This window comes from Leptodactylus fuscus, chromosome 1 (genome assembly GCF_031893055.1).
Source record: "Leptodactylus fuscus isolate aLepFus1 chromosome 1, aLepFus1.hap2, whole genome shotgun sequence".
Classification (NCBI taxonomy): domain Eukaryota; kingdom Metazoa; phylum Chordata; class Amphibia; order Anura; family Leptodactylidae; genus Leptodactylus; species Leptodactylus fuscus.
The window spans coordinates 151,460,453-151,532,541 of record NC_134265.1 but is presented as its reverse complement, the minus strand read 5'-3'; the positions used below and the strand labels follow the sequence as shown (position 1 = coordinate 151,532,541).

The following is a 72,089-nucleotide window of genomic DNA, read 5'->3' as shown; positions in this document are numbered from 1 at the left end:
TCTTATAGGGGCCCCTCTCTCCTCTAGTTACCTTAAGTGAGCGTGGAGTTCCCGGTTTCTTTTTGTCTCTCCCTGCAGGTGCAGCTGTAGATCGGGGTAGCGCCTCCTCCCTGGTGTGCAGAGCCGACAGTCTCCTGGCCGGACGCAGGCACCTGCAGCAGGGGAACCTTCCTTTCCCTGGCAAGCGGGGGAACCTGTTCACGGTTCTCAGGTTCCACCCGAGCCGGGGACCACTTCCGGGTTTCCACGCATGCGCAGACCGCATGACCCGTTGGGAGGTCCGCGGTGGCGCCGATTGGAAGAAAAGAGCTCAGGTGAGCATATGTACCTATACCCCCCTCCTATGGAGCGGAGGGGGGAAAGTATTTTCCAAAAAAAAAAAAAAACCCTGACAATGTGTTCCATAATTGGCTGTAGGGGGCGTGGTTTCCGCCCCCTTTTCCCCATGAGTCCCTACATAAACCCTCCTCCACCACTCCACTTTGCTTGTCGCTCTGGTTACAGGCACTACATCTGAGAGCTCCTGCCTCAGAAGTGGATTCAAGTGCATACAAAGTTTGGATTCCTTTCATTAAGGTTTGGTGGAGGGGGAGGGGTTGGGGCTTGCAGCTTTAGGAGAGTATGGTTCCTCATGTTGTATTGTTTTTTTTTTCTCTCTCTCTCTTTTTCCTCTTACAGAAGGTCTTCCTCATCCTCATCTACCCTCCCTCGAAGGAAGACTACTTCTAAGAGGAAGCATTTAGCTTGCGCTAAGTGCAGGATCCCCCTCCCAGATGCCTGCGAATACAGGTTCTGTCAGGGATGCAGGGCTCCCCCCTCCGAGGCTACCCCCATCAGAGAAGTAGTCTCATGGGTGAAGGACTTTGTCTCCCATTCCATGAGGAAGATGGATGATACCATCTCCCATCTTGCCAAAAGACCCCGGCTAGAGGTGACCGAACCCTCCCTCCCTTCCCTGGAAAGATTGCATATTGGGGAGGTGGAGTCCTCAGAGGAGGACATTCAGGAATCGGAGAAGGAGATCTTTCCGCTGGACAAGATGGGGAGACTCCTTAGGGCCGTCCGGCCCAGAGACCGGGAAGCTGGCGAAGGTCCCAGCCAGAAGGTAAAATCCTTTAGGGCCAGCTCGGACTTGGTCCACATAATGGAGGGAGAATAGAGGCGCCCAGAGAGAGCTTTTACGCCATCATCCAGATTCAGTGCTCTCTTCCCCGTGACGGAGTCCCAACAGGGCATCTGGGGTCCACTGCCTAAGGTCGATATCGTGGTGGCAAAATTGTCCCGCCGCACTGTGCTTCCAGCTGAGGATGGGTCAAGTTTGCACGACCCATTGGACCGCCGAGTGGAGGGGTCCTTAAGGTGGGCATATTCCACGGCCTCCGCTCAGGCCTCTGTGGCCATATCGACCAATGAGGTTGTCTCAGGCCTGCGGGGCCGAGTTAGCGTCCCTTGCTAGGGACATAGACACAGGGGTCCACCGGGTCGACCTCCTGTTGGCCATGTCCGACATCAATTTAATGGTGGACCACCTAACTTAAGCTTCTAAATCTATGGCCCTCACCACCGTGGCCAGGCGTCCTTTGTAGCTAAAGCCGTGGATGGTGGACAACACCTCCAAGTTCGGACTTTGTGGGCTGCCGTTTGAGCCGGGAAGGCTCTTCGGCAAGGAATTGGATATAATCATGGAGAATCTGGCGGATACGAAGACGTGAAATCTCCCTCAACCGCCCGAAAGGAGGAGGACGTCCTTTCGTGGCCGAGGTTCCTCCGCTAGAGGCTCTAGAGGACAAAGGCGCTCTGCCCCCCAGTTCAGGGGTAGGGGACGTGGCGGTTCCCGTGAGCAGATGAGGGGCCTCTGACTAGCCCCCCCATGTCCCAAGTCCTCTAGAAGTAGACAGGCCCGCTCTCCAAATAGATGCCCGGCACCAGGATATTCATCTTCCTTGAGGCTCTCAAGCTACCCAGGACGGCTACAGAACATATTCCATCCCTTCTCCGGTAGCCGGATTAACATCTCGCCCTTTTCAGGGCCCCAAACAACTTCATCTAAAGGTACCAGACCAGGAAGTCTCCTCTCCAGTCTTCTTGGTACCCAACACAGCAGGCAGAGGACGCATGTTCATTGATCTCTGAGCCCTGAACCAGTTCATCCACAGAGTTCGGTTCCGCTGGAAGTTTTTCAGATCGGGGATACTCTCACGACGGCCCGAACCTCCGTTCAGTTCCCCGGACCTAAGAGACAAATATCCTCAGGATCCTACCTTTTCTGCGCACAGGCTCCCTGTAACAGAGATGGGACATCTAGAGCACTACGATATCCTCAGATGTCCACCCTCCCATATGGCAAAGCTTCAGCCAATCATGCCTTCAAGTAGGCAGTGGCTCCGGTTGTCACCCTGCGCCTTCAAAAAGGCTTCAAAGTCCCCTAGCTGGACATCTGGCTTCTAAGAGCCCACATCAAGGAGGTCCCTTCCACGCAGGTTCACACCGTAGTAGCCAGTTCAAGCCGGCAGACCTGGCTGTTAGACCTACCAAGGTCAATTGTGATTCCATCAACACAAATTCAGTTCTGGGGATTCACCATAGACTCTCTTACCTAGAGGATCTCTGTTCCCATTCCTCACAAATCAAGGATTGGTCACGTTCAGAATGGACAGGAGAGTCCTAGGCATAACATCTCCCTCTACAGGAACCATCCCTGGGGCTCTGTGGCATATGCGCCTACCAGACAGCGAGATCCAGAGAGTCTGGAATCACGGTCCTTCGGGACTACCCAAGCCTATCCAGGTAACCATCAGCACCCGGCAATTTCTTGCCCGGTAAGCCTGTCTGAGCGATGGGATGTCCTCGGCCAGGTTCACCTGGACCCTGTTGACAACAGATGCCTCCCTCACAGGATGGGGAGCTCATCTGGGGGAGACCCGGGTACAAGACACCTGGAATTACCTGGAGAGAACGCGCTCATCCAGCTGGCAAGAGCTTATTGCAGTTCACGGGAATCCTCGGACGTTGGTTCCGCTTCCACGGAAGAAGGTAGTCAGAATCTACACAGTCAGCCTTATGACAGTGCATCACTAGAAGAAAGTCGGGGCCCTCCCTCTTCCACAGATCGCCAACAGAAGCTTCACCCGCACAAGTCGCTCCCAGCTGTCGGCGGTTCTTATTCCAGGTCGCCTCAATATTCTACGGAATTAACTCAGCAGAGTCCTGGCTACTTCAGGCGAGTTGTCCCCAGACCAGGGTACCTTCCAATATCTTATCAAGAGGTGGGGTCTTCCCGAGTTGGATCTGATGGCCACCTCAAACAGTGCCAAAATAGAGGGGTGTTGCTCCCCGTCTCGGGAAGATGACCCCTTGGCACTGGATGCCCTGTCAATACCTTGGAGGTTCAAACTGACTTACGTTTTCCCTCCCAAGGATTCCGTAGGTATTGACGAAACACAGGCAGGACCAGATTTCGGCAGAAGTGAGCAGGCCGTTCTGGTCAAAAAGGGCATGGTTCACCGGCTTCATTCCTATGAGTCAGGGGAACAACTGGAGGCTTCCACCAGTGCAAAATCTGGTAATCCGGAACAGTCTGCCTTACCCAGGCCTGGACAGATTCAACCTCACTGCCTGGAGGATAACCGGCCTTTTGCTGGCGGAAGAGGATTGTCCCAGGGAGTGCTAAGGACTTTGGCGCACTCAAGAGCAGAATAAACTAATCAGAGCTACCAGAGGGTCGCCCGAATCTTCCAGAACTGGTGTACAAGTAACCAGTGCGACCCAAACAGGGATGTAGTCTTGGGGTTCCTACAAGATGGCCTGGAGAGAGGGCTGGCACCCGCTACCCTGAAGGTTCACGTTTCAGCTCTGTCCGCTCTCCTGGAGACCAGGTTATCACTAGATCCTCTAATCAAACAATTTCTAAGAGGGTCTACTAGACTTCGCCCTCAGGTGCAGCCTCCCGTCCCGACCTGGGACCTAGTTGCGGTCCTACAGGGGCTCTGTGCACCTCCCTTCGAGCCCCTAGCTGAAGTGGATTTGAAGTACCTGTCATACAAGGTAGCTTTCCTGTTGGCAATAACCTCCGCCAAGAGGGTTGGCGAACTACAGGCCCTAGCGGCCTCTGAACCATTTATAACCTTCTTCCCAAACAGAGTGCAGCTTAGGTTCGTCCCAGATTTCTTGCCAAAAGTACCCATTTCTCAGAATATCAACCAGGTAATTGTCTTACCAGCCTTTTTTCCTTCTCAAACCTCTGAGTGGGAGGAGAAGATGCACAAGCTGGACTTGGTGAGAGCATTACGGATTTACCTGGAACGCACTGCACCCTTCCGGAAATCAGAGAGTTTGCTAGTTAATGTGTTCGGCCACACTACATGTGTCAAGACATCCAAACCAACTCTGTCAAGATGGATCAGAGAAGCCATCATCTGCTCCCTACGTGCTCAAGACCTCCCGGTACCAGACTTTGTCCGTGCCCACGCCACCCGAGCAGTGTCAACATCGTGGACCGAAAGGCGTTCCCTTTCTTTAGAGCAGATATGTGCTGCGGCTTCCTGGAGTTCACATCTAACTTTTGCTAAACATTATAGAGTCTACAGCGTTTGGACACTCTGTGTTGGCATCAGCCTGCCAGGATCACCCACCCTAGGGTAAAAGCTATACTTGCCAAATCCCCAGTTGTGCTGCTGTTGGGCATAGGGGGAATGAAAGATTATGAATGATAATCTGTTTTCCCTTAGCCCAAATAGCAGCACAAGGCTCCCTCGTTATGCTGTATTATTGTACTATGTTGTACTATTTTTGGATTATTTTTATGAAATATATGTTGTACTTTATACTTGCTACTAACACAAGGGGGAGTTGGTCTTCCGGCCTCTTATAGAGGTCAAAGCTGTTAGGTAATTAAAAATTCCACCTGTCCTAACAGCTCATTAGGGGCAGGAATACCCCAGTTGTGCTGCTGTTTGGGCTAAGGGAAAACAGATTATTATTCATAATCTTTCAATGCCACAGAAGCCTGAGAGCCTTCAATGGGTTCCTGGCTGTCATGGGAATGGGTTGCCAGCCCCAGATCCCATTCCAGTGACCGGTAATCCTTCCTTGGGAAAATGGCACCTTGGTCAAAGCTGACCGAGGTAATGGGGACCTCAATGCGGGCATTAGTGCTGGGTCTCTGCTGTATAATATTTAAACATTCGACATTTGCTATATTATTACAGTGGATGTCGGAAATGGCTTAATGTACTGTTTACTATACAGAACTATATAGAGCAGGCAGAAAAGGTGTTTATTATATGACTTATGGACATGGGATGGACCCAAACTACAAAGAACCTATGATCCAAGACACAATTTGTTAGGTGTTAAATAGTCACAGCTTTATTTAAAACCACATGACTATAATAATCACAGCAGGAGTGCGGGGAGCAGCTGGGGAAGTATCTATTCGTGATACTATTCATGGATACTGAGATCCCCCCAGATGCCTTCCAAACAACAACCAGTCAGATGGTAATTAAGTGCAGCAAGCTGTGGCTTGACATTCCAGTAAAGTCAGTCTACTTTAACCTTTTAATTATGCAGGGTAGTTTGGATGGTATTTCTTGAGACTTTTTTCAGACTTTCCTTCCCCACCTTCTAAAATTCATTATTTTTCTGTCAAAATAGCTATGTGAGGGATTATTCTATGTGTGACAAGTTGCACTTTTATTTGGTACAATTTTGGGGTACACATACTGTTTCAATAGGCTTCTATTAACGTTTTTGGGGGGTTTCAGTGAAAAAAACTACAATTCTAATCATATTATTTTGTAGCTACGGCATTCAAAATGACATAGCAACTTTGTCCAGCAGGTCATTAAGATTACTGCGATGCCACATATGTATTGCTTTTATTATGTTTTATTACATTTACTTTTTTGTAGTTTTTATCGGTACCAATTTTTGGTATGTGTGACTTATTGATCTATTTTCATTACTATTTTTTGGGGGAAATGAAGTGGCCAAAATACATTAATTTAGGCTTTGCAGTATTTTTTTTTTTTTTTTACTGTGTTTTTTTTGTACTGCTATTTTTGGATAGTGTCGGCTTATACTCATAGAGATACCTCACATGTTTATTTTATTTACAATGTGTTTTTTTAATTAAAAAGTTTTTTTTTTTTACTTTTTATTATTTATTTTAACTTTTTTTTTTTTTTTTTTTTTTTTACTTTTTCCTGCCTCACAAGGGAACTTGAACCAATGCCATATACTACAATACATCGCATTGCAGCACATCACACAAAGGCTGTCTGTATCCAATAGGGATAGGCAACCAGGTCAACCCCTTGGATCCCACAATGTCAATAATCTCATCCCGGGGGAATCCGTTTGATGGCTAGGGCAATCATGCCTCTCTATCACCCAAATGCTATGATTGCTATTGATCATGGCATCTAAGGGGTCAAGCCGTCGGAGTTCCATTGAAAATAATGGGGGGTAGAATAGGAGCAGAATAGAAAGCATAGAAATTATAAAACATTTAGTGGCTTTTTCTTTAATTGTACGCATTTGTCTGCCCAGTTAAGTGAGATACTCCATAAACCGCTTAACTAGGAGCAGATATACACAATAACCCTGGAATGACCTCTGTCCATATCAGAATCAATTCTGGAAAAAAGCCTGGGAACCTCTCTATATCTATGAGAATCAACAACTTGTCCACCGGCATAAAACAGGGATGCATAAGGCATCCCTGTCTGACCCTCCTCCTCCCTGGATGTTATTTTCCTGCCAGAGTGGTACTGCGCATGCCCGAGCGCCATTTTGGTGTAGCTCTCTATGGAACAGCATACTGAGTAGTATGCTGAGTTCTATAGGGCACTACAACACAATGGCGCTTGGGCATGCGCAGTACCACTCTGAGCAGAGCGGAACTGCGCATACCCAAGAATTCAAATGCAGCAGCACGATATGGCAGGAAGAACATCCAGGGAGGAGGAGGGTCAGACGAGGCACAAGCAATGGAGGGGTGTGAATAAAGGTATGACGTGGGGGGTGCTTGGAGGCCCTGGGGAACGCCCAGGGTGCTCGGTGGGCTCATTTACATAAAGTAATTAACCAGGATTATAATGGAATGGTGGGGAGAATTGAGAAAAAGAAGGTAGTAGTAGAATAGCCTTTTTAAAGGCTATCCAGGAATGTCTTTATCTCAAAACCACTCAAACCAATGATAGAATCCCTTTAAAAAGATGTACAGTATAACAAATTGACTATATAATATGGATCGTATGTTTTTAGCATACCTTTCAAATTGAAGATGATAGCAAACAATACAAACTAATAGTGTATAAGCCGTCCACATAGAAATAAACGTGGCAGTGAAGTGAGAGTCATCCAATGGAGATAAAGTAAGAATCTCATCATTTAGTTCAGCTTCTGCTGAAAAGCTTTTAGCCTTTGGGTAAGTTCTGTGCCCTGGCATCAACATGCTAGAAGTTTTATTTTTCCTACATTATTTCCAACTTTCCATTTCCTGATTCAAATCATATGTTTTTGTCTGATATCAATATTAATATTAAAATTAAAAAAAACAACAACAAATAGATCAACTGGTAGAGACAACTGGTATAGCAATCTTTAACTTGAAAAGTCACAAAATCCATTAAAAGCAATGGAAAAAAGTGAGTTGGATTAAAGTCCCACGTAGTAAGTCGGAGCCAAAAAGCACTGTGGGAAAAATAAACTAATTACATATGATCTAATGCAAATGACAAGCAGAAACCACATGATTTACAGTTTATATCAAGTTGCTATGGTCACCATACTGTTTAAGTAGTGTATGACTACAGGTCAATGAAAAAGAAATGACAACCAATGACTACTGTGATCTGAGAGTCTAAGCTTACAGTTGTCTTTGGCTGTTTTTTTTTTTTTTTTGTAAAAGTAGGCTAGTGAACCTTAGTATTTTCCCCCAGTAGGTGCAGACCACAATAAACCAGCCAATGAAGTTGTACACTGTCATTGGCTGCTTTAGATACATATATTGGTTATTTGTAATAAAAAAAAGTAAATGACCACTACCTGGATCATTTTCTGACTCACAGATAACCTAAGATAACCTAAAAGGAGCCACAATTTTTAGGTTATCTGTGCTCAGGGCTGCACCTCTAATGAGGCGAGGTGAGGCGGCGTCCTCAGGTGGCACACCGAAAGTGGCAGCAGCCACGGCAATTAGATTTTTTTTTTACTATTTTTTTCTAAACTAGCGCAGGAGAAGGTCGCTCTGAAAACAATCCGAGCGGTCCTCTCCTGCACTGGTTTAAACCTCTGTGTCTCAGCGCAGGTGGCGTCATCACGAGACGCAGACATTTTATTGCCAGGTGCAGTGAAGAGGCGGCGGCAGAGGGAGCAGCGGTGAGATCGGTAAGTTACATACTGGTTTTTTTTGTTTTATAATAGGCCGCTACCTGCTGGAGTATCCCCAGCAGGTAGCAGCCTATTTACCTACCTGCCCGGGCATGCTCACTGCTGCCCCCGCTTCCCCTTCTCTTATAGGACACAGAGGGCGGCTATGAGCAGGCCCGAGCCCAGGCCACAATCCCACTACCGCTATTATTATATTCAGGGGTCTTTTCAGACCTCGAGTATAATAATCGAAGCCCCAAGGGAGGTGAGGGAACATAATAAATAGTGTTACTCACCCCTCCGGGATACAATGTTAATCCTAACAGGCTTCGGGCCTGTATAGTAATATCCCAAACATCACATGGTCTGGGACTTTACCATACAGGCCCAAAGCCTGCGCTAGCAGTACGATACAGGCCCAAAGCCTGTGCTAGTAGTAACAGCCTATTACTGCTAGCACAGGCTTTGTCCCTGTATGATAATATCCCAGACCACGTGATGTCTAGGACATTACCATAAAGGTCCGAAGCCTGCTAGAATTAACATCGGATCCCGGAGAGGTGAGTAACACTGTTTACTATGTTCCCTCACCTCCCCTGGGGCTCCGATTATTATACTCGGGGGTCTGAAAAGACCCCCCGACTATAATAATAGTTCATGGGTGTGCAACCGTGGGGCATAATAGTTGGATTCCCTTCCAGGCTTGTACCAACCAATCAGTCCGTTTTGGAACCCTGTCAGGTTTAATGTGTCATGCCCTAAGGAAATTAACATTGTTACTTGGGCTTGTGCTGTTCTAAAAATATGTTTATTAACACCACATTTGTTACATATACCCACAGACCCCATTCACCCAACAAATGCCAAAAGATGGTCCTTTTGGCCCCGTTAGGTGGACGTACAGGTGTAGTAGAGTTAACTAGAACTTCTGCAATTGGTTAAACTGCTGCAACTTGATACCTTACCACAGAAGACAACAAAAGCCAATGAAAATTCATTAAATAAGGTTTTTCCAATTACTTTTCACTGGATTTTGATGTCTTGTGTGTTACAATATCATTCTGCAGCACTAACCAATTGCAGACATTTAGGTCAACTCTGCTGCATCTGTAAATTAATCTACCTTTTCTCAACTGTATGGAATAGCATTATCTGCTTTGCTATTCTATACCGAGGTATCTCACAAAAAGTATACAACACAATACACATTTCTAAGCATTAAAGAGTGGCATATCCTACTCTATGGCTATACAGTGGTATCTGTCATAGGAATATGTCCAACAACACTTCAGAAATATCGCTGACATTCTACCACAAATACAATGTAAATAGACTTTATCTTACAGAGTTTCTGGAGCTGTGCCCTTCTTACCTAAACTCTTGGCTGGACATGTCCAGAAATGTGTTTCATGAAAGGAGCAGCCTATTTGTGAAATGGTATCACAATATAACTACTCTATATATATTGTGATATTGTTTTCAATAACTTTGCTATGAATTTCTTGTCAAGATGGGGTCTTATCCCTAGTTGTTACAGCCCATTTGCTATTCAGTGGTGAAAAACCAGTGCATGACTTTTTCTCCAGAGCAGCTCCATTTTTAAGCAAAAATACAGACGTAGCAAATTTGAATGTGAATCTGATAACTTGCTGCAATATATTACTGAAAACCTGTGTGGAGGGGCTACTATGGGACATCATAATGTGTGGAGGGGCCAGTATGGAATATTATACTGTCTGAAGGCCATTGTGGGACATTATACTGTGCTGAGGTTGCTACGGAACATTATACTGTGACCAGGGGCCGCTATGTGATATTATACTTTGTGCATGGACCGCTATGGAACATTATACTGTGTGCAGGGGCCACTATGGGACATCATACTGAGTGTAGGGGCCAGTATGGAATATTATACTGTCTGAAGGCCATTGTGGGACATTATAATGTGTCTAAATTGGGTGTTATAATATGTGGGGGCCAGGAAAGGGGGCACGTCAAAAGTTTGATATGGAGCCTAGTCTTTGCTAGTTACGCCCCTGAGTCCTGTGCATAGGGTCATGAGTTTGAGGCAAAACTCAGGACAGGTCCTATTCCTGTTCTGTGCCTGGGCTCGTTGACATTAATGAATGAGGCAGTGGATGCACAGACATCACACGGGTGTCATCTATCTGCCGTTTACTCATGGCTCGGCTACACTCACACGCCTGAGGCGTCACTTAAGGGGCAATACTGCTGTCATTTTTCCTCTTGAGCTGACACATTTTAAAGTTTGGCCTGTGTGCTGTCTGAAATAATATTTTACTAACAAGCAATATGAATTTCTGTAAAGTATTCACAGTCTGCCAATGTTAAACATTTACAATGAGCTTTAATAAATTTAATTTAGTACATAAAACAGGAGACTAACAGCTATGATAGGATTTTTCTTTTGTATTGATTTCTGTTATTTTTGTGCAGCTCTGTATCTGAACAAGTCATAACCTGACTCAGAAGGTTGCTTCATATTTTTGAAGGGAGTGTAAGTAACCTCATATAATCACAAAGATAGTGTACATTCCATTTACAAACTCTTGCAAAATGAAGTTACAGGTAACCATTTCATCCCTACAACCTTCAAGTCTAAACACAATTATTGCTTATTGTAAATTATTCGAACGTACAGTAAAGTGCTGCAAAGGATCTGTAATAACCAGCAGTTTGCTTACTTCAAACTTAAAGAGGACCTTTTATGTCCTCATTCACATGAGGTTTTTATACATCGCTAGAAAGCCACCAGTGCGCTGAATTCAGCACATTGTCGGCTTTCCCATTATGTGCCCAAGAGCTGGAGATATTGGTGCCATTACTTTCGGCCCTCTTCTGCAGAGCAAATCTATGGACAAGTACTGTTGCGGGGAACATGTTCCTCATACATTAGTGATGACACTAGACCGTCAGGAACATCCTGTTGACAGTGTGGAGAGATCAATGCCAAAAGTAACGGCACCAATATCTTCAGCCCTAGGGCACATGACGGGAAAGCTGACAGTGTGCTGAATTCAGCGCACTGTCGGCTTCCTAGCGGTATATAAAACCGCATGTGCATGAGGACATGAAAAGTCCTCTTTAAAGTGAGCCTGATGCTAAGAAACTCTGTATCAAACCTTGCAATCTACTGTGGCTGGCCTGACATGGAATTCCCTGGAGATGGACTCTCCCTTTAATGAATCTCCACCCATAGACATTGATATGGGAGTACAATCAGCTACAATAGCATGTCTAACTGGTTTACAAAAATAAATTGCACGATTTTTTTTTTGAGCCATTATGGTTTGTGTCTGAGAAGTACATAAAAAGTTGTGATCCTATTAGGACAACCATTGTCCTTATGCCGAATTGCAGTATATGGTTATCATAGAGTGGAATTACCAACTTGGTGTGGCAAAAGGGGCGTGACAACTGCTTTGAGCAAACAGTATTATTATTACGTAGCAATAATATTCTTATGCAGGGGCATACAGTCCTATGAAAAAGTTTGGGCACCCCTATTAATCTTAATCATTTTTAGTTCTAAATATTTTGATGTTTATAACAGCCATTTCAGTTTGATATATCTAATAACTGATGGACACAGTAATATTTCAGGATTGAAATGAGGTTTATTGTAACAGAAAATGTGCAATATGCATTAAACCAAAATTTGACCGGTGCAAAAGTATGGGCACCTCAACAGAAAAGTGACATTAATATTTAGTAGATCCTCCTTTTGCAAAGATAACAGCCTCTAGTCGCTTCCTGTAGCTTTTAATCAGTTCCTGGATCCTGGATAAAGGTATTTTGGACAAACAATTCAAGTTCAGTTAAGTTAGATGGTCGCCGAGCATGGACAGCCCGCTTCAAATCATCCCACAGATGTTCAATGATATTCAGGTCTGGGGACTGGGATGGCCATTCCAGAACATTGTAATTGTTCCTCTGCATGAATGCCTGAGGATTTGGAGCAGTGTTTTGGATCATTGTCTTGCTGAAATATCCATCCCCGGCGTAACTTCAACTTCGTCACTGATTCTTGAACATTATTCTCAAGAATCTGCTGATACTGAGTGGAATCCATGCGACTCTCAACTTTAACAAGATTCCCGATGCCGGCATTGGCCACACAGCCCCAAAGCATGATGGAACCTCCACCAAATTTTACAGTGGGTAGCATGTGTTTTTCTTGGAATGCTGTTTCTTTTTGGACGCCATGCATAACGCCTTTTTTTATAACCAAACAACTCAATTTTTGTTTCCAAAATGAAGCTGCCTTGTCCAAATGTGCTTTTTCATACCTCAGGCAACTCTATTTGTGGCGTACGTGCAGAAACGGCTTCCTTCTCATCACTCTCCCATACAGCTTCTATTTGTGCAAAGTGCGCTGTATAGTTGACCGATGCACAGTGACACCATCTGCAGCAAGATGATGCTGTAGCTCTTTGGAGGTGGTCTGTGGATTGTCCTTGACTGTTCTCACCATTCTTCTTCTCTGCCTTTCTGATATTTTTCTTGGCCTGCCACTTCTGGGCTTAACAAGAACTGTCCCTGTGGTCTTCCATTTCCTTACTATGTTCCTCACAGCGGAAACTGACAGGTTAAATCTCTGAGACAACTTTTTGTATCCTTCCCCTGAACAACTATGTTGAACAATCTTTGTTTTCAGATCATTTGAGAGTTGTTTTGAGTAGCCCATGATGCCACTCTTCAGAGGAGATTCAAATAGGAGATCAACTTGCAATTGGCCACCTTAAATACCTTTTCTTATGATTGGATACATCTGGCTATGAAGTTCAAAGCTCACTGAGGTTACAAAACCAATTTTGTGCTTCAGTAAGTCAGTAAAAAGTAGTTAGGGGAATTCAAATCAATAAAATGATAAGGGTGCCCATACTTTTGCACCGGTCAAATTTTGGTTTAATGCATATTGCACATTTTCTGTTAGTACAATAAACCTCATTTCAATCCTGAAATATTACTGTGTCCATCAGTTATTAGATATATCAAACTGAAATGGCTGTTGCAAACACCAAAATATTTATCGCTATTTGGCCCTTCAGCCTGAGGGGGCCCAAAGCCCTCGCTACAATATAAGAAAAGATCAGTATTATAGATAGCACATGATAAATTGGGGCCCCATAATAGATTTTGCATTGGAGCCCAGGAGCCTCAAGTTACAACTGTGTTCCTAAGGGGACATTCACACTACTGTTGTGATCATCTGTTGCTCTAATCTGATAAGGGTTGAAGACAACAGAGATTAATATTAGACATGGATGCAGACGGAGCCCCCTCTGATTCTAATGTGAACACTATGACATAAGTTTTCTCCTGCCATATTTGTTTACTTTTGTGTTGGAAGAAAAAGACCTACATGCATAATTTTTTTTTCTTTCAGAAGAAATTGTAGCACCTTTAAGTAGAGAACATTAAAGCATTAGAGCATATGATCATACACAAACCCATGTTTTAGTGCCGTAAAGCAGTAGTGCTAACCACTGAGTTATTGTACTAATCCAGTTGCGGTCACCTCTTTTGTGATTTAAAAGCTTGTCTAACCTATTAACCCCCTGAACCGCCTACTATGTTTATACACAACGGTGAATCTATTTGTTACATTTACAGTACACTACAAACCTTGTAAAATTACTGTCACTAATTTATACTAAAAAAAAATCATAACTTATGGTGCAATTTCTAAACCTAAGTTCAGTTTGCTACAGGCAAGGGAGGACAAGATGTCTTTGACTTCATTGGGAGTGATTTGTATATGACATCCTCACAACCAGACAGCCAGTCACGCTGCAGCACAGAATATCCTTGGGTTGCTAGGTGTGGTTTTGCAACGTCCTTATAAAATTCTGAAGCCGAAGGCAGCATTCTTCTGCTAAGTATTCGTCAGATCGCTTTGCAGGAAGTTTCTTGACCTGTAAGTTTTAACTTTCTTATGTTTTGCTCTTTATGTTTTAGTACTTTACGTTATTCTGTTCATATACGATTCATGCAGCCAAACTTTCCAAAGCTATCGTTGTACACAGTAACTATAAAATAGATTTTAAAACTCAGAAAAGTGTACAGTTTAGGAAACTGGTAGGGGTTGCTTTTTCTGTGGTTTCTCACCATGGCAACATATGTGGAAGGTAAGCCAAGCTATGAGTCACAAGTAATGACTGGCCCTATACTGTCTTGTAGGGAAAAGTTTTAAAGCGATATCTTCCATATTTCTATGGCGTTTTTGAAATCTTGAAATACTGCTTGCATTTATAATGGTAATAGAAAGGAGATGCAGATCTGTGACAAAATGTTGTACAAGCAAACTTTAAAAGGAGACATTCTTATTTTGAGTGTCCAAACTCGTTTTTCAGGTTCTGGACAACTTTTTCTCAAGTCTGGATGTAAGAAATAATGGCTCTGAGTGTTTTTGTTCTACCATTGTACATTTTATCCTAAAAAAAAATATTGAAAATATAAAAAAATACAAAATTCTAAGAAGAAATAAAAGGGGCTAAATATATACATATTGGAATGATAAGCTGTTACCATCATGTTACAAAGCATGTTACAGTGGCAAACAATATACCTTTATTATGTATGTTACTTTTGTAGATTTGGTGATAAACAACTTTAAAGCCTTATGCAAATGTGTATTAGTTGATGTTATATGTAGCAGTCGGTGACCAGGCCTTCATCCCTGGTAGCACTGCTCTTGCTAATCAACACCCAAACATCCCCTGTCTGCGCCACCCTGTTAAATGATCCTCCGACTGATGATGTCACCCATGAGCGGTGCTCCCAGGGCTGAAGGACCTTCTCATGAGGCTGGTTTAAGTGGTGTTTTTTTGCTGAAGAATTAAATGTAGTTTTTAAAGAGGACCTTTCATGTCCTCAGGCACATGCACTTTTATATACAGCTAGAAAGCCAACAGTGTGCTGAATTCAGCGCACTGTTGGCTTTCCTGCTATGTGCCCCAGAACTAGAGATTTTGGTCCCCTTACCAATATCTCTTCACCATCAGAAGGATGTTCCTGACAGCCTAGCCGGGCTGTGAGGAATGGCCCTCCTGACAGTACTGTCCATAGCTTTGTACTGTCTATTAGAGATGAGCGAGTAGTACTCAATCGAGTAGGTGTTCGATCGAATACTACGGTATTCAAAATACTCGTACTCGATCGAATACTAAGTTCGAAGTTAAGATTCGAAGCAGAACCAGCGTTGAATGGCAGAATGCTATACATTGCCAATCAACACTGGTTCTTCTCTTACCTTTAGAAGACTTCTCCCTGCGCAGCGTCCCCACGTCCTCTTCCAGCTCTGCATTCACTCTGCTTAGGCATCGGGCCTGGGCAGAGCCGACTGCGCATGTCCGTGCGGGCGCGGGCATGCGCAGTCGGCTCTGCCTAGGCCTGATGCCTAGCAGAGTGAATTCAAGGCCAGAAGAGGACGCGGGGACGCTGTGCAGGGAGAAGAATCCAGCCCGAACCTCACTCATGGACTTGGTAAGTAGAATTTGATTGAATATTGCGTACCCCTGAAATGAGCATTTCCCCCCATAGACTATAATGGGGTTCGAAACCCGTTCGAACAGTCGAACAGTGTGCGGCTGTTCGAATCGGATTTCGAACCTCGAACATTTTAGTGTTCGCTCATCTCTACTGTCTATAGCTCTGTACTGTCTATAGCTCTGTACTGTCTATAGCTCTGTACTGTCTATAGCTCTGTACTGTCAGAGGGGGCATTCCTTACCGCCTAGCCATGACGCTGAGCTGTGAGGAACGCCCCCAGTAGTAGTCTATTGGTGAGTGCAGTCGGAAATCGTCAAAATATCAGTAATGTGAATAGTCCCCATTCACAAGCAGTGAAAATAATGTAGTGATGTGATGTCCGTTAAAAAAACCCCACTGTGACAGAGCCAAGTTTTTTGTTTTTTTTACTGTGGTGTGAACATAGGATAAACCAGAGTTTTTCAATTTAGTGTCCGTTGGCATACAGGTGAAATGTATAGTAATATTAGACACTGTATGTAGTTCTTCAGTGAAAAGAAAAAAAAACTCTAAAAAAAAGCTCTAAAGGAAAACAAAGTATAAAGTCGGCCTTAAACATCAAAAGCTTCACCAGCCCCTCCTTGTTATTAACCCTCCCCATACTGTCTATTTGTTCTTTCTGCAGTATTCCTTTCAGGCAAACACACAAGTACATGAACTTTAGCAGCTTCACAAACTTCAATATGCATTATGGTATTAACAATGGCTTAAAAAGTGAGCACAGACATAAAACTGACAATGGACCACAATGACTAGATGACTCGAAATATCTAATCCCATATAAAGTGAGTGTTACAAGCTCCCAGCATCGCTGCCTTGTCTAAAATGACTCATTTCCTGTTACAAATATTTCCTTGGTAGGCTGGAAACAAATTGAAGTCATATGATCATTCTAAAATAAATGTTCAGCCTAGAAAAACTAGGTTATTTGTCCAAGTCCAATGTTTCTGTAGGTATAATTGTCGTGCTGTGATTTACAAAAACGCGACGATTTTTGAGATCACAGTATGTCCGCTGTGGATATTTTTCTATAATATGTGGATGGGATTAACCTGAGTTCAATCCGCTTTGCGGGACTGTAAAAGGTTGCTGCAGTTGGTTATAAATAAATACTCATAACTGCTATTAAAAATGGTCTGTTCTGATTTTTGCTCCTGACTGCATGAACCATGAAAATACATGGTCGCGTGCATAGGGCCATAGAAACAAATGGATCAATGTGCTAGCTGTGAAAAACATATCTACCACGTTGACCATGCACACAGTTGTTGCCTAATGGAGATGATAGTGGTCTTGTTTCCCCCGGGGCACTTCTAGTTGGGAGCTCTCCTAGATGAGCCGGTGTAATGGTGTTCAGAAGTGCCCTTGATGGCGAAGCAGATACAGATACAGTTCAATTCCCCAAAGCCTTGGTTTTAGGAGGTTTGCCAGGAATAACACCGACTCTGCAGTAATACACTTTCCCTACTCCTCCTCTAGTACCACTCCCAGCATCAGTAGACAGGGTCTAACACGGGGCAAAGAGTCCTGATAGGGACCTGGGTACCTGAAAACTAGGCCCAAATGCACTACTCCTGTCAGGGACCTCTGTTGCTCCTACTGGCACGGATGGCAGATGTCTCTCAGAGACGCACCAAATTTCCTCCCTATCTCAGGGGCTGTCTCTGGACGAACCTGGTATAAGAAGACTTCCTCCTAGAGCCTGGACTGGTGTCTGATGGGATCTTAGTTGAGTTCTCCCTCTGCTCCGCACAGCAGGGCACATGCAAGATGGATGCTCAGATAGGCTGCAAACACTACACTGGACTAACTCTGCAACTCTCAACAGGAGGCAATAAACTCTCTTTTCAACTCCGCTCAGTGGCCTGTGATTGGCCAGGAGGTAGTAAGACAATATTTAAACTGAAGAGGGGGAAAACACCAAGAAAACAGCACATCATATCACATTTAGCATAGAACATATAAGATAAGACAAACCAAACAACCTGTAGGCACAAATGACAAACATGAAAAATATAGCAGCTCACTCTGGGATGCTGCAGAAATGCATTGTGGTTTATGCCACAGCGCTTTTTGAGGATAGTCCATATAGTTTTCCTCTTCAGACTTTCTCCTTCAGTTATATCTATACAGAATATACCAGTGTTTTCATAGATATAGTTGACATGTTGTGATTTACAAAAATGCAGCAGTTTTTGAAATTGCGGCACGTCCACTGCAGATATTTTTTTGCAATGTGTGGATGGGATTAGCCAGAATCCCATCCATTTTGAAGGTACTGTAAAGTCCAGCGGCAAAATCGCAGATTTATACTACATCTGTCCTGACACCGCTTTTCCTATGCTGAAGCTGTGCCTACTGAGTACTCTCTGTACTGATTCCTCCCAATGCTTACCTCACAGCCTGTACGTCAGCTAGTGCATTTGAAGGTAAGCATTGTGGTTGCATCAGAAGTGTAGCTATATAGGGTGCAGGGGTGGCAGTTGCTACTGGCCCTTACAAAGCTTCAAGTTACACCTGTGGTTTACTTACTGCATAATCCCCAAATACAGGAAATGTTGTTGTTACCTGTAGTCCTAACATACCTGTACTCAGTTATTATGGTGTTACATAGTACAGATAATGTAGAGATTACCTGCAGTCCTATGTGATGCCTCGGCTAATGCCATCATATCTTTTTGAATCAGTTATCACTGTCATGCTATGTTTAGATCCCTGCTGGTGTGTCCGTTGTCCTAGCTCATTAGAGGACCAGAACAACAGACATGTGGACTGAGAAAACAGCAGACAGCAACAGTGCTGGGTGACAATAGGATGTTTGTGTCCATTCTTTTAGACTAAAATGGCCAGATGAAAAAGTCAAACTTTCAGTGACTGTCAAAAATCTCCACATGAAAAAAATCTGCAACAGAGAATCTGACTCAGATGTGAACCCAACCTTATCTGTTACTTAGGGCTGTCTGTAGTTGACATCTGCTACATTGTATGTACCGTGTTTCCCCGAAAGTGAAACATCCCCCGAATATAAGACCTATTGCAGATTTTTATAGGCTAAGAAATATAAGGCCTCATCTGAAAATAAGACCTAGTGGTCTAGCAGACATTGCTTACGCTGTCACATTGCTGCAGCACCCCTAATGCCCCCACATTCCCCTGCTAAACATTAGCGTTATCTTATTAAATAAACAAGTTCTTGCCCATGGGATGTTTGCTGTGCAAAGAACATATGATGGAAAGCATTGCAGGCACTGCTTCCAGGGAACGCTGTGCGTGGTGTTCTGTGTGTGAACAGGAGAGCCAGCTGCTGCCACCAAGCATCGTATGCGGAAGGAGGGGGAGGGGTAAGAACTTACTTAATCAGAAAACGCTAATGTTTAACGGGGGGAGGGGGGGGGAACAAAATTTGTCTTATTTTCGGGGGAAACGCAGTACTATCTGTGTGTAATCTGTGTTGTTACATAGGGCTGCACATAACGCATATTCGCCAACTCACTGAAAAGTCAAAAAAAGGAGTGACTTCCTGGTATTCCAGAAAAGTGGGTGAATTTCCCAAACCCCGCAGAATGCTCTTTCAACTGCCATGATGCTGGTCACAATATATGTGACATTTTGTTACTGTCACATCATAAAAAAGGGACATGACGGGCACATTTTATATTTGACACAAAAATAGAGTGTGCTAAATCCCAAAAAGGTGGTGTGTCACATCCTCAAAGGAGTGGAGCTTTATATAAAGGTATACTGTCAATAGTTTTTTTTTTTCTGTACCACTGACATTAGGTATCCCAATTCCATTAGGTATTCTCTAATTTCACCCCAATCCATTTTTTTTCCAGCTTCCCAGTACATTGTATGGAATATTAAATGGAACCATTACATAGTACAATTTGGCCTGCAGAAATAAAGCCAGATGTGAACCTAGCCTCAGATGTACTGTACATACAGTATATACTATGTAATCGCATGAATAAATAAACTCTACCACAGCTAGTACATCCAAGAAGGGAATCCATAGTAGCATTCAGGGAAAAACTAGTCATTAATAATAATAATAATAATAATAATAAAAAATTGTATTTATATAGCGCCAACATATTCCGCAGCGCTGTACAATTTGTAGGGTTCAAATACAGACAGAAAAATACATTACAAAGAAAGTCGATTCACACAATGGGACTGAGGGCCCTGCTCGCAAGAGCTTACAATCTATGAGGTAGAGGGGGGTGACACAAGAGGTAGCAGGGGCGGTTATTACTGTGCAAGCACCTCCAATTAAAGGGAAAGTGTTGTACTTAATGATGTTAAACATATTTTTAAAGCACTTCTGGTGAGCATTCTAAACATTTTCTATGTTATAGACTTTGTAAAAGACTCTGGCCATTAAAGGGGGCTGTCTATTCTTCTACAAGCTGGTGGGCGTGCTTTGACTGTTTGATTGACAGGACACTATAACGTAGCTCAGTTGACATACGGTAGACCTAGCGTTTACCATGAGAGATTATTTATGATTACCAGAAATCTATAATAATGCAAATCAAATAATATGCACAGTAAATGTATATTACATTACACAGGGTTGGAGAACACTTACATGTTCCCACACATAGAATTGCAGTAAAATCAATGTTATCTTTGTGTTTACATAGTGTCAGGGTCTGGGGTTGCTAGGTGGGGTTGCATAGACACACAAGTCCAATTTCTTTAGTCCAAAACAAAGGTAGAGTTTTATTTTCACTCACAAAAGGTAGTGCAGCAACAAAATGAAACAATACAAAAATAAATACCTGACCGGCTAGGCTCTAACATAGAATAGGTTACTTCACCTAGAATAACAGAAATCAAAAAGCCAGTTGAATCACTCAGGACAAAAAATATGACCTCTTTCTTTGGCTCTCCAGCCAAGCTGTGCCCACAGTCTGCTGCTAGAGCTGACTTCTTAAGCCTCCCTTGATAAGCAGACTTTCTGCAGCTGAGTGGCTGCCGGAACATCCCCAAAGTGTGGACTGGAGGGGGGGGTGGAATGACAGGTCCCACTACCAACCTACCTGCCATTCCTAAAAATCCAGCCCAGTAACCAGAACTCTGAAATAACCCTCAGCAGACAATAGTTATCTGCTGAGAAACGTTCTTTTTGGAGTTTTCTCATCTCACCCACCTTAGTAGTCTGGGTGAGACGTACACCCCCTCCATTACCTGAGCAGCCTTCGGCTTACAATAGAGAGATAACAGACACTGTTCCAGCACTTATCAGTAAACTTAAAGGGGTTGTCCCATCTCAAGGATCCTATCTATACTGGTAGCTTATGTAAATTGAAGCCGTTTTCTAAATATATTGCTTTAGAAATTCTACTTTGTTTGCCTGCTATCTGAGATTATTAGAGATGAGCGAACACCATTCGATCGAATAAATATTAGATCAAATATTGGCCGTTCGAGGTATTCATTTCCAATCGAATACCACGCGGCAAACGCAGTAAAAATTTGTATCCCCTCCCACCTTTAATGGCGCGTTTTTTGCACCAATAACTGCAGGGGAGGTGGGACAGGAACTACGACAGTTGAGGCATTGAAAAAAATTGAAAAAACCCATTGGCTGCCAAAAACATGTGACCTCCCATTTATAAGAATAGCCAGCGCCATCTTCGTGACATTTGCGGTGAGAGATAGGGAGAGCGATCTGCTGAGGGCTAGAGAGGATTAGCTTCTAGTAGGCAGGGAAACACAACAGCTCTTTTCAGAAGAGGGGAGGGCCAGTCGCATCAGTGATTGCCACAAGTAACTGGTGCAGAATATGATGGAGATGTTTCCATCAACGCTCATTGGCGGCAGAAAGGAGAGTTCCTCCAAGAGGCTAACAACTGCCATCCGGTCAACACCCGACAGGGGCACACTCTCCAAGGTCTGGGACACGTTAATAGCACCCCCTCTCCAAACTACCGCCACTGAGGGGCCTAGTGTCACCAGGAGGGACAAGTATAGGCGCATGTTGCGGGAGTACCTGGCCGACCACAGCCCTGTCCTCTCCGATCCCTCTGCGCCCTATACTTATTGGGTCTCCAAATTGGATTTGTGGCTGGAACCTGCACTGTACGCATTGGAGGTCCTTTCCTGCCCTGCCGCCAGCGTGCTTTTGGAAAGGGTCTTCAGCGCTGCCGGTGGCATAATTACGGATAAGCGCTGCTGTCTGTCAGCTGACAGTGCTGACCAGCTGACGCTGATCAAAATGAACAGCCCCTGGATAGACCCATCATTTTCATGTCCACCGGTGTCAAGCACCCCGACATGAAGTTTCATGTATGTGCTCACTCTCTACAATTCCTCCTCCTCATACTCCTCCACCATCAATGTTGCACAATTCTGCTCCTACTAGGCTCAATCCACCTTGATTCCCCCAAACTCTGCTGGTTAGAGGTTGAATCCACCCTGATTCCCCCAAACTTTGCTGGTTTGAGGTTGAATCCACCCTGATTCCCCCAAACTCTGCTGGTTAGAGTCTCAATCCACCCTGATTCCCCCAAACTCTGCTGGTTAGAGGTTGAATCCACCCTGATTCCCCCAAATTCTGCTGGTTAGAGTCTAAATCCACCCTGATTTCCCCAAACTCTGCTGGTTGGAGGCTGAATCCACCCTGATTTCCCCAAACTCTACTGGTTAGAGGCTCAACTAACCTCAAGGGCCAAAAACACTGCTGGTGCAAGGCTGAACTAAGTTAAAGGGCGTAAAACTCCTGAAGTCACCTAAAGAGCCTCAATCTCTGCTGGTAGCTCAGCTTAAGGGCCTGTAACTTAATTTGGAAGGGCTCACGTTAAGGGCCAGAAGAGTGAATTTTAGAAGGTCTTACTACATCACACACACACACACACACACACTAACAGTTCAGGGTGGGTACTGTTGGATTTCCCATTGCCTATTCCATCTGTGGTTGTCATGGGCAACGTGATTTAAAGGGGTGCTTGGTAATGTTTCTTTAGCTTCAAATTTGGGTTTCTGTCCATCCAATTGGGGAAGAAAGAAGGTTTCCAGGTATTTTCCCACTTTGATAGAGTTTTTTTTTAGCGTGGTAAGTGTGTAGTTGATAGGCTGTGATGGTGGAGTAAACCTGTGACTTGGACTTGTTAGATGCCCCCAGGCATGCTTCCCCTGCTGTCCCAGTTGCATTGCAGATGTGTTGTCATCATTTCCTGAGGTATCATAGTGGACTTGGTGACCCTCCTGATCCGAATTGTGGGTTCCCCTGAAACGAAGCATTTTTCCCCATAGACTATAATGGGGTTCGATATTTGTTCGAATAGTCAAATATTGAGCGGCTATTCGAAACTAATAACGAATATCGAATATTTTACTGTTCGCTCATCTCTATATTATATCTCCCATTGTTTACACTGCGTTGTTATAACCAGGGACCTAGGAGATAGGACAAGTGAAGTTACTTACTAAGTGCTGGACAATGTGTTCATTTAATTGCAGTTTGCTGATAAAGCTGGTCTGTTATCTCTATATGTAAACACACAGATAAAATGGAGTCCTTTCTGTAAAAGAATCTACATATTATCTGATCTGTATAAGTGTTGTGAGACTTCTCCAGCCCCTTTAGCAAGAGGGAGGGGGAGGGAGGAGAAATACAGGAAGTGAGAAGCAGACACTACATGCAGCTTGGAGAAAGACCCCAGGCTGAGATTGGAGAAACCCTTTGAGTTAGCTGAACTGATGGCTTGGACAGAAGAGCAGTAAATACTAGCTCCAGGAAACAGTGAGTGAGTCCTGTCATCTGACCTAAGATCAGATTATAGGCCGGTAGCCTTGACAACAAAGTGTAAACAATGGGAGGAATAATTTCATATAGCAGGCAAACAAAGCAGCATTGCTAAAGCAATATATTTAGGAAAAGGCTTCAATTTACATAAGCTAACAGTATAGATAGGATCTTTGAGATGAGAATACCTCTTCTGTAGGAGATTTCTTTGCAGCAGTCACCTCACTAAATGGTACACTGATGACTGCAGCTATCGTGTGTGTGTGTATATGGATAAAACACAGAGGTCATTACTTTCTTCGAACTCCTGTAGACCACTCACTCCTTTTGAAAAAGCCCTGACTTCGCTTCTATCATTACAAAGGAAGATTGCCTCATGTAAAACTATGCTCACACGATTATCAGAACCTACAAAACCTACTTTTCTGTTAGTATGGGAGAAAGAACTTGCACTCAAATTTTCTGCAGACGATGTGGATTATATTCTAAAACATTCTCATGGACAGTCGGTTTATGTGCGATTGCAAGAACTTCATTATAAAATACTTACCAGATGGTATCATACTCCTGATTGGCCTTTTCGACATGGTCTTAGTGATTCGGATATCTGCTGGCGTTGTCACAAGGAGTCTGGAACTATGCTGCATATATGGTGGTCTTGTGACTTGATCCAGCCGTTTTGGAGTGAAATTGAAAATAAAATTAACAAAATTTTGCACACTTCTGTGCCACTTTTTCCAGACAACATACTTTTGTCGAGCCCAGACGGCTCTCTAAGCGCTAACAAGAAGGTCTTATGGTCGCAATTGATTGGAGTAGCAAAATCGCTGATCCCCTTGTTCTGGTTAAACACCTCTCCCCCAACGATAGATCTGTGGATAGAAAAAGTGCATCAAGTAGCACGTTTTGAAGAGTTACTTAGTTGGAAAGAGAGACAACATGACAAATGTTAAGATCTGGTCTAGATGGTGGAAATTATTTGGCTAACGCCTTACTAAACTAGAGTGGTTACTTTATTTGTTTTTCTATTTTTCTCTGGTTCCCCCCGCCCCTTCCCCCCGTTTCCCTTCCCCCCTGCCCCCCACCCTATCTTTTCTCGCTTCATTCCTCTCACAGTATTTCCCACTTTCTCTACATCATACATGTCCATATACATGGTATATCTCTGTTTTGATATTTCCTGGTACCAATACCGTGGTGATATACTATACTGTTTTTTCCTGATATTTCATGGATTCAGGCCCATGTTGTTTCTAGTGAACTATTGTTTTCCTGCTAATACTATGTATTTATATCAGCTGTACACTTGAAAAATCAATAAAAAGAGATTAAACAAAAAAAACACAGGGTCACAATAGCTGATTTCACACATTATCTACATCCCTTCTATGCAATGACTTCTGCAGAGGTCAAAGAGCATTCCATAGAACTCAATAGTATCTGCTTCAGATTGGTGTGCCTATGGCCGGTCAATGGATGATCTCCCTAAGACTGGAAGTCACAAACTTTTCTTTGCTTGGTGACAAGAGTGGAAATTCCAAGATGTTTAGAATTTTTTTTCAAATATTGATATTGACATAGAAAGATAAAAACATCACCACCAAAAATTCTTAGAGTAAGAATAGCTTATGCTCAGTTCACACCAGCATTCGGCAGTCCGTTCTCAGGTTTCCGTCTTCTGCATGCAGAAGACGGAAACCTGTCATGCCGAGTCCGGCCGTGAGCGCCGGTGAGCGTTTTATGCTGTCCGCAGCGAAACCGTTTTTTTTTTTTTAAACCGGACACAGAGTACTACATGTCTGACCCTGTGTCCGGTTTAAAAAACCCGATTTCGCCGCGGAAAGCATAAAACGCTCACCGCCGATCACGGCCGGACACTTTCCAAACCCATTCAAATGAATGGGTTTGAAAGTTGCCGGCAGGTTTCCGTCTCCTGCCCAGTTTTGTGCAGGAAACGGAAACCTGCAGAACGGACTTCCGGGGTGCAGATGTGAACGAGTCCTTACCTGATCTGGCAGTCTCTTGATGATGGACCTAGGGGTTTTTGGTCAAGTTCTGACACCTGGGTCATGATCGGAACCACCCCCACCCCCCGGTCTCTCAGGTAATTAATTACCTGTGCTATGAGGACTTGTTTTACTATAGTCAGTTAGCCCCCCCAGCATAAGTAAATTACATGTGAGATCATGAAAGGAAGGTGGAGTCGAATTGCTGAGTCCAATCACATGATCTGCAGGTTGGAACCAGGGCTTAACCCTCGGGAACATCAAGAGTCTGCTGGATCTGGTAATCTTAACGCAAAGTGAAACCCCTTTGTATGTTTAATAGAGATGAGCAAACGGCGTTCGATCGAATTGATATTCAGGTGAGCTGAGTGTGTAGGAGATGTAGATGTAGGAGAGCTGGCAGATACGCAGCAGACTAACACACTCAGCTCTGCTAACATCGGCCAGCTCTGCTACATCTTTGGTGTAGCAGCTCTGCAATACACCCAACCATCCCTCCATCTACTCCTCCTGTCACACACATCTCGTGTGTAGCAGAGCTCAGCACACACTCAGCTCTACTACATCTCTACAACAGAGTGTAGAGATGTAGCAGAGCTGAGTGTGTGCTGAGCTATGTTACACCAGAGATGTGTGTGACAGGAGGAATAGCCGAGCTGAGCGCACGGCTAGCTCTGCTTCATTTTGCAATAGGAATGCATTGACCAGTGTTAATTGGCCAGTCTTACAGCATTCGGCCAATCAACGCTGGTTCTGCCGGAGGAGGCGGAGTCTAAAATCAGACCAGAATGGAAACTGCTGTGGACGGCTCTTAGACTCCGCCTCCTCAGGCAGAACCAGCGTTGATTGGCCGAATGTTGTAGACTGGCCAATCAACGCTGGTCAATGCATTCCTATGGGAAAAAGTCCGCTCCGGCATATCGCAAGCTGACAGGGGATCCTGACATAATAAAGGCACTTGATGCCCCCAGACATGCTTCCCCTGCAGTCCCAGTTGCATTCCAGGGTGTTGGCATCATTTCCTGGGGTGTGATAGTGGACTTGGTGACTCTCCTGAGTCGAATGGTGGGATCTCCCATAGACTATAATGGGGTTCAATATTCGTTCGAATATCGAATCTCGAACATTTTACTGTTCGCTCATCTCTAATGTTTAATATAAAAATTAATTTAAAGGGATCCTATCATTAAAATGCAATTTTTTATGACTAACATGTAGGAATAGCCTTAAGAAAGACTATTCTTCTCCTACCTTTAGATGTCTTCTCCGCGCCGCCGCTTGGTAGAAATCCCGGTTTTCTTCAGTATGCAAGTGAGTTCTTTTTCAGCACTGTCAGCTCTGCTGAGGCCCGATGGCAGAGCCGACTGCGCATGTGTAGAAGTTTCACCCCAGCGCTAGTAGAAGATGTGTGAACAGGCCGTTCCAGAAAAAGATAGAGGATGCCCCCAATGCTGCGAGAGAACTCATTTGCATACTGAAGAAAACCGGGATTTCTACCAAACGGCGGCGCAGAGAATACATCGAAAGGTAGAAGAATAGTCTTTCTTAAGGATATTCCTACATGTTAGTCACAAAAAATTGCATTTTAATGATAGGATCCCTTTAAACAATGGTCCATTTAAGGTGACTCCTTCCTTTTAATAGCATAGACAGCCACAGTATGATAGAAAAGACAACCCACTAACATGAGGCACATGGTGCAGGTGCCCTCCTCTAGCAAGAGTTACATGACAGTGTACAATGGTTATTTATATGTCGACATTTTAACTAAAAGCAAAACAGCAGATAGTTACAAAAGAATATGCTTAATTTCTACAGAGATTAATCTTCACCATGTCTTTTATGCAAGAGTTCCTAAATCAGGCCTGTTTCCTGGATGGCCATTCTGAACATGCTTCCGTGAGTATACTATACTTTTTTTTTTTTTTTTTTTTAATCTTTCGCTTGTGTAAAGTATTAATACAAGTCATTGATTTGCAGGCACAAATGTTTTCTGGACTCAATATTCGTACTACAGTATAATGAACAATTCTTACTTTACAGCAAACTGCTTCAGGAGGTGTTAAGGGGGCTCCAACTTGTGACGCTGCTGCAGATGCTTCTGCCATAGACGCGGCCATCAAAACTAAAGGTATATGCCAATAAATTGCTATCAATCTAGTGTTTAAAATGATTTGTATAATAATTTGGATGCCACTGTAGGGAAATATGATAACTTTATTATAATGAAGTTAAAGGGACTGTCTGAAAGCTTGGAAAAAATAAAGTATTCACCCCTCCGATCCTGCAACATTCCGACCTTTGGTCCTTGTTTACAGGATGCCAACAATTATGTGCCATATTGAGACTTGAGCACTGCAGCCAATCACTAGCCTCAACAGTCACATACTGTACTTCTGGCATTATTGCCAAGTACGGGTTTATTGACGTCTGAGGTGACCTATAGAAGGTCCTCTTCCACACAAAAAAGACCTGACCTTGCAATCTTTGGTTGCATCATCTCCTCAGACCACAGAGTATAATAAGTGGAGTCCAGGGAAAGTAACCCCAAAATCCATTTACCTACCCCTGCTCCTTTTCAGGGCCATTTTTGCTTCGGCCTCCAGGGTGTTCTGCCTGTCACATGCAGATGCTAAACAATATCAGGATATGACATCCACATGCTGACATAGAGCACAGCCCCTTCACTTCCCTTGGAGGCTGAAATGTAGCGGGTTCGGATAGGAGAAGAAATAGGTGAGTAAAATAGTGGCCACAATATGATTTTATGAAAACAAAACAAAAAAACACGCAACCCACTTCTGCAGGGCCCCCTGTTCTTTGGGCCCCACACAATTACATTGGTTACACTATACCCAAATGAACCCCTGAATATGAGCCTACAGCAGACTACAGATGCCATATTGCAGATCCAAGCAACACACTGCAATGCAGCTAAATTCAGGGATGGACTAACAGTGTCACCTACAAGGCAGATTTTGGGTAGGGCCACCAGACTGAGTACACAAGAATGTGATGGTAATGTGCATTTGCTGCAGAATGTGTATTGGCTCTCCTGCTGCTAAGTTGGACCCACTAAGAATGAGACCTCTGAAAATACTATATCAATGAGTCCTTACAGTCTACAGTCTTACATTTCCTAACTAGTGATCATTCCAGTTACAGATACATTAAGTTGTTCCAGTGGCATAACTAGGAATGGCGGGGCCCCGTGGCAAACTTTTGACATGCCCCCCCCGACCGACACCGACGTCGAAGACCTCGACTGACCCCCTCCTACTCATTCTTGCGCGTTCTATTATGCCCCATAGTGGCCCCTGCACACAGTATTATCCCACATAGTGGCCCCTCCACACAGTATTATCCCCCATAGTGGCCCCTGCACACAGTATTATCCCCCATAGTGGCCCCTGCACACAGTATTATGTCCCACTGTGGACAACCATAAACAATTATTATACCTCAGACCCCCAGAGTATAATAATCAGAGACCCAGGGGGAGAAAAACATTAAATAAACTCTGTTACTCACCTATCTCCCGTCTCCTACGCTGTCGGCCTCCGAAGTAGTCGATCTTCAATTATGTCAGCCGTCACATGACCTGGGGTCATGAGACGTCAGACGACTAGGCTGAAGTCTGCACGGATCGTGGAGAGGTAAGTAACAGTGTTTTTATGTTTCTTACCTCTCCCGGTCCGCCAATCATTATACTCGGGGGTCCGAAAAGACCCCTGAGTATAATGATAGCAGCGGTAGCAGCTGTCACCGGGCCCCTAATGTCCCGGGCCCTGTGGCAGCTGCCTCTGCTGCTATGGCGGTAGTTACGCCACTGGGTTGTTCCACCACACTGCCATATTGACACAAAACTTGATAACTGTTCAAGCTTGTTATGTATATCTGTGATGGTTATCTGATTGGAGCAGTTTATACAAAACTTATGTTGCCATTTGTTTCCACAGGTGTGGATGAAGAAACAATAACTAATATTTTGACCAAAAGAAATAATGCTCAGCGCCAGGCCATTAAGGCAGCATACCAGAGTGCCACTGGAAAGGCAAGTGCCGTGAAATGCCCCCATGCTTCCAGTTATTTGAGAAGAGAACCCAGAATCTAGACCACACACTTCTGTTGGGATTGAAGTCTGTGTGACTGGTTTTTAGGGTTATCCAGCTGGATAAAATGTTTTAGAATTTTTGCAGAATTGGTTAAAAAACAAAACCCTTCAGACAGATAGATATAGGGTTATCTGAATCAAATTTTTCTCTTAGTGAATTGGTTCCTTTCCCCAGCTGGACAATCCTGATAAGGACACACCATACTGACAAGGTGAATGGTTCTGCTCATTTGTCAGTTTCATAGTACATTTTTGGGAAGAATAACAGTGCAACAATACATTTCAGATATTCTAACATAGATCCAAGAGAATTGCTGTTTTATTTATTACTAGCTGGTACCTGCGACTTCGTCTGCGGTGATTGTAGAAGTGGGTATATACAGGCGCGGGTAAGGTTTTCGTACTGTGTATAAGGTATGGGATATGAAATGTAAGTTTGTATCTTGTTTTTGCTGTAATTCAGAGAATACGTGAGACTTTTGTGTTGAAGTTAATTTGTATTTGAGCTGCTATACGGTGTTGTGAGAAACTTTACATAGTGACTTTGGGACAGAAGTATTTGAAGTTAACCCTTTCCCACCGATGGCATTTTTTGATTTTCGTTTTTGACTCCCCTCCTTCTAAACCCCATAACTTTTTTATTTCTCCGCTCCCAGAGCCATATGAGTTCTTAATTTTTGCGGGACAAATTTTTCTTCATGATGCCACCATTAATTATTCTATATAATGTACTGGGAAGCAGGGAAAAAATTCAAAATGGGGTGGATTTCAAGAAAAAATGCATTTCTGCGACTTTCTTACGGGCATTGGTTTTACGGCGTTCACTGTGCAACCAAAATGACTTGTCCCCTGTATTCTGTGTTTCGTTACGATTCCGGGGATACCAACTTTATATGGTTTTAGTTACATTTTGACCCCTTAAAAACAAATCCAAAACTGTTAAAATTTTTTTTTTTGAAAAGTCGCCATATTCCGACAGCCGTAACTTTTTTATACGTGCGTGTACGGGGATGTATAGGGTGTCTTTTTTTGCGGGACTGGGTGTACTTTGTAGTTCTACCATTTTCGGGAAATGTTATTGCTTTGATCACTTTTTATTCAAATTTTTATCAGAATCAAAACAGTGAAAAAACGGCGGTTTGGCACTTTTGACCATTTTTCCCGCTATGGCATTTACCGAACAGGAAAACTATTTGTATAGCTTTGTAGAGCGGGCGATTTCGGACGCGGGGATACCTAACATGCATGTGTTTCACAGTTTTTAACTACTTTTATATGTGTTCTAGGGAAAGGGGGGTGATTTGAATTTTTAATCCTTTTTTTTGTTGTTTTTAATATTTTTTTTACTTTTTTAAACTTTTTTTTTGCATTTATTAGACCGCCTAGGGGTATTGACATGGGTGGGCGGTGTCGCGGATTGTCAGAGCGGTGGGGGTTGGCAAACATGGCTGCTCCGGAGCATTAAAGAGAGCCTCCTGGAGTATCGTTAAGGTGAGGGGCAAAGTGGTAAAGTATATGTATATGAGATTGTGTGGGGTTAGGGGCGAGGCTGCAGAGGGCAATATGAATTTTGTGGCTTGCTATGGTCCAAAGTGTGTGAGATTGCAGAGATGGTGATGTGAGTTTGGGGTTTGTGGGGGTCCTGGGAAAAACGTATGTGCGCTATTGTGACGAAAAGTAGCCTATTGCGCAATGGGGTGTATTAACCCCTTAGCGACCTTTGACGTACTATTACGTCATGGACGCGAGGTACTTTGCGCACCATGAAGTAATATTACGTCATGGTGATTCCGCCCGCTCACTAGCTGAGCGGGCGGAATCGGAACTGGGTGATGGCTGTTACTGACAGCTATCACCCTTTTCCATAACCTCCGGTCGGTACTTTTACCGATCGGAGGTTTTAACCCTTTGATTGCGATGGTCAAACATGACCACCGCAAACAAAGGGTGCCGCGATCTCTCCCCCCCCCGCCGGCACCCCCCGGACCGAGATCGGGGGGTGCCGGTATCTGTAATACGTAGTCTGGGGTCTGGTTAGTGACCCCAGACAGCCCTGAGCACTCACTTACCTGGTGATGCTCCCGGCGTCTTCTGGAAGTGAGCTGTCCCGTCCGCACAGCTCACTTCCTGTGTCTAGAGTGAGACACGTGCAGGCTGTCACTGCAGCCTGTGTCTCAGTCTAGAGTAGAGAATCAGTGATGCAATCTTCACTGATCCATGTGTCCCATAGGGACACAAGAACAAGTAAAAAAAAAGTGTAAAAAAAAAAATAAAGTATTTGAAAACAATTAATAAAGTTATAAAGTCCCAAAAATCCCTTTTTTCTATAAAAAATGAATTATGTAAAAAAACACAAAAAATTAATAAAAACAATACATATTTGGTATTGTCGCGTCCGTAACAACCTGTACAACAAAACTGAAACAATATTTAATGTACACAGTGAACGGCGGTAAAAAATAACGGAAAAAACCCGCCGGAAGTAGTGATTTTTCGCCATCTCACCTTACAAAATGTGCTATAAAAAGTGATCAAAAAGTCATATGCACCCCAAAATAGTACCAATAAAATGCACAGGTTGTCCCGCAAAAAATAAGCCCTCAACCAACACTGTCAAGCGAAAAATAAAAATGTTACGCCTCTCAGAAGATGGCGATGCAAAAATCACTGATTTATGTCCCCAAATGTGTTTTTGTTCTGCAGACTTAGTATCGCATAAAAAAAATAACATAAATGAGGTATCGCCGTAACCGTACCGACCCGCAGAATAAAGGTCACATGTTACTTATACTGTACGCTGCATGGCGAAAAATGTAAAAGGTAAAACTCAATACCAGAATTGATTTTTTCTCTTTTAAATCCAGCAAAAAAAAGAGTTAATAAAATGTAATCAGTAAGTTTTAGGCACCCCAAGATGGTGTCATTACAAAATACATCGCATCCCGCAAACAACAAGCCCTTATATGGCCACGTCAGCAGAAAAATAAAGAAAATATAGCCTCTACCAATGTGAAGACAAAATCACGCAAAATCACCAAATCATTAGAACACAACTGGGTGCGGCAGGCAGGGAATGTATAAGCTGTGCAAGCGAATATCAGGGGACACCCTATATTTACAGCTTATGAGGGAAAATATACCAGAAGTGACCCCCAAAGTGACCCCAGTGTGACTTCCCCAATCATAGGAGCTACTGGGGGTACAGTAGGGAATTTAGTGTCTGCAATGTCCTCCGCACCGCTTATATATTCCCTCTTCGCCATCCGCTGTGCAGTCACGTCCGGGATACTAATACTACACTACACCCCCTGATAAATTCTTTTAGGGGTGCAGTTTTCAAACTGCGGTCACTCCTTTGGGGAATCCACTTTTCTGGTACCTTACAGGCTCTACATGTTAGGAGTATTTAGGTTCTTTACTTTCTATTTTTCTTACCTGGGGAGTTTTTGGCTGCGCAGTGTCTGGGGTGGCATCCTGGCGCTGCGGGGTTGTCCTGTCGTGGGTATTGGTGCACACCTTCTGACTTGCACGTGCGCACTGATGGTAGGCAGCTTTATCTCCTGGTTGATTAGTCTGTCCTCCCATTTGCACCTGGGAGGAGTGGTCTCTACTCTGTATTTAAACCCATGCCTCCCATGGTTCTGTGCTGAGTGTCGCTTTTACAGAGCTAGGCCTTAGCAGGAGGAGTAGGTGGTGTTCTGGGATAGAGGAAGTTCCGTGGTTGTTTTTTTGGGAGGTTTGGGTGAACGAGTTGGTTTGTGTGTTTTCCCTTCTGTGTTCACCAATCCTCCCTCTGTGTATAATTGACTGTGTGAGTGAATTGCCTTATCCTTTGATTTCTACTCAGTTTCCTAGTGTAAGGTTCCTTCCCATATTGGTTTGGGGGAATCCTTTCCCACATTTTCCTGTGTGCTGCTTGTGTTGTTAGTCAGCGCACACCCTTGTCAGTCCCTGTCAGTAGCAGCTTCACTTGTTCGTTAGGGGTGACCCCCTTTAGTCTCCAGTCCCTAGAGGTCTTATAGGGCATTCCTTCTCCCACTTCCCTCTAGGCCTACGGAATCAGTGAGAGAGGAGCTGTCGGGGTCAGGCTTAGCCTGAGTACAGCCGACCCACACCCGTGAGGCAGGGACCGGGATAGCTAGTGGGAGTAGTGCAGGGCGAGATTCCCTACTGCTATCCCTTAGCCCCGTTGCAGCTACCTGGACTGACATAACACTACAAACATGACATGGCGTCTAGATACCAAACATCTGAATCTGTACTCCAAAAGCCGCATCGCGCTCCTTCCCTTCTGCCCCCTGCTGTGTGCCCAAACTGCAGTTTATGCCACATGTATGACACTGGTGTAACCGGGGTAATGTCATATGTGAGTATAAACTGATATTAGGGCACATATATGACACTGGTGTACCCCGGATAACGTACGTAATGTCATATGTGGGTATAAACTGATATTAGGGCCCAGCCAGACACAGAAGGGAAGAAGGTTATTTGGTTTTTGGAGCACAGACTTAGACGGTTTGGTTTTTGGATGCCATGGCACTTTTGCAGAGACTCTAAAATTTCCCCTACAAAATGGGGTCACTTCTTGGGGAATTCCAGTTTACTGGCACCTCCAGGGCTCTGCAAAAACAACATGGCGCCCAGGAAGTCCCTCTAAATCTGTACCCCAAAAGCTAAAAAGCGCAGTGCTCCTTCCCTTCTGAGCCCTGCTGTGCGCCCAAGCAGCAGTTTATACCCACATATATAATTTTTTTGCCCCTCGGGAAGGCCCACTTAATAGTTTTAGGAGTGCAGGTCTCTGACAACACAAAGTGGGTGCAATGCATTGGATACCAAAATGGCATATTTCTTTAAAAATTTCAATTTTTGGGAAGCATTTTTAGTCTCAAAATCATAATACCACTTGATACATTCCTTGACGGGTGTAGTTTCTAAAATGGGGTCACTTTTGAGGGGTTTCTATTGTATTGATACTTTAGGGGCTCAGCAAATGCGACATGGCACCTCAAAACTATTCCAGCAATATATGCCCTCCAAAATCCAAATAGCGCTCTTTCCATTCTGAGCCCCAACATGTACCCATACAGCAGATTATGATCCCATATGGGGTATTGCCGTGTTCAGGGGAAATTGTGTAACAAACTGTGGGGGGCTCTTAATTCTCTAACTACTTGCAAAAATTAAAAATATGGCGCTAAATGGACGATTTATTGGAAAAAAAAGTAATTTTTCATTTTCACATCTCAATGGTAAAAAAATCTGTGAAACACCTGTAGGGTCCAAGTGCTCACTAAACCCCTTGATAAATTCCTTGAGGGGTCTAGTTTTCAAAATGGGGTCGTTTTTTTGAGGGGGGGGGGGGGGGTTCCACTGTTCTAGCACTTCAGGGGCTCTCCAAATGCAACATGGTGCCTGAAACAGATTTCAGCTAAATTTGCCCTCCAAAATCCCAATAGCGATCCTTCAGCTCTGAACTTTACAGTGTGCCCATACATCACTTTACATCCACATGTGGGGCATTTCTGTAGTTGGGGCAAAGTCCTTGACAATTTGTGGGGTGCATTTTCTTTTTTAACCCCTTGTGGAAATGCATAATTTGGGGTTAAAGCTACATTTTATAGCAAAAAATGTCACTTTTCCTTTTGTTGGGCCAATTCTGTTACACTCCTGTAGGGTCAAAGGGCTCACTAAACCCCTTGGTAAATTCCTTGAGGGGTATAGTTTCCAAAATGGGGTGACATTTTGGGGGTTTCCACTGTTTTGGCACATTGGGGGCTCTGCAAAAGGGACATGGTGCCTGAAAAGTATTCTAGTAAAATCTGGCCTACAAAATCCAATTAGCGCTCCATCCGTTCTGAGAGCGACCGTGTGCCCGTACATTAGGGTACCAGCACATACGGGGTATTGTCGTGTTCAGGAGAAATTGTGTAACAAAATGTGGGGTGCAGTTTCTCCTTTAACCCTTTGTGAAGATGAAAAATTTGGGGCTACAGTGACATTTTATTATAAAAAAAGTAATTTTTCATTTTCACATCTCAATGGTAAAAAAATCTGTGAAACACCTGTAGGGTCCAAGTGCTCACTATACCCCTTGATAAATTCCTTGAGGGGTCTAGTTTCCAAAATGGGGTGACATTTTGGGGTTTTCCACTGTTTTGGCACCTTGGGGGCTTTGCAATCGGGGCATGGCGCCTGAAAAATATTCTAGCAAAATCTGGCCTACAAAATCCAATTAGCGCTCCATCCGCTCTGAGAGCGACCGTGTGCCCGTACATTAGGGTACCAGCACATATGGGGTATTGTCGTGTTCGGGAGAAATTGTGTAACAAAATGTGGGGTGCAGTTTCTCCTTTAAACCTTAGTAAATGTGTAAATTCTAGGGCTAAATGAATATATTAGTGACAGAAATTGAAAAATGTAAATTTGACCTCCATTTTGTTTTAATTGTTGTGAAATGCTGAAAGGGTTAAGAAACTTTCTAACTGCTGTTTTAGATTCTTTCAGGAGTGCAGTTTTTAGAATGGGGTGACTTTTTGGGGGTTTTATTAGAGAGGCCTTTCAAGTTCCCTTCAGAACTGAACTAGTCCCTTGAAAAATGTGTTTTGGAAATTTTCTTGAAAATTTGGAAAATTACTGCTTGACTTGTAAGCCTTATAATATCTGAAAAAAATGAAAGGGTGCTTAAAATTTGATTGCTACATAAATCAGAGACATGGTTAATTATATTTATGAAAAAATTCGGGTAGTATGACTTTCTATTTGAAAGGCTTGCAATTTCAAAGTTTGAAAACTGCATTTTTTTCAAAATTTTCACCAAATTTCCTATTTTTTCATAATTAAAGACAAAACATATCAACAAAAATTTACTACTGACATGAAGTACAATGTGTTACGAAAAAACAATCTCAGAATCACTTGTGTAAGTTAAAGCGTCTCAAAGTTATCGCCATTTAAAGTGACACATGTCAGATTTGAAAAAAGAGGCCTGGTCCTTAAGTCACTTTTGGGCTGTGTCTCTAAGGGGTTAACTATGTTTGTGGAAAATTTCAGCCAAATCGGTCGAGCGGGTTTTGCGTGATTGACTAACAAACATCCGAACACACAAACCCACAAACATCCAAACTCACAAACTTTCACATTTATAATATTAATAGGATGTATTTTCTTTAAAAAAAAAAAAAAAAAATCTTAAAAAAAAATGTTAAAGTTGGTTTATAACTTGACTTTTATGTTCCTAGCCTTTAGAGGAATGTTTGAAGAAGGCTCTCTCTGGTAACTATGAGGAAGTTGTGCTGGCTTTACTGAAAACTCCTGCTGAATATGATGCTCAGGAACTCAAAAAAGCCACTAAGGTTCAGTATGGGTTAATTCACATGCTATATGTTTAAGTAGAACTTCGAACCCTTGATCATTCCATGGTATGTTGCCATCTATTTAACCACTTGTATATTCTTATTTTCTGAAGGGGTTGGGAACTAATGAAGCTGTTCTTGTTGAAATCTTAGCATCTAGAACAAACAAGGAGCTCAGAGAAATCAACAGGGTTTATAAAGAATGTAAGTATTAGACATTATGGACATAATTCTTCAACCTCATTGCTTAAAATTTGCAAAATGAAAATGTATTGAAAATCTATTTTTTTGTGATTAAAGCTAGAGCAGTATTTGACCTATTTGTGACAAGAATTTTTTTGGTCTCAGCATCCTTAGGCTGCCTTCACACAGAGTTTACGCTCCGCTCATTCTGAACGTAAACTCGTCCAGAATGAGCGGCATTAAAACAGATCCCATTGATTTCAATGAGTGCCGGCATACACGTGCTACCCATTGAAATCAATGGGAGGCTTTTTTACCTATTGCTTTTAATGTGATACGCGCGTATCACAATGAAAGCAATAGGCAAAAAAGCCTCCCATTGAAGTCAATGGGATCTGTTTTTTACGCCGCTCACTCTGAACGAGTTTGTTCAGAATGAGTGGAGCGTAAACTCCGTGTGAAGGCTCCCTTAGGGTCGCAATGTGGCTCCTTTTGCAAACATTGGGGTAGGAGTTGCAGGGTGATGTGTGATCTCTTGTTGTTCGAGAGTGACGCCCAAAGTTGCTGTGTAGCTCTAGTCACACAGGGTTTTTTGGTCCGGAAACTGAGGCGGTCTGAACTCAGCCTAATACTGAACAAAAGATGCTATTGCTAAAATCTCTAGACTCAGTTATTTTGCAGAAAAATAAACTTAGGCTAAAGGCAATTTAGCAGCCAATTTTCAGGTATAAACGTCATAGAAGAATTTGTTCTCAACAATTGATCTTTCTAAAAGTGCAAACAACCACCTACAAATGCTTATTCATCGGGTGATTGGCTGATTTCAGCAGGACAAAAAAGTAAAATTTACACGCTGCATTTTTTTTTACCCGCTCCTTCCTGACACTGCCCTTCCTACAGTGCATAGCTTAAACGGCATATTGGGCACCAAAACGAACTGCATTGATTTCTTGGTTTCCAGTTGCTCCAGAATCATTTCAGTAGTAGCCATTAATAGATCTAAAGAGCTAGACTTGTCAGAAGTGGTGACGATTAGGCATCCTTGTGCCCCAAAACATCCAGATTAAAAACTTTTTTTTCCGTCTCTTTTAAAAATGTTAATGAAAAGTGATGAAAGCAATTGACATTCCACAATATATTGTAACTAAAAAGTAAATCTGGTCTTGAAAAAAAGACCCTCTATGCATCCCTGTACAAAGAAGTATAAAAAAAGTTATGGTTGTCATAATAAGGCACTCCAAGAAATTTTTAATTTTTTTTCAAAGTGTTAGAATTTTTCTGTTTTAAGTGGTTAAAATATAAATAAAACCATTCAAATTTGGCATCCCCAGAATTCTAGCAGCACACAGAACGCAGGTGACATGTCATTTTGGTATGTTAGCAATGGTGATCAGGTGATTTAACTCCATAATTTTTCCTAATGCAGAACAGATGTTAGAAGCTAAGGCCTGGTTCACATCTGTGTTCTGTATTCTGTTCCGGGAGTCCGCATGGGGACCCCCCGAACGGAATACCGAACTCATTAAACAGTGGTGAGCAATGAAAGCACACAGACCCCATAGACTATAATAGGGTTCATGTGTTTTCTGCACAGTCTCCACACGAGTCATGCAGAAAGGATAGTAGTTCTTGAAGTACTTTTCTCTCCGCATGACTTGTGCGGACAGCGCACGGAAAACACAAGGACACCATTATAGTCTATGGGGTCAGTGTGCTTTCATTGCTCACCGCTTTTTAATGTGGTCGTATTCCGTTTGGGGGTCCCCATACGGATATGAAGCAGATGGGAAGCAGGTCTCAGTGTTTTCTGCCACAAAGGCCTTATAATATTAGAAGATGTCAGTGCTGCCTATGTTGAATATATTATAATATTTTGCATGAATTTGAAAGATTGTTAATCATTGTAATAAATTTTCATCAACTTTGTTACAGTATACAAAAATGATCTGTCAAAGGATATAGCTTCAGATACATCTGGAGATTTCCAAAAAGCGCTGCTTGCTCTTGCAAAGGTATTTACAGTATTTAGCAATCTCTCCATAACCCACAATACATGCCATACAGTCAGACCATGCACCTACTAGAAGGTCCTTAGAGAGAGGTGACTTATCTGATCTCATTCTGTTGGGTGGGAAGAACATGTGCATGGCTCCCCTCTTTCAGAAGGTGGAGTTAGCAAGGGCATGGGTTTTTTAATTTTTTTTTATAGAAGTCATGCTGTAAGGTATACATTAATTCTAATATATCCTCACTATGACTTCTGAAGAGGGTCATTTACTTAACCCGCCCCTTGACTAGACTGCCTTTATATATTTGACTTTATATGTCGAGGAAGTGCACCCTGGGAGCATGCTGTTACTACCGCCTGACCTGCTGTAGGGTGCTGTGTACACAGCAATAGCCACAATGATGCAACTCCATTTCTAGACCCCATTGTCATATGACCCACCAGGGGCTGTCAACCACATGAGCTACTGGGTTCTAGAGGACCCAGATCAGCGCTGCAGTAAGCAATAAGATGATGCAATCCTCCTGTAACTGGGGATAATGTGTCAGCCTCAATTGCAGTGGAAATCCGCAAAAAAACAAAAAAAAACCCTCAAAACCGCATATATGAAAAAACCTGAAAATGTCCCCAGTCCTGAACCAGGAAAAATGGCTTGGTCCTTTAGTGGTTATCCACGGGGCAAACTGGTAGCATTTTTTTTTTTTTATCTGGATATATTATCCTAATCAGCAGACATAGTGGGGAATTCTTTTCATAATGGAGCACATTGGGATATTTTTAAATCAGTAGTGTATATATATATATATATATATATATATATATATATATATATATATATATATAATGTATATGTAATTTTATATACAGACACATATGTCGTAAGGCCAGCACTGTAGATATAGTCATAATTCAGGTGTGTGTGTTGTAGGGGGACCGCAGTGAAGATACTCGTGTTAATGATGAAATTGTGGACAATGATTCCAGGGTAAGTAGACCTCTTTACCTTTCTGTATCTCTGTACTAATGAAACAAGGTCTTGCTATTGTACACTAAAACAAAACAAAAAAATAATACAGTAGTCAGCAAACTGTATTTATGACAGCTGCATATACAGTACCTGACGTTACAGGTCTACAGTTCCATTTAGTTATTGTTGTTTTAACCATTATTTTTTGGTTAAAAATGATAAACCTGTCACCATATAGTAGCAGAATGACACATTGTATACATTTAGATAATACTGCATTTATCTAATATCTAAATATCTGCATGATCTAAACCTTCCACTATATGATACTTTACAATGATACTGCCACCTAAAGGATCAAAATAAAACCTACAAACCGAACTGATACTTCAATGCCATGTACTGCTACAGTTTGCAGAAAATCTGTGATGCTCAATAGAAATAATTTAACAGGCCGAATCGCGAGGCAACTCGGCCTGAAGAATGAGCATCTCGCTTCCTTTTTCCGGGAAATAACTCCTAAGCGGCTCCCATTAATTTCAATGGGAGCCGTCTTTTTGGTCAGGATTTTGAGACAGATACGGCCTCAAAATCCCGGAAGAGGCAAAAATCTGTTCAGTATGGTCTTCCTTTAGCTTCGGCTTACAAATAATTGTAAGTGACATTATGCAGTGCACCATCATACTTTTAGATAGTCCAATAAAAGCACCATTTCTTTTGTAAGGTGATTTTTATAAATATGCAAATAAGACTTAGGTAGGGGCCCCATGTTGTGGATACACTGCGGTAAAGAAACGCAACGTTTTATGGTCTCTGCAAAGTGGATGGGATTCTAGTGAATCCCATTCACACACTGCAGGAAAGTACACAGAGTAGATACACTGTGATTTCTAAACCAATGCAGTTCTGGAAATCACAGCATGTCAATTATACCTACAGAAACACCAGCAGTTTCGCTATAGGTGGTATTGAAGCAGAAAGTCCACAACAAGGACATTTCTGTGGACTTTCTGTGAAAAGTTCTATGGGAAAAATGTGATTCCTTGCATACACTATTTTCCTGCATCACATTTTTGCTGCAGGTCACTACATGGGGCCATAGAGACAGAGCCCTTGGTGGATCTTGAACACCGAACTGCACTTAGTCTCCCTTCCCACGGAGTAACGCACCGCACATTCAGACATGAATACACATGTCAGAGTGTGAGCGCTCAAAGCAGATCCCATTCACTTCAATGTGTGCCGGCTCACGCGCGCTACATATTGAAATCAATGGGTTAAAAAGCCTCCCATTGATTTCAATGTGTAGCGCCCGTAAGCCGGCACACATTGAAGTGAATGGAATCTGTTTTGAGTGCTCACACTCTGACACATGTATACGTGTCTGAATGCGTGGCGCGTTACTCCGTGGGAACAGAGCCTTAAGGTGAAGTATGAATCCCTGCCCCCATACCCTTGATTCACAGCCTCTACCTATCCTACAACTGTGATGCTGCTTTCTGAATTTCCATGCTTGCATCTAGTGTTTCACGCCTGGAACCATGGAAGTCTCTGAACTGCCTCCACTGCACTTTCAAGAAAATGCCTAATAAATGCACCGAAGGATGCATAATGTACTCCACAAAGCACTGTGACTGGTTTAATATTGAGTTTCCTGGTGACAGAAAACCTTGAAAGAATCATTTTTATTTACAGGTTGCATGAGAGATTTCAGCTGTGTTCATCTCCATATAATTCCCTACTTTTCGAGAACTATCACTTCTAATAATGTTTATATATACCGTATATTAACTTTTTTTTCTTACAGGCTCTGTATGAAGCTGGTGAAAAGAAAAAAGGAACAGATGTTGCTGTGTTTATCTCCATCCTCACAACACGTAGTCTACCCCACCTCCAGAAAGGTGGGTTTAAATGGAATTTATTGTTTATCACCAGCAAAATAGTTCTGAAAACACTTTTAGGCCAAGGCCCCATTTAACAGACTGCAACAAAAAAGCGCTGCAGGAAAAACCACGGTGGCAACGCATCATGGTTTTTCCTGTAGGGCTTTTTACAGAAAGTCCATAGAGGTTTCCTCTGCAATTTTCTGTTTCCGTTATACCTATAGGGAAACCAGCAGTGTTTCCATAGGTATAATAGGCATGCTGCGATTTCCAAAACCGCAATGGTTTTGTAAATCACAGCATTTCTGCTGTACATATTTTTCTTCAATGTGTGAATGGGATTCCTAGGGACTTAGGCTGGGACCCTACATTGTGAAAATGCCACATTTTACATTCCCTGCAAAGTGGATGGGATTCTGGCTAATCCCATCCACACATTGTAGAAAAAAAAAATCTGCAGGACAATTGCTGCAACTTCAAAAACTCTTGCATTGCAAATTGCAGCACCTCAACTATACCTACAGAAACACTGGCATCTTAATAGAAGCAAACTCTGCAGATTTGATCAAAAATCCTGTGGAAAAAAAAACACAATGTGTTTTTGCCACAGTCTTTTTTGCAGTATATTTTTGCCACAATTCATTGCATTGGGCCTTCATCTTAATATGTATGGAAAAGGGCTGTTCAGTGCATTGTGGTTGTTTTTGCCTGTGGTCACCACACATTGGGACTAGTGTTGAGCAAGTAGTATTCGATCGAATACCTCGCCGGTATAGGAGTGCGTGTAATCAGCCGAACACCAAGGGGTTAAATGCTTCGAATATTCGATGTGTTTAACCCCTTGGCGTTCAGTCTATTACATGCATTGCTATGCTGGCAAGGTATTCGATCCAATACTACTTTCTCAACACTAATTGTGACCTGCCAGTCTTTGTAAAGGGGTGGTTCTAAGCAGAAACCGCAAGTGAACATGAATGCTCTGGCAGGCATAGCCATACAGCGGAGGCAGTGAGCAGCTTGTATAGATTGAAAATTTATTCTATAAAACAGAACTCTAGTAGAACCTATTTGTATACTGTGTTCCATCAATGACCATAGACAGAAATGCACTTCTGTCTATGGTCATTGATGGAACACAGTACCTTCATAATCAGTAGGTTTGCTGCAAATATTTCTGCAACTGCAAGTTCATTCCATGCATGTGAATAACATATTATGCAGCACATACGAGTGATTATGAAGATAATCTTGTTTCCCTTAGTCCTAACAGCGGCACAATGTGGGGGTATTTCTGCCCCTGTGTGCTGGTAGGACAGGCGGATATTTAATTAGCCAATCAAATGCGTGGCAGGCCCTATAAGAGGGCACAAGAACCTCCCCTCTGCGTGTAAATACAAAAGTACCTCCATTACATTTATATACAGTTTTATACATAAGATATGATTCCCAGGGTGGGAAATCTTGTGCCGCTGTTAGGACTAAGGGAAACAAGATTATCTTCATAATCACTCGTTCCCTGTCGTCCTCAACAGCGGCACAATGTGGGGATATAGCAAGCAGGTCCCCAAGATGGGTGGGACAAACCCATGACCGAACTTAAACTGGTCTGGGCAAAGGCAGTGGAATCTGCCACTTGGTCCTTCAGGCGGTAATGCCAAATGAAGGTGGATTCAGATGCCCAAGAGGCAGCTGCATATATTTGGTCCACAGACAAAGCACTTCTTTCTGCCCGTGAAGTGGACACTGCCCTGGTTGAATGGGCATGAAGGAAAGATGGAGCCGACAGCCCTTGGGCGGTATAGGCGACTCTAATAGTCTCGGTAACCCACCGGGATATTGTAGCTTTGGCGGCTTTGGCGCCCTTGTTTTTCCCCGTGTAGCTGACCAACAGGTTTTCAGTCCACCTAAAGGGGCGAGTGCGCTGCAAGTAGATCTGCAGGCATCTAACCACATCCAGCTTGTGCCATCTTTCTTCTTCAGCAGAAGAAGGGAACGGAAAAAATACTGGAAGGGAAATCAGTTGGTTCCTGTTTACAGCAGATGGCACCTTGGGACGAAACCCAGGGAGGAACCTAAGCTGTACATGGTCAGAGAAAAAGGTGGTATATGGCTCCTCAGCGGACAAAGCTTGTAGTTCACTAACGCGTTTGGCAGGTGTGACTGCCAATAGCAGCACCATTTTGCCGGTTAGCGACTTGAGGGAGACCTCTTCCAGAGGTTCAAATGGCTGGCCACATAGGGCGTTCAGGACCGGAATAAGGTCCCATTGGTGGACAGGGGTGTTTACCACCGGTCTCAGCCTAGTTGCCCCTTTAATAAAGGTGCTCACTAAAGGATCCTGAGACAAACGCCTCCCCAGATAGGCGGACAGGGCCGCTACGTGTACCTTGAGTGTGGCCGCAGCAAGACCTCTGTCTAGTCCGTCTTGAAGGAAGTCCAGGATCGCCTCCGTAGGGGGATCGGTGGAGTCCACTTGATGCTGCAGACACCAGGCATTAAAGATGTTACCTATTCGACGGTAGTTCCTGTTAGTCGAATATGCTCTGGCGCTGGATAGGGTCTTCAAGACGGCTTGTGACAGTCCTCTATTTCTCAATAGGGACTGGTCAACCTCCAGGCTGTCAGGTTGAGTCTCCTCAGATCCTGGCATCTCAGCTCTCCTTGGGTTACCAGGTCTGGGAGTGGGGGAAGCCTCCAATATATGCCCTGACTCATTTGTATGAGCTGAGCAAACCAAGCCCTTTTTGGCCAGAACGGGATTATGGCTATTCCCGAGGCTTGGTCCTGTCTTATTTTTATCAATACCTTCGGTATGATTGGAATTGGAGGGAATATGTAAAACAGCCTGAACCTCCATGGGATGGACAGGGCATCCACCGCCAAGGGATTGTCCTCCTGGTACAGAGAGCAGAAGGTCCCCACCTTGGCGTTGAGTCGGGTAGCCATAAGATCGACCTCCGGGAGACCCCATCTCTGGACGATCTGTTGAAATACGTCTGGATTGAGAGACCATTCTACTGATACGGTAATACCCTGACTCAGCTGATCCGCTACTATGTTCAGGGAGCCCTTTATGTGAACAGCGGATAACTGGACCAGATTCTTCTCCGCCTAGGCAAATATGAGATTCGTCTCTCTCAGCAAGGTTGGTGACCTGGTGCCCCCTTGTTTGTTTATATAGACTACCACCGTCATATTGTCTGACCGGTTTTTGACAGACTTGCCTTTCAATTCTGCGGCAAAGTGTACTAGGGCCAGGTACACTGCTCTGAGTTCCTTGAGATTGGATGACCCCAGCTCCGGACATCTCCATCGTCCTTGTACAGTTTTGTCTTGACAATGGGCTCCCCATCCCCACTGGGATGCATCTGTTGTCAACAGGGTCCACACTGTCGGGACCGTGGACCTTCCGTCTTTCAGGTGTATCCACCATCTGAGAGAAAGACAGGTAGCGGGAGAAAGGCAGATCTTCTTGTGCAATCCCCGTGGAGACCTGTTCCAGGTTCTCAACACTTCCATCTGCAGGGGACGCAAATGCCATAAAGTCCAAGGCACCACCCTGGCCGAGGATGACATCAGGCCCAGGACTCTCATGGCGGTCCGGATGGTTACCTGCCAAGTGCGCAATAGGAATCGTGCACTGGCTTGGATTCTTTCCTTCCTTGGACTGGAGAGGAAGATCTGCATCGCTTCTGAATCCACTATAAATCCGAGGAATTTTCTTCAGGTGGATGGAACGATTTCGGACTTCTCCCAATTGATAATCCTAACTCCTGTAGGAAGTTGATGGCAAGGTTGAGCTGCTGGAGGAGGGCAGCAGGAGACTGAGCTTTCAGTAGCCAGTCGTCTAGATAAGGGACGATGAAAAGACCCTGAAGTCTGAGGGCCGCGGCGACCGGAGAAATCACCTTGGTGAATACCAGTGGGGCGGATGTGATGCCGAATGGCAGAGCTGTGAATTGATAGTGCTCCCTGTGGCCGGCCATAGCGACGGCAATCCTGAGGAACTTCCTGTGGAAATGAGCAATGGGGACATGTAGATAGGCGTCCCTCAAATCGAGGGTAACCATCACCTCTCCTGGCTGAAGAAACACAGCCACGGAATCCACGGTTTCCATTCGAAATGACCTCTTCCTGATAAACCGATTGAGGTACCTCAGATCTATTATCATCCTCCAGCCCCCGGTGAACTTGGGGACCAGAAAGACGGGGGAGTAGACTCCCAGACCGAGGTCTGAGGCTGGTACCTTCTCCAGGGCGCCCTTGGTAACATATTCGGCAACCAAGGCTTCTAGACTGGCCTGCTGAGAAGGTGGAAGAGTTTGGGTGGAAACGAACCGATCTGGAGGTGGAAGATGAAAGTCGATGTGATACCCGTGTTGTATGATCTTCAACACCCATGGGTCTTGGATATGGGTGAACCATGCTCTGGAAAAGGAGGAAAGACGTCCTCCCAGGAAGGGGGGCCACAGGGAGCTGCCCCACGTCAAAACTCAGGCTTCCTCTTGGTGTCCTCCTTGGAAGCGCCACGACCAGCTCCCCTAGGGCGATATCTAAAACGCCGTTGTTGGGAAGGGCGTCTATAATTAGAGGAAGAACCTCTGCCTCTAGAGGGAGCACGTCTGCCCCTGGATGCTTGAGGTAGGGACCTTCCCCTACCTTCAGCTAATCCCTCCATAATGGCGTCTAAGCTTTGGCCAGACACCCTTCCCGGCTCAAAGGGGAGAGCACAGAGTGCTGCTTTAGACGCAAAATCTGCCCGCCAAGGCTTTAGCCAAAGGGGTCTACGGGCCGCAGTAGACAACGCCATAGATTTGGCGGAGATTTTTAATTGATGGCAGGAGGATTCCGCCAAATAATCTGCAGCCCTATGAACTCTTTTCATAGAGGCCAGAATCTCATCTCTGTCTACGCCCAAGTCTATATCCCGCTCCAAGGCGGCTAAGCGGTTGCGCAAAAAGTCACCAACCATAGAGGAGGCTATGGCCACAGAGGCTTGCGCGGAGGAAGCTGAGTAGACCTTCTTCAGAACGGAGTCCGCCCTACGATCCAGAGGGTCCTGAAGATTTGAACCATCTTCCAAGGGCATCAGGGTTCTGCGGGACAGCTTTGCTACAGCCAAATCCACCTTCGGGGGAGGCCCCCAGGAATCCCACTGGGTAGTGTTAATAGGAAACAAACTCTTGAAGATCCTGGAAAGCGAATGTCCTTTCTCTGGCTGTTTCCACTGCTGCGCCATAAGGTCGGTCAGCGTGGCGTCCGCATGGAAGGCAATATGTCCCCCAGAGGCAGAAGTGGAGGCTTCCCCGTCAACATCTCGGCCCACTGTAGACCGGATGGACTTCAGCAGCCTGCCCGTTTGTTCATAATGGAACGCAGTTCTGCTGGAATAACTGAGTCGTCCTCGGAGGAATCATCCTCTGCCACCCGCAGGTGTTACAAGGGGGGGGGGGGAGAGACGAGGAACGGAGCTCAGAGCATGGTCTCCTGGTGAGCTGAGACAAGGTGCAATGGATCCCTTTGCGGGAATCATCCTGCAAAACAAAAAGGAGAGTACAAGCAAGGGAAAAACTATTTACCCAAGCGATGCCCAAACTCACCATCTCCTTGACCCAGGCCATCATATCTCTGGGAGAGGGCTCCACAGGTGGAGGACCTCTGCACCCGCGACAACGGGCCCACTCATAGCCTGAAAATAGGCAAGTTATAGGACCAGTAGTACCCCGCAGGGCACAACCTTTCAAGCCGCTACCTACCATCAGGGAGCGGTGTGTCGCAATCGAAGCAGGAAAGATGTTTCCTCTTGGAAGAGGTTTTCCTCCTACCATCCCCAGGAGGGGTAGTAGAGGATGACATATCCTACAGAGAGAGATAATAGACCATGCAACACTGTCACCATGACATCATACCAGCTTTTAAAAAAAGGGTAAATCTTACCAGGTCCAGTAGACCGGACAGCAAGGTGACTTGGCGCCCAACGTGCGACTCGAACCCACGACCTTGAGATTAAGAGTCTCATGCTCTACCGACTGAGCTAGCCGGGCTGGCGCTGTGAACAGGATCTGAACCTGTGCGGGGAGACCCCATTGGATTTCGAGTCCAAAACCTTAACCACTCGGCCATCACAGCCGGTTCCCAATAAAGTTTGCAAACTGGAAAAGAGTTCAAGATCAATGAACACCACAATCGCACGCCTTCAGCAGATACTGCAGGAAGGTCTCTGACACCAGGCCAGCCAGCCTCTTAATTCTGGCCGGCTGGAAGTGGGCGGAGCCACAATCAAAGCAGGTGAGGCAACCTGCCCAGACAACTACTCCTGTAATCAGGGGTCTGCAAAGATATACATTCCCCCCCACCAAGAGGCCCTTAACACGGGCACTTACCCCCACATCTCCCCGTCTTTTCCGGCCTTTAATAAGGCCTGAATCTTCCCTGAGTGAGCAGCCGCCAGCGCCAGGCCGTTGCCATGGCGCTATGATACTTCCGGCGAAACCGGAAGTGCGCGCTTACAGCGGCCGGCGGGGAACAGGATACACAACAGTGTGGTTCCACCCGCCGGCAGTCCGTGCGGCCACCAGAGGCGGCATGCGGAGTCCCCGGACTCTCACCAAAATGTCAGGTAAGTCACAAGGAGCAGGGGAAGCGGAGGAGAGGGGGGCAGGGGGGATAGAGGGGGGTAGCCACACATGGCTAACAAGCACCTTCTCCCCGCAGGGCACAGAAGGTGACAAGAAGAAAACAACCGCTCAGGAGGTGAGTGATCCTGCTGAGCTTCTCAAAGAGGACACAAGTCCTCCCACCTGTCCTCTGTCCACACAGGACAGAAAAAAACACGCAGAGGGGAGGTTCTTGTGCCCTCTTATAGGGCCTGCCACGCATTTGATTGGCTAATTAAATATCCGCCTGTCCTACCAGCACACAGGGGCAGAAATACCCCCACATTGTGCCGCTGTTGAGGACGACAGGGAATACAGATTTTCTTCAAGCTTCATTTAGATAAACAGAAGTTGAAATCACGTTCCCTTATTTTGAACAAGATACTCTTGCAAACCAACCTTGTTGGTAATATTGAGCAATCTATCATAGAAATAACCTAGTGGGCTATATATTTAAATTGAAAACTTGGTTCAAGACTACCACAAGTGTCAAACATTTTTTTTTATTTTTGGGGTCTTTCTGTGATGTTAATACTTGCCCTTGGAGAATGCAGAGAGTTTAGGCTAGACAGATGTCCCAGCACAGCCGCAGCTACCTTATGTTTTTAGACTATATCTGCAGAGGTCCAGCAAATCTGAACAATTTGAATTTTTTCGAGAGCAAATATTAATACTGTAGGTCCTGGCCAATGTGCATCATCATTGCATTCTGCCTGTCGCCATTCCTAGAATGGAAACCCAAATGCACATGTGAATCAGGCTTTAATTTGTTTTACATTTTCGATTTCAATATTTGGGAGTAAAATTATGTTAATTAATATCTAAATAAATACATTGCAGTGTTTCAAAAGTACCGGAGCTACAGCAAACATGATATGAACAAGGCTTTGAACCTGGAGATGAAAGGAGACATTGAAAACTGTCTTACAACAGTTGGTACGTATTAATTTTCCATTCTCTTAAGATGTTTGTTTTTGTACAAAGTAATATGTTCCCTGTTTACATTCAGAGGTTAAAAATCTTTACAGACCCATTCCTACTTTTTTATCTGCAATTTGATATACAGTGTACCATTGTAGATCCAGTCAGAATGGTATCGAACTTTGGCATCTAAAGCCCCAGCAAAATTTAATTCTGGGGCCCACTATATTGACACATGCTAATATATCCTGGTGCTTAATGTCACCCAACTTAAATGTATTTTTTAGTAGCATATTGCCTGGTTGTTTTTGTTCTGGGGCCCTATCAGAAGCCTGGTGCCTGGCCCAGGGCCGCTGCAGTGTTTGAGAAGTTGAGTCCCAAGAAGGAAGAGTACTGTTTGACCTTAATGTTTCACAAAAACATATTGGTGTAGTGGCGGGGGTGGTTAAAGAGGACCTTTCATGGATTTGGGCACATGCGGTATTATATACCGCTGGAAAGCCAACAGTGCCAACAGGAACGTCTTTCTGCACAGCAGCACCTATAGCGTCTATGGACGAGCACTGTGAACAGAGGGAGGGGGCGTTCCTCCCCTCTCACACTGTTCAGCGCGATAGGTGCTGCTGTGCAGCAGGACGTTCCTGACAAAGTGTCAGAAACCCCCTTCTGACTGTGAAGAGCTACGGTACCGGCCCCGATAGCTCTTCACCCGGGGCACAGATCGTGAAAGCCGACAGTGCGCTGAATTCAGTGTTCAGTGTTCAATTATGTTTCATTAATTGTTCACTGTGGTGTGCTTTTGCACTAATTCTCCAGTGTTGGATCCCCAAAAAACTGTAGACCAAACAATGGTACCAGCACATCACTACAGATTTTTCCAATGCAAAGAAAGACTTTTGGTATCGTATCAGCACATAGCATAGTCCTATATGGAGAAAGTTCTAACCAGAAATGCCCACAGAAATTTTTACCACATTTCAATGTTCACAGCCACTGCTGTTGGTAGTAAGCGCCTCCTTTCAGAGCTTAAGCAAATGTGTAATTTTTCTTGTTTCTTCTTTATTTATAGTGAAATGTGCTTCGAGCAAACCTGCTTACTTTGCTGAAAAACTTTACTTGTCAATGAAGGTATAACATTCATGTTTGATCTTGTCCACATTGCTTGATATATTTCCAAAAGATAGCTTGTTTTTAATTGCAACATGTAATTCATTCCCTGCCTGCCAAAATATTATACTGGAACCAATTTGGCACAACAGAGGTTGTAGTGATCCAACATTCAATAAGACCTTTAGAAATGTGACTATAAGAGAGAATTTTATCCAAGTGGTGAGATGGCATTTTGTGCCAAAAAGCCTGGTGTACATTTCTTGCACCCATTTTTTTAAGGTTGTTAGATTTGTCGAAAAAGGGGGTGTGACCTAAGATACAACATTGCGCCCCAACATTGTGCCAGAGTAAGCAAACGTACAGGTTGTATGAATCTAGCACATTTTAGGCTAAATGCACGTAAATGTTTGTAATAGAGATGAGCGAACACCGTTTGATCGAATACATATTCGATCGAATATCAGGCCGTTCAAGTTGTTCGATTACAATTGAATACCACGAGGCAAACACAGTAAAAATTTGTATCCCCTCCTACCTTCCCTGGCGCGTTTTTTGCACCAATAACTGCGCAGGGGAGGTGGGACAGGAACTACGACAATGGAGGCATTGAAAAAAAATCGGAAAAAGGAATTGGCTGGCTAAATCTCCAATTTAGACGAACGGTGGATTTAACATCCGACTAATTTGGGACTGTGAACTGTGTGACTGTGAGACAGGGAAAGATCTACAGGCAGGGTTAGCTAGGCTTACCTTTATTTAGGTGGGAATGTTACTCACCCAGCTCTTTGGGGCTCCATCTCATCGGGATCCCTGTCAGCTTGCGACCTCGATAGCAGGAAAAATCTTTGAGCAAATTGTCAAGGAACATTTACTTCGGTACCTGGATGGGAAGGCATTAATTAACCAGAGCCAGCACGGCTTTAGGACTAATAAATCTTGTCAGACTAACCTGATTTCTTTCTACAACAAAATCACTGAATGGTTGGACCAAGGGAATGCCGTGGACATAATATATCTTGACTTCAGTAAGGCATTTGATAAAGTATCACATAACCTTCTTATTGAAAAAATTATTAAGTATGGCTTTGACAAAAAATCAGTTAGGTGGATTCACAACTGGCTTAATGATCGGGCACAACGAGTAATACTAAATGGCTACACATCGAACTGGAAGAAAGTCAAAAGCGGGGTGCCGCAGGGCTCTGTTCTGGGCCCAGTACTTTTTAATATCTTTATAAATGATCTGGACGATGGAATTATTGGGGAACTCATAAAATTTGCAGATTATACGAAGATAGGAGGAATAGCCAACACTAGAGAGGAGAGAGAGTGTATTCAAAAGGACTTAGACACACTGGAACAATGGGCTGAGGCGAACAAAATGGTATTTAACAGGGACAAATGCAAAGTTCTACATCTGGGTAACAGAAATGTAAAAAACATATATAGTATGGGAGGAATAGAACTAAGTGATAGCATAGGGGAAAAGGACTTGGGCATAATAGTAGATCACAAATTCAACATGAGCCAACAGTGCGGTGCTGCTGCAAAAAAGGCTAATAAAATTCTGGGGTGTATTAAGACAAGCATTGAATCTAGATCAAGAGAGGTCATTATTCCGCTGTACTCTTCCCTGGTCAGACCACACCTGGAATACTGTGTACAGTTCTGGGCGCCTCAATTCAAGAAAGACATCGATATATTGGAGCAAGTCCAGAGAAGAGCAACCAAAATGGTGGAAGGTCTGCAAACCATGTCCTATGAGGAGCGGCTAAAAGAACTGGGATTGTTTAGTTTGCAGAAGAGAAGGCTGAGGGGAGATTTAATAGCAGTCTACAAATATCTGAAAGGTAGTCACAGTGCAGAGGGATCTACCCTATTCTCATTAGCACAAGGAAGTACAAGAAGCAATGGGATGAAACTAAAGGGAAAGAGATACAGATTAGACATTAGGAAAAACTTTCTGACAGTGAGGGTAGTGAGAGAGTGGAATAGCCTGCCACGGGAGGTGGTGGGCGCTCCATCAATGGAAATCTTCAAGTGGAATCTGGATAAACATATAGCTGGGATGATTTAGGAAAACCTGCACTCGCAGGGGGTTGGACCCGATGGCCCTTGAGGTCCCTTCCAACTCTACCAAAAAAGAAAAAAGAAAATATGCGGGAGCTGACTTTTTCCCATAGGAATGCATTGACCAGCGTTGATTGTCTGAATGCCATACAGAAGTACGGCATTCGGCCAATCAACGCTGGTCAATGCATTCCTATGCCGAGATGAAGCAGAGCTGAACCTGCTACACACTCAGCTCTGCTGCATCGGACTGCTACAACGGACACTGCTACACTGCTACATCGGCCAACACTGCTACATCAGACCGTGCGCTCAGCTCGGCTACTCCAGAGTAGCCGAGCTCAGCGAACGGCCAGCTCTGCTTCATCTCCTATGTAGCAGTGCTGGCCGATGTAGCAGTGTCCGATGTAGCAGAGCTGAGTGTGTAGCAGATCCAGCTCTGCTGCATCGGACTGCTACATTGGCCAGCACTGCTACATCGGGCCGTGTGCTCAGCTCGGCTTCTCCGGAGTAGCCGAGCTCAGCGAATGGCCAGCTCTACTTCATTTCCGATGTAGCCGTGCTGGCCGATGTAGCAGTCCGATGCAGCAGAGCTGAGTGTGTAGCAGGTCCAGCTCTGCTGCATTGGACTGCTACATCGGACACTGCTACATCGGCAGCACTGCTACATTGGGCCGTGCACTCAGCTCTGCTACTCCGGAGTAGCTGAGCTCAGCGAACGGCCAGCTCTGCTTCATTTCCGATGTAGGAGTGCTGGCCAATGTAGCAGTGTCCTATGTAGCAGTCCGATGCAGCAGAGCTGAGTGTGTAGCAGGTCCAGCTCTGCTGCATCGGACACTGCTACATCGGCAGCACTGCTACATCGGGCCGTGTGCTCAGCTCCACTACTCCGGACTAGCCAAGCTCAGCGAACGGCCAGCTCTGCTTCATCTCTGATGTAGCAGTGCTGGCCGATGTAGTAGTGTCCGATATAGCAGTGTCCGCCTTCTCTATAATACTAGTCGGGGGAGAGGGGGGCAGGGCACTTTGAAGACTGGACAGAGGACCAGACTGGACCAAGAAGAACAGGGAGCTGCAGGTAAGCGGACACCGGTGGGGGGGAGGGGGTTAATTACTACACAGCGTGGGGTACAAAAATTTAAACAATTTTTGGACTACATGCTGTGTGGTGAATAGCATCATCTTTAAAATCCCAGCTCTGCTTCATCTCCGATGTAGTAGTGTCCGATGTCTGATGCTACACACTCAGCTCTGCTGCATCGGACTGCTACATCGGACACTGCTACATCGCAGATGAAGCAGAGCTGGGCATGTGCTCTGCTTGGCTGCATATCTGGAGTAGTTGAGCTGAGCGCACGGCCCGATTTAGCAGAGCTGGCAGATGTATCAGAGCTGGCCAATGTAGCAGTCCGATGCAGCAGAGCTCAGTAGTAGTGGTGTAGTAGTACACCATGACGTATTGTTATGTTATGGACAGGGCAACAGTCAGGAGCATAGCCAGTGCCATTAGCAGTGGATATCAGCCTTCATCTACACCTTGCCCCACAATATGAGATAACTATAGTGAGATATAATGGGTTCCTGGGGGGAGGGGTTGGCAACTAGGGGCCTGATCAAGGGCTCTGGCACTGAAATCTGTAGTAGGCCCTGGGGGAGGCAGGACTAACACCTTAGCTGTCAGTGTTTAAGCATTGTACATTGCATAGGCACTGTCCTTGGTATTGCAGCTCAGCCCAATTCACCTGAATACTAGAGATGAGCGAACAGTGAAATATTCGAAATTCGATATTCGTCTATTTGAACAAATATTGGACCCCATTATAGTCTATGGGGAAAAATGCTTCGTTTCAGGGGAAGCCACACTTCGATTTAGGAGAGTCATCAAGACCACCTTGACACCCCAGGAAATGATGCCAACACCCTGGAATGCAACTGGGACAGCAGGGGAAGCATGCCTGGAGGCATCTAACATGCCCAAGTACCTGTATTACGCCACTGTCTCGTCCGGATCTCTGTCAGCTTGCAATATGCAGGAGCTGACTTTTTCCCATAGGAATGCATTGACCAGCGTTGATTGGCCGAATGCCATACAGAGTACAGCATTCGGCCAATCAACGCTGGTTCTGCCGGAGGAGGCGGAGTCTAAGATTGGTCCACAGCAGTCTCCATTGTGCTCCTATCTCAGATGTAGCAGTGTTGAGCGCACAGCTCTGCTACACCTGAGATGTAGAAGAGCTGGCCATGCGCTGAGCTCTGCTACACCCGAGATATAGCAAAGCTAAGTGTGCGCTGAGCTCTGCTACACCAGAGATGTAGCTGAGCTGAGTGTGCGCTGAGCTCTGCTACACCAAAGATGTAGCAGGGCTGAGTGTGCACTGAGATCTGCTACACCTGAGATGTAGCAAGGCTGAGTGTGCGCTGAGCTCTGCTACACCTGAGATGTAGCAGGGCTGAGTGTGCGCTGAGCTCTGCTACACCAGAGATGTAGCAGAGCTGATTGTGCGCTGAGCTCTGCTACACCAGAGATGCAGCAGGCTTGTCTTTGCTAGCTGGGAGAGCTGGCAGCTTGCTGTTATGAGGGAGCTGACTCTCTTTCTCATAGGAATGAATAGACCAGCGTTGATTGGCCAGTGTACAGCATTCAGCCAATCATCGCTGGTCCTGCTGGAGGCTCGTCTGTGGGGAGGCGGAGTCTAAAATCTGACCACAATGGAGACTGCTCCCACATATCGTAAGCTGACAAGGATCCCGACGAGATAGAGCCCCAAAGAGCTGTTTGAGTAATATTCCCACCTAAATCAAGGTAATCCCTAGCTAACTCTGCAATTATTTCTTTCCCTGTCTCAGTCAAATAGTTCACAGTCTCATATGACCCGAATCTGAAATCGACCATTCATATAAAGTGGAGGTCACCCGATTTAGCCAGCCAATTACTTTTTCCGGTTTTTTTTCCCATGCCTCCGTTGTAGTAGTTCCTGTCCCACCTCCCCAGCACAGTTATTGGTGCAAAAAAAGTGCCAGGGAAGGTGGGAAGGGATACAAATTTTTAGTGCGTTTGCCTCGTGGTATCCGATTGTAATCGAATACCTCGAACGGCCTGATATTCGATCGAATATCAATTCGATCGAACGCCGTTCGCTTATCTTTACTGCATACTATTGAGCTGCTTACAGGCCATACAACAAATAAACATGACGTCACTGACCTTAGAATTTAAAGCAGCACTCATTGAGCAATTATATTGAAAGAAAAAAAATACAATATATATTTGGTATTGCCACACCTGTAACACATATTAAATAAAGATACAGCTCATTCTGACAGAAATATCCCCTTAAGGCTACGGCCCCATGTTGGTAATTACCAGCAAGGGGAATGTAATTTTGGTAGATCTAATCCTCACATTGTGGGGGAAAAAAAACTGCAGATATGCTTCATTTAAAAAACAAAAAACCCAAAAAAACTGGCATGCTAATTGAAGTTTTGGAGGCTAAACTCCTTCCCAGTAACTCATGCACTCTGGAGAGGTGTCCAAACGTTGCTTTTATTACAAGGGATAGGGTGAAACTGGGGAACAGAAAACAGTACATTGCAGTTACAATGGGCATGTGGTAATCTTCCATGACACAAACTGTGTATGTATTACTATGGCAGACATACATGTGACAATCTTCTATGACATGGCTATGCAGGCATTACTATTACATAACAGCACACTATGACAAACTATACATGTATCTTGCTGGAAGGAACATCAGAATGTAACATTGTGGTAATGGGGAGGTAATAGACATCTATGAGGCGTATGGTTACATGTGGTCTGGAATGGGAGCTGGGTCTGGCTCAATGAGCATGGTCTACTAGCTAGAACAACTACATATAGAAATTATGCTAGGGAGTGTGGAAACATAACAATATATGTAATACATGAAGGTATAGTGCTGGGTATAGCTATTACATACCAACGATGCTACTTAAGGCCCAAGTCTTGGAGAAGGTATAAGATGGTGTGGCAGGGTCTATGCCTGAAGTGAAAAGGACTAATTACAGTGTAGCCTGGTGACAACACCTAGTTGTGGGCGGGAACTACGGTGACTCTAGTGGGACACATAAAAAAGGTATGGTAGTTTGTAATTTGCACAATGACCACTAGATGGAGCTATGACAGGTAATATGAGATACCTGCTGGAGGCATAACACTCCCCGCCTGGTACCCGAGGGTACCACACTAAGATGTCTCTGGGGAGAACCGTGAGATTGAATCAGTCACTGATCTGAAGAGAGGTCTGGGTTCACTTTGCCTGTAATCCTCGAGTTCCATTTTCTGGGCTTTTCCGCCTTCACTTGGGAACATTCTGGTCACCAGTCCCAGAGGCTCTTCATTTCTCTTGGACTGAGAGTCTTTTGGAAGATCCATGTTGTCAACTCTCGTGTTGGGTTGGCTGGCTTGCGACTTGTTCCTTGCCTGTAAAGTACGGGTATATTGTAGCCCCCACTTTTTCCAGAAGGTAACTGCCAAGTTCTGCACTCGCCGCCATAGGTTTTTGCACAACAACTTCCAGACAGGGAGCTTGGTAGGGCGTTTGGGCCCAAGCGGCACATTGGAAACTGTCGTAGTTACTGTGGAAACTTGAGGCCGAATCTTTGAGTCGGATTCTGGCTCTAGTTGTCCGCGTGGGTCTTCATAAGGGGGGCTATTCGTTGGGTCGTGAAAGACTGTTGACTCTTTACCTCTTTGGGGTCTATCGTTCGCGTAGACGTAAGGTCTCATAGTCTCGTTGTGGCTGTAGCCTGATGTCATTTCTGTTGGGGGTGAAGTCACCTCTGTGCGGCCGTGCTCTAGTCGCTGGTTCATGAATGAGGGGAGACGTCCCTTCCTTTCTGGTTTCTTTTGAGAGTTGGATCCGGGTGAAAGAGAACACTTTGGTGCCTGATCTCTATTGTTGGGGAGATGGCCTCCCCATGGCCTGAGAGGTGGCGGTGCGGCTCTACTATTTGTTTCACGTTTGAAGGAAACTTCCTCCATTATCTTTAAGAAGGTTTTGTCTCTATTGGAGGGCATTACCTTATCATCTTCTTTAGTCTCTTGGGGGATCATACACCCCAAGTGGCCCATACCTTTGTTGCGGGAACAGTTCGTGACTTCTGTTGGTTCAGAGTGAGTTATGCTAGCGGGCTCCTCTTTTATGAGGCACCTATTGGGGCATGGTTGGGAAGGAGGTGGGAGTCCGACCTCCAATAAGTTTGTGTAGAGAGCGTTCACTGTAGTTGATGCGTGCGCAGCTTCTAGGCAAACGTTGCCCGTAATGACCCACCCTAGGTCAAGCTTCTGAGCATACGGGGAATCGTGAGGGCCGTTTATTTGTTCTCTCGCCTTATGATGTCTCTTCCGAGCAGGAGCACTATCTGAGCCTCTGGGTCCAAGGCAGGGATGAGGGGTGCTATGGGTTTGAGATGCTCATGGCGTAGCGCTGCCTCCGGTGTGGGGATTTCTTCCCTGTTGTTGGGAAGATGGTTGCACTCGATCAGAGTAGGTAGAGGTAAGGATATCTCGCCATCAATAGATTCAATTTGGTAGCCGGTGACTCTTCTTCCTGTTTCTTTACTCACACCTGAACATGTGTTGAGTGAATATGAGAAGCTGTGTCCCTCAATTTTGAACATGTTGAAGAAGGATGAGCTCGCAAGCGACCTGTTGCTTTGTTCGTCGAGGACTGCATATAGCTTTGCCGCCTTCTCCTTGTAGCCAATGGGATAAACTGTAACGAGACAGATCTTGGAGCAAGATCTATCGTTAAGCCCTCTCCCACAGACTTGGGTGCACTGGGTTGTCACTTCAGGAGGTGTTGTCCCTACCTCCTCCCCGCCATGCTCTGTACCCAGGTCTGAGGGTGTGAGAGTCCATGGCGCTGGCCCTGGGTGTAAGGCTGTATTGTGCTCTCTGCTGTCGCATTCTGCACATTTGATGTTGGCTGTACAGTCTTTTGCAAGATGGGAAGCTGATGCACAGCATTTGTAGCAAATGTGATTCTCCTTGAGGAAGGCAATGCGATCTTCAATGGACTTCTCTCTAAACCCTCTGCATTTTAGCAGTGCATGAGGCTTCTTGTGCAGAGGGCATTCTCTGCACGGGTTTTCCGTTGAGGTCTCTACAGTGCGGTAAGTTTCACGTGAGGAGTTTGCGGGGAACACATTGGTTTTGTATGCAGCAACCAGTATGGCTTTCGAGTCGCCGATCGCTGCAGGTTTACCAGTTCTGAAATAGGTGGTGTCGAGGGCTGCGAGGTCGAAGCTGGGGTCATTTCTAGCCCTTGTTTGTTGACGCACGAAGTCTACGAAGAAGGAGAAAGGAGGGAATGGAACTTTATGTTGTTGTTTGTACTTAGAACCTTGGTTGATCCACCTCTCTTGTAGATTATAAGGCAGCTTCTGGACAAGGGGGTTGATGCCACGTGCTGTGTCTAAGAGCGCAAGGCCTGGCAGGTCTCCACTAACTTTGGCAGATTGGAGCTCTAACAGTAGGTCCGTCAATTCCCTCAGCTTATGGAGGCCTTTGTTGGTAATTTTGGGGAAGGCGTCAATCCTCCTGAAGAGTGCATTCTCTATCGCTTCTGGTGCGCCGTAACACTCTTCGAGTCTCTCCCATATCATGCTCAACCCGGTGCTTGGGTACCTGACGTTGATGTTTCTGAGGTGTTTAGCGTGCTCTGCTGATTCGTCCCCTAGCCATTTGACCAGGAGGCCCACCTCTTCTCTTGCCGACAGATCTAGACCTTTAATGGTGTCTTCAAATGAGGCTCGCCAGGCTCTGAAGTTCTCGGGACGGTCATCGAACTTTGTGAGTCCTTTGGTTACCAGTTCACGTCGCGTGAAGAACTGGTAAAAGCTAGGTGCCGTAGGATCTGGGGGTGCCACTTCTGGAGTGGAGCCGTTGAGTAGGGGATGTGGTGGGCCGTAGCCAATTGAGAATGTGTTGTTTCTGTAGTAGCCGGCATCTTCCCGTTCTCTCTTAAGAGATACGACCGCGCTGTGGGCATTTTTCACTCTGGGTACAGGCTGCGTTGGGAGACGGTGGTAAGCTGAAGGTGTTTGTTGTGTGATGGGATTTGGCAGGGACACATCAACCGGGGTGGTCTCAGTCTCTGGACCAGTGTGCAGAATGCTTTCTGGTTTGACATGTCCTAGCACGTAGTTTGAGGTACGCTGCATGCTGTCATGGAGGCTAGATTCGGGTCCAAGTATGCTGCCGGGTCTGTCACTTGTGAGGTTTACTGCTTCCTCTAGGACTTCTGCTTCTGCCATAGCGGCTGCTGCTTCCCTATCTAGTGCTAGCTTTTTCAGTGAAGCTTCTAGGCGTGCTTTCTCTAGTTGCAGTTGTTGCTCTGCAGTGGCTGCTTCCAGGCGTGCTTTCTCTATCTCCATTTGCATCTCCTTCTCTGCAAATGCTGCGCGTATTTTGGCTGCTTCAGCCTTTGCGCGGGTCCTGGCGGCCATGGAGCTACTCACTGACGTATCTGAGTTCCTGGAGCTTGCTGAGATGTGAGATCTCGTCTCAAAGGGTCTGCTGTTGCTTGCTGACATGGAGGCGCTGTGTAGGGTTCAGAATCTTGCTGCTTGGCCTGTAAGAAGCCGTTGTTTCACTGTTCTGTCCTCCCTATGTGTGTGGGGTATAGGTTGACAGGCAGCTAAACTCCTTCCCAGTAACTCATGCACTCTGGAGAGGTGTCCAAACTTTGCTTTTATTACAAGGGATAGGGTGAAACTGGGGAACAGAAAACAGTACATTGCAGTTACAATGGGCATGTGGTAATCTTCCATGACACAAACTGTGTATGTATTACTATGGCAGACATACATGTGACAATCTTCTATGACATGGCTATGCAGGCATTACTATTACATAACAGCACACTATGACAAACTATACATGTATCTTGCTGGAAGGTACATCAGATACGTAACATTGTGGTAGTGGGGAGGTAATAGACATCTATGAGGCGTATGGTTACATGTGGTCTGGAATGGGAGCTGGGTCTGGCTCAATGAGCATGGTCTACTAGCTAGAACAACTACATATAGAAATTATGCTAGGGAGTGTGGAAACATAACAATATATGTAATACATGAAGGTATAGTGCTGGGTATAGCTATTACATACCAACGATGCTACTTAAGGCCCAAGTCTTGGAGAAGGTATAAGATGGTGTGGCAGGGTCTATGCCTGAAGTGAAAAGGACTAATTACAGTGTAGCCTGGTGACAACACCAAGTTGTGGGCGGGAACTACGGTGACTCTAGTGGGACACATAAAAAAGGTATGGTAGTTTGTAATTTGCACAATGGCCACTAGATGGAGCTATGACAGGTAATATGAGATACCTGCTGGAGGCATAACAGATTCTACCATTAAACTACTTTTTTTTCTAAATATCAAGTCGGAATAGCCTTAAGAAAGGCTATTCGTCTCCTACCTTTAGACGTGGTCTCCACCGCGCTGTTCCGTAGAAATACCGGTTTTAACCGGTATGCAAATGAGCTCTCCGCAGCAATGAGGTTGGACCCCAGCGCTGAAAGGCCGATGAGCGCATCCCCATTGCTGCCCGAGAGCTCTTTCTTGTGCCGCCTCCTTCTTCTGCAGCAACTCCGCCTCTTCTGGCTTCTCTTGCTCTTGTAGTTCTATACAGGAGCATAGAGAGGCCACCCCAAAATGGCCGCCGGCCATTTTTGGGTAGCCACTCTTGCAGTTCAATACAGGAGCCGGCCGGCGGCCATTTTTGGGTAGCCACTCTTGCAGTTCAATACAGGAGCCATTTTGTGGTGGCCTCTCTATGCTCCTGTATAGAACTACAAGAGCAAGAGAAGCCAGAAGAGGCGGAGTTGCTGCAGAAGAAGGAGGCGTCGCAGGAAAGAGCTCTGGGCAGCAATGGGGACGCGCTCATCGGTGTTTCAGTGCTGGGGCCTGCCCTCATTGCTGCGGAGAGCTCATTTGCATACCGGTTAAAACCAGTATTTCTACGGAACGGCGCGGCGGAGACCACGTCTAAAGGTAGGAGACGAATAGCCTTTCTTAAGGCTATTCCGACATGTTCATTAGAAAAAAAAGGTAGTTTAATGGTAGAATCCCTTTAATGCCAACATGGTAACAGATCCTCTAATGTGAATATTAGATTCCAAACAATTGTTGCACTTTTACTATATACCCTGTAATAAGTAAGCTGGGTGTTTGTTTCTCTATGAATTGAATGTATGTATTTTTTTTTTCTATGTAACTTCTTAAATATTTATTTTATATTTTTTATATGTATTCTCAACAAAATTTTGTACTGTATACAGGGCTCTGGAACTAGGGACACAGACTTAATTCGAGTCATGGTCTCCCGTTCAGAAATAGACATGAATGAAATCAAGGCTCATTACAAGAGAATGTATGGAAAACCTCTGCTACAAGCGATTTTGGTATGTATGATAGTATAAAGAATAGAGATGAGCTAACAGTGAAATATTCAAGATTCGATATTTGTTTCGAATAGCCCCTCAATATTCGACTATTCGAACGGATATCGAACCCCATTATAGTCTATGGGGAAAAATGCTTCATTTCAGGGGAAGCCACACTTCGACTCAGGAGAGTCACCAAGTCCACTAAGACACCCCAGGAAATGATTCCAACACCCTGGAATGCAACTGGAACAGCAGGGGAAGCATGCCTGGGGGCATCTAACATGCCCAAGTACCTGTATTACTCCACTATCAGGATCTCTGTCAGCTTGCGATAGGAATGCATTGACCAGCGTTGATTGGCCGAATGCCATACAGAGTACAGCATTCGGCCCATCAACGCTGGCCGTGCGCTGAGCTCTGCTACACCCGAGATGTAGCAGAGCTGAGTGTGCGCTGAGCTCTGCTACACCAGAGATGTAGCAGAGCTGAGTGTGCGCTGAGCTCTGCTACACCAGAGATGTAGCAGAGCTGAGTGTGCGCTGAGCTCTGCTATACCAGAGATGTAGCAGAGCTGAGTGTGCACTGAGCTCTGCTACACCAGAGATGCAGCAGAGCTGTGTGTCGGAGGAGTCTAATATCGTTCTACAGTCTGATCTCAGATGTAGCAGTGTTGAGCGCACAGCTCTGCTACACCTGAGATGTAGCAGAGCTGGCTGTGCTTGAGCTCTGCTACAACCGAGATGTAGCAGAACTGAGTGTGTGCTGAGCTCTGCTACACCAGAGAAACAGGAAAATTGTAATCCCAGTACCTTGTAGTACTCTTTACCCACTTTCCAAATATGCCTTTGTTATTCAGCATTGCAGCTCCATTATCAAGAGAGTCGCTGTTTTATTCAAATCCAAATTAGGTAAAAAGGGCTTTGGAAGTGTTATCTTTCCTGGGCTTCGCTCTGTGCTGTTGATTACCTCTCAACTGCTGCCTCGGCGGGAGAGCTGTCAATCAAAGAATGGTGGGTTGAGCTGGGTAGCAGTTTGGGGTAGTAATATACAGCACAGAGCAAAGCCTGGGTAAGATAAGAATCCCTCCAAAATCTCATTTCATCTATTATATATATGATGAAAACAGTGATTTTTATTTTTTTTCACTCCACATTTTTAAAATGGAATGGGGGGGACAGAATTCCCAAACGGAGACTGAGCAGTAGTGTGTAACTAGCCTGAAGATAAATTTTTAGTTTGTGCCAATTCTGCCATGTAAAGATACATGAGGACTCCATCAGCATTCATGCAGGGTCTATGCACATGACACTTGTCACGTACATTTTCCTATAGGCTGAACTGTATTAATTATTATTATTATTATTATTATTATTATTATTATTAATAGAGATGAGCGAACACTAAAGTGTCCGAGGTTTGAAATCCGATTCGAACAGCCGCACACTGTTCGACTGTTCGAACGGATTTCAAACCCCATTATAGTCTATGGGGGGAAATGTTCGTTTCAGGGGTAGGCAACATTCGATAAAATCATACTTACCAAGTCCCCGAGTGACTGTCGGGCTGGATTCTGCTTGAAGTCTTCTCCCGGCGCAGGGTCCCCGCGTCCTCTTCCGGGTGGAATTCACTCTGCCTAGGCATCCGGCCTAGGCAGAGCCGACAGCGCATGTGCGTGCGGCTCTGCCCAGGCCCGACGCCTGAGCAGAGCCGACTGCGCATGCGCGTGTGGCTCTGCCCAGGCCCGACGCCTGAGCAGAGCCGACTGCGCATGCGCGTGTATGCGCGTGCATGCCCGCGCATGCGCAGTCGGCTCTGCCTAGGCCGGATGCCTAGGCAGAGTGAATTCCACCCGGAAGAAGACGCGGGGACACAGCGCGGAGAAGACTTTGGAAAGATAAGAGAAGAACCAGCGTTGATTGGCAGAATGTATAGCATTCTGCCAATCAACGCTGGTTCTGCATCGAATCTTAAACTTCGAACAGCTAGTAGTGTTCGATCGAGTACAAGTATTTTGAATACCGTAGTATTCGATCGAACACCTACTCGATCGAACACTACTCGCTCATCTCTAATTATTAACATTAATTTAATTATTTGTTTGCAGGATGAAACAAAAGGAGATTATGAAAAAATATTGGCGGCTCTGTGTGGAGATGATTAAACTAAATCTGATTACAATCTTAAGAAGAATATAAAATAAATGGAGTGAGACTACAGGCGTCAGAGCTGTATGCCAATGCCATTTCAAAAGTTTGTACAACTCTTTTACAAAATAAAGTAAATATACTGATAAATAAAGATGGCATTGGTTTTAATTTTTTAAATAAAGTAAAACAAAAAAAATCACATTGCTAGAGCCCACATATACAGTTATGAAAAAAGTACACTATGTTTGAATGCCACGGTTTTATTTATCATGACATAATAGTAAAAAAAAAAATCTTATCCTTAGCAGGTCTTTGGTAAATAGAAAATCAAATGAACAACCGTTGTCGAACTGGGATGTCAGTGGAATTGATTCTAGGGGGCCTACCCTACTGCTATTGGCGTACAAGCCAATAAAATGTCATGCCACTTCCTTGGACCCATCAGATTTATAATATAATATATTTCATTTATATAATGCCAACATATTCCACAGCACTTTACAAATCTTTGGGTTAAATTACAGACAAAATGAGACATTAAAAAGTCAATTTGCATAATGGATTTGAGGGCCCTGCTAACAAGAGCTTGCAATCTATGAGGTAGAGGGGGTGCTATAAGTAGTAGCAGGGGAGGCATAGGAGATAGCATTGCTTATACAGTGGTCCAGTCATTTTTGTGATAATGGTTATTTTAATAATGCATATAAATAAAGCTGTATGAGCTGTCACTAGTCAGTGTCCTTTTATATGCATATGGTCTGGCATATATGTCTGGACATAAAAGGTTAAAGTCCGATAAGGTATCATTTCCTGTGGGGTAATGCGGGAACATGAACGGTGGTGGTTCAGTTTTAGGGAGCATATCTGCAGTAGGGTTTATATTCAGAATTGTGATAGACCTGTCTGAAGAGGTGTCTTTAGGATGCGTTTAAAGCTGTGGAAATTGGGAGTTAATGTAATTGTCCAGGGTAGAGCAATCCAGAGAAGTGGTGCAACTCGGGAAAGGTCTTGGATACAGGATTGATAATAGAGGATTTGGTCTTAAATTATTGAGTGAACGGAGAGCATGGGTTGGTTGGTAGACAGAGATGAGGGAGGAGATGTAGGGAGGTGCAGTATTATGGAGAGCCTTGTAGATGAGGGTGATAACGTTATATTGTATTTTGTAATCAATAGTCAGCCAATGTAGCGACTGACACAGACTGGAGGCATCGCTGTAGAGTCTAGACTGATAGATGAGCGTGACGCCTGTGTTTAGAAATGATTGTAGATAGATGAATAGAGTGTTTAGAGTTTAGTAAGGGGAAGGTAGATAAAACAAAGGCATTATATTTGAGACAGCAGAGTGGCAGTCAATGGTGTGTAGTAGTGCAGGGGGGACGTTATGAGAAGAGGTATATGGTTGGTTGTCATGTGCATAAAAATGGTACCGGAAGCCTAGAAGTGGTTAGTGAGAGAAACTGTAAGGCAGCTTGGGACACAGGTATTACCTGGGATGTTAAAATCGCCCATGATGAGGTCAGGAATTTCACATGATAGAAAGCCAAGAAGCCAAGTTTTCCAGAAATTGGTAGGATGAGCCATCATTTACACCAGTTTTTTTAATGTAAATGATAGCATCTGTTTAGGCCATTCATTATAAATCAGGTTCAAACTTTGAACCTGAAAGCATTGTTCTTGATAAATCAGCCATTATATTTTCTATATTACTCAGATGTGTCACAGTCTACATCGCCAAATATTGTTGCAGTCTATATTGACTGCAGCATCCGAGGTGTTCAATGGCTGACATTACTTGCTTGCGGTATATAGTAGTTCCTCTCTAGCGAACCCTGAGGACACTGATTACTCTCAGTGGTTAGATGAGGCACAGGACAGCAAAGAGGCACCAACACAAGACTGAACAGACACCGGAACCAGACAGCATCTATCAGAAAAGAAGCGTGTCAGGTAGGGCCCCCTAAAGGCATGGTGCTCACTGGGGGACTCACTGATATCTTGGAGGGCCACTCCAAGCCTGACAACAACACAACAGATTCTACATTTTCATTATTTATTTAACACAATCTAAGCCAACCTGTCCAAACAAGCTATACTTCAGTCATCATATACTTCATACATCAGTCTTTTTTTAATTGCACTCAAGACCGATTTTGGACAAAGTGGGACGCTGGGCAAGTTTACAAGTGGGGCCCTAAATTCTAAGACCTACCCAGTGGCGGAACTACTGCTATAGCAGATGCAATGAGGCCCATGACCACATGGGGATTGGTGGACCCCAATTGCTTTCGTTTTTTATTTTAAATATGATTTTTATTGAGAAGAAGAAAGCTTTTACAATATAGTAAAAAAGCAACTACAAACATAGGAAGAATCGGCATAAGTCCAAGTAGTAGAATAGGCATTGTAAGCTGGAACTTCGGGCTGCAACCCAAAAACACGGATGACACAAACATGACCAAACATACAAAGACCAAAGGACCAGATATACAAATGCTACAAAGACACCAATTCTACGAGAAGACAAGAAAGGGATGAAAGGGGGAACACAACCAGAAGGGAACAGGAAAGAAACAAGAAAGAGAGAAATAGGGGAGACGGAATAGGAACAGAAAAGGACAAGAAAACCAAACAATAACATAAACAACAAAACCACATACCTGAATACAGTACCAGAGAAACACAAAATACATCCAAAAAATAGAATAAAATGAAATAAAGCCACCTGGGATAACAACATAGTAGGTAAATAGTAATCAAGGGGTCCCCATGGGGGCGGCCTGAGGCCGAGGAGGAAGAACACCCTTATTAGACTCCACATACAAAATCCAGAGAGACCACTGGGATCGAAACTTGGCGTAAGTATGGTTTTTGTTAGACAACAAACGTTCCAAGGTACATGCCAAGTTCACATGGTGAAATAGTTCAGCTAAGGTCAAACAAAGAGCGGACTTCCACTGACGAGCGATCATGGCCCGAGCTGCGAGCACGATCTGCCCCAAAACGACCTGCATATCCGAGGGAAAACTACCAATATCTAAGAAACAAAGGGCGAGACCAGGAGAAGGACTGATATCTAAACCAGCTATGGTGGACATGAAATGAAATACCGCTATTTGTACCGGTGGGCAGTCCCACCACAAGTGCAAGAAGGAACCTACTTGGCCGCATCCTCTCCAGCAGAGTCTGGGACAAGAAGGATCAATATGCGCCATTTGGACCGGAGTCCTATACCACCTCAGCATGATTTTCAAAGCCGTTTCCCAATGTGCTGCCCCCTTAGATACACGTTTAACAAACCCAGCTGCCACATACCAATCCGACAGAGGGATGGGTCTGGCAAGATCCGCCCCCCAACGGAGCAGGTGAAGAGGCTTGATCCGCTCCAGGGGGACAGAGAAAAAGCCATAAAACACAGATAACCCACCTCTAACAGGCGAGGACCTATTCCACAGTTTTAAGGCTAACCTGGGAAAGGTCAATCTAGAGGGCTCGTAGGATTGAAAAAAATGACGCAACTGCAAATATTTAAAGAAATCCGTTTTAGGGAGCTGGAACTCTTCCTGTAACATGGAGAACGACTTAAGCCCGTCATCCGTATACAGATGAGCAACTTTATAGAGACCCCTAGAGACCCATCCACGGAGTCGCAGCTGGGGGAGAAAAGAGGTTAAATATAGTATGGGTAGCTTAGATAAAGGGACCAGGTCTTCTCTGGAGGTATATGACAAAAAATAACGCCAAGCAGACACTGTGGCCCTAATACTCAGTAAGGGAGGGGAAGTGATGGGCGGGCTTGAATCCTTAGGGCGTAAAATACTCATAAGCGGGGCATCCAGAAGGCATTCCTCAATTTCGGCCCAGCGCCATTTAGAAGTCTCATCCCACCCGACCTTAAGTTGATCTAGGACAGACGCCATATAATATTTTTTAACATCTGGGACACCCGCACCCGACAACATTTCTTCCGGGAAGCATTGCTCCTCCGCCGCCTTTCTGAACACAGCTAAAAGATAAGGGGACAAAATATCTGCGTATTTCTTGTAGTAGATCCCTGAAAAGCCGTCAGGACCAGGGGATTTTAGCGGCTTCAGCGAGGCTATAGCTTCCGTAACTTCAAATAAAGTGATAGGCGAGGCTAGGGAGGCAGACTGCGCAGGGGAAAGGCGGGGCAGGGCCACAGAATCTAAGAATCTATCAATTTCTTCCTTAGATGGTTGGTATGTCTGGGGATCATCCCTAAGATTGTATAACGACTTATAATATAAACGAAACTGCTCTGCAATACGGCGGGGGTCAATTACTTTAGTACCCGAGTCATCCACGAGGTGGGCAATACGGGTTTTGGGGCGCGACTGTTTGATTTTTCTGGCTAAAAAGGCACTAGCCCTACTATTATGCACATAGGCCTGACATTGAAAACGCTTAAAAGCTAAGTCCTGTTGGCAAGCCAGAAGGCCCTGCAATCGGAGTTGACATTGCCTAATCTCCGCAGAGACAGTGGGAGTAGGGTTAAGCTTATTAATTGTGGAGAGGGAGGATAGGGAGCGAAATGCAGCATCTATGTCTTTAGATCGTTCCTTTTTGGCCCTCGCGCACGCCTGAATAAGTAACCCTCGCATATATGCCTTATGAGCATTCCAGAGCACATGAGGGTCTGATACGGAGGGGGAGTTGAGGGAAAAATATTCCCTCAGGGCCTCACGGAGGTGCTCATCATAAGAGGGATGATCTAGGATATACTCATTCAAGCGCCACTGGGTAGGCATAGCAGTGGAAAACTTCTCATGTAGAGAGAGGGACACCGGAGCATGATCAGTCCAGGTGATCAGCCCAATAGCCGTAGATTCCGTCTGCATCAACCCAATTTTGTCAGTAAGAAAGAAGTCAATACGGGAGTAAGAGGAGGACGAAGAAGAGAAATAGCTATAATCTCGTTCCCCGCCATGTTGACAACGCCAGACGTCATAAAGGCCCTGAGCAATCAAAGAGGAAGACAATATAGGGGAGCATCTCTTGGGGTTGGAAGAGTCTAGAGAATTATCAACTAAGCAATTAAAATCCCCACCGATGATCAACATACCAGTAGCAAAAGTTCGAATCTTGGAGAGCACAGATTTCCAATACTGCGCCTGTGAACGGTTCGGGAGATAAACAGTCACTAAAGTATACTTAACATTGTTAATAAGGCAATTAAGCCCCAAAAACTGACCCCCGGGATCAACTAAAGTGGATTCAAGGGAAAAGGCTACTGAATCCCGCACAGCAATAAGAACACCCTTACGCTTAGCATTGCAAGAAGCCTGATATATATGAGGGAAAGAGGGATTAGAAAATTTAGGACTTTTGCCTACACAAAAATGAGTCTCCTGGAGAAAGAGCACATCACAGCGAAGGCGACGGGCCTCCCTCCAGACAGAACTCCGTTTACAGGGGCTATTCAAACCCCTAACATTAAGTGAAGAGATACGGAGTACCATAGTGACAAACTAAAGAAAAATGGCGGAAGACCCAGGTGGCTACACAGAAAAACAAGGATGCATAAAGTATGTGTGAACAGGCATAATAAGCATACGACATTCCAGGTATGAAACAAGAACAAAGAATCAAAACAAAATAGCATAGTGTCAAAAAACACCGAATAACCAAGAGTAATCAGCTGGGGGGGAAGAAAAACAGGTCAGTAACACTCAGCGAGTGTGAGTATTAGAAAGGCACACAGGTCACCTAAAACAAAGGATAAAGTCATAACATTAGGCAAGGCGAGTCAGTCCGCCGAGGCGGCTAACAGATTCACTTACGACCGCCCACCACAGTCCATTCCTTAGTAAGATGAGAAGGCCGCACTGAAGATTCAGGCACAGATGAGTGAGAGTCAGCAGGGGCCAGCTTCCATTTACGGAGGAGGGACATGCCCGCCTCCACATCAGGGACGGAATGGAAAACCCCATTGCGGGGAATCAGCAGCTTGGTAGGGAAGCCCCAACGATACCGTATGCCCCGGTCTCTGAGGATCTTGGTGATGGGAGCCAGTTCACGTCTGGCCTGCATAGTAGCTGCGGATAAATCGGGGAACAGGGAAATGGATGCAAACGGAGCTGGTAAGGTACCACATTTCCTGGCTTCCGCTAGAATCGAGTCCTTAACTTGATAGAAATGGACCCTCGTTAACACATCTCTCGGGACATCCACAGGAGCAGAGTTCGCTTTAGGAATACGATGGGTCCGATCCAGGGTGAGCTCCAGTTCAGTAAGCTGCGGGAGAATTTTCTTAAAGAGACGTTGAACATAGGCCATCAAATCCTCCGATGCCACATCCTCGGGGACACCACGGATCTTAATATTATTGCGCCTAGACCGATCCTCAGCGTCAGCAGCTTTAATCTTGAGCCATCTGACCTCCGCTTCCAGGGTGTTATGAGCGTCAACCAAGTCATTATGAGCAGTCGAAAATTCCTCCATTTTATTCTCAAGATGGTCAGTCCGCTCTCCCAAAGCATCGATATCCTGTCGCAATTTGCCCACCGCAGAGGAGACAGTCTTGTTAATCCCCGCCTGCAGAAGAACAAGCATCCCTTTCAAGGTATCGCACGTTACAGGGTCTGAGGAGGCCGGGAAATCAGAAATGTCCGGATGAACAAAATCAGAAGTAGCAACAGAGGCAGGTAGGACATCAGCAACCCGTTTACACACCGGCTCCTTGCCAGATGGAGAACCCTGAGGAGACACAACAAAACTTCTCTTACCACCATCAGCCAGCAGGGGGAGACGGTCAGCTGAGAGAGAGCCCTCCACCAGTTCAGACCGTGGAGGCGACTTCGCCGGAGAGCGGGAACCTGATGGTGAAGAAGGCAGCGAATGCGACATGGTGCTCGAGAAGAAGTCAGAAAGCTTCCTAGGGGTTTTGGAGGAGGATGGTTTCTTCCGAGGCATAATAAAAACAGCAGGAAAGATCAGGGATGCAACCGAAGCTGGTAAGGCAGGAGGGCAAGTCCGTGCGACAGGGACAAAGTTCGCGGAGCAGTGCAGGAGGTCAGACAGCAGCAAAATCCAACAAGGCGGTAGGGGTCATATAACAAGAAGCCTAACAATCAGCTGAGAGCCGCCAGAGGTGACACTGTTAACGATTTAATCCAGCATGGTGAGATAAGTGACCGGCAGTGGGGACACACAGGCAATTGGAAGTCCACGGGAGCCCAATGTGAGGAGCCCCCCCTGGTGGTGGAGTAGGGGCTCTGCACTCACAAAGGGCTCAACCAGAATAGGCAAGGAGCAGGCCAAGTAATATGTAAAGTCCAGTCCAGGTGGCAGGTGAGGAGCCCCCCCTGATGGTGGTGTAGGGGCTCAGCACTCACTCAAAGTAATATCACTCAGGCAGGGGAGCAGGAGACAATGTCCAGAAAAGTCCAGGGGGAAGGAGAGGAGCCCCCCTGATGGTAGTGTAGGGGCTCAACACTCTCCCAACCCCCCTGAAGCCGCAGAGCACTAGCGCTTCACAAAATGGCCGCCGCCACTGCCAGTCCCAAGGTAGCAATATATAGGCCGC

General features: G+C 44.8%; 1 protein-coding gene and 1 non-coding gene across 2 annotated transcripts; one reads left to right on the top strand and one right to left on the bottom strand.

The window, feature by feature from the left end:
• The first annotated feature begins 14,180 nt into the window (after positions 1 to 14,180).
• On the top strand, positions 14,181 to 64,658 carry LOC142210116 (annexin A1-like). The gene is made up of 13 exons (XM_075279146.1): positions 14,181 to 14,317; positions 27,508 to 27,588; positions 27,733 to 27,820; positions 29,649 to 29,743; positions 37,045 to 37,158; positions 37,272 to 37,362; positions 39,274 to 39,353; positions 40,278 to 40,334; positions 42,124 to 42,217; positions 49,696 to 49,791; positions 50,846 to 50,904; positions 62,289 to 62,411; positions 64,501 to 64,658. Exons 2-13 carry the CDS (start codon positions 27,523 to 27,525, stop codon positions 64,555 to 64,557), a joined length of 1,020 nt encoding a protein of 339 aa, XP_075135247.1. The 5' UTR covers positions 14,181 to 14,317; positions 27,508 to 27,522; the 3' UTR covers positions 64,558 to 64,658.
• TRNAS-CGA (transfer RNA serine (anticodon CGA)) lies at positions 48,247 to 48,328 on the bottom strand. Its single transcript has one exon. It is a non-coding gene; the product is annotated as a tRNA-Ser (tRNA).
• Positions 64,659 to 72,089: the final 7,431 nt, after the last annotated feature.

Bases quoted from the DNA above. Each gene is read 5' to 3' on its own strand.
- LOC142210116 (XM_075279146.1), top strand. From the start codon at position 27,523: ATGTCTTTTATGCAAGAGTTCCTAAATCAGGCCTGTTTCCTGGATGGC. The intron at 39,354-40,277 runs GTATTTACAGTA...TGTGTGTTGTAG, and splicing joins CGCTGCTTGCTCTTGCAAAG to GGGGACCGCAGTGAAGATAC. The intron at 42,218-49,695 runs GTGGGTTTAAAT...AATACATTGCAG, and splicing joins TCTACCCCACCTCCAGAAAG to TGTTTCAAAAGTACCGGAGC.